Source organism: Meles meles, chromosome 16, assembly GCF_922984935.1.
Source record: "Meles meles chromosome 16, mMelMel3.1 paternal haplotype, whole genome shotgun sequence".
Lineage (NCBI taxonomy): Eukaryota > Metazoa > Chordata > Mammalia > Carnivora > Mustelidae > Meles > Meles meles.
Window position 1 is genome coordinate 66,612,052 of NC_060081.1, and position 70,015 is coordinate 66,682,066.

A 70,015-nucleotide genomic window follows, 5' to 3' on the forward strand; every position below is an offset into this window, starting at 1 on the left:
CAGTCAAAGGACGATGGGTTCTATTCCTCAAGTCCCCAAGCGCATCTCGCTCACCTCCAGCCCCGGGACTCTCGCGCTCTGGGCCTGAGGGGCGCCCGCCTGTCCGCAGGCCCCGCCCCCGAACCAGGCCCCGCCCCGTCCCCTCAGGCCCCACCCCCGCGCAGCCCACAGGCCCTGCCCCGCGCACGCCAGCCCGCCCGCGCGCCAGGCCCGGGCGGCGCCGTCGCGCTTGGCGGGAGATAGAAAAGTGCTTCTGTGCGCGCCGGCGGCGGCCGCAGTTCCTGCGAGCAGCGGCGGGACCCGCGGATTAACCTGACGCCTCCCGGCGCGGCCCCGAGGCCCGGAGCGGCCCGAGCAGCCTCACCCTGACCCCGGCCCGGCTCCCGCTCCGGGCTCAGCCGGCGGGCGGGCGAGCGCGGCGCGGCCCGGGCCGGGGGGATGTCTCGGCGGACGCGCGGGTGAGCGGAGCCGGGTGGCCGAGGGCTATCCTCCCTTCCTCCTCCACCCTGACCCCTGTCCCCCACCCCACCCCTATCCTCGCCGTGGCCCCTCCGGGCGGGGCGGGGCTTCCGCGGGAATTGCTGTGCCCCGGGTCGCCCGAGGCAGGGGGCGCGCGCGAAGCCGGGGGCTCTTGGGGGCCTCTCGCTCCGCTCCCCAGGCCTGCTGGGCCTCGGAGCCCGGGCGGGCGGGTCTCCTGGGACCCGGGCCAAGCCCTGCATGATGTCATTTTGTCTCCCGCCTAATTGTGGGGTGGGGGTGGGACGGCAGTGTCAGCTGCTAGGGCCTTTACCGGGGAGGGAGGCGACCCCTGGAGAGGGAAAGTGATTCTTCCTCCAGGTCGCAGCGAGAGGGAAGCCAAAGTCTAGAGGACTTTTAGTTCAAACCTATTTGGGTTCCTATTTGGCGGTGGGCATTTCTTCTCAAATATTCCGGGAAGTACAGAACTCCCCAAACCCTTTCCGGCCTGAGAAGGGTGCTGGGGGTGGGGAGACTCTTTTGTGTGTCTCCCCGTCTCCCCAACCTGGGTGTTGGGCCCCAGCTTGGTTTAGTTTCAGAGACCTGTCTTCCTGTTCCACATGAGGAGTTGGAGGTAATTAAGTTTGAAGGTGAGGGGAAGACACTATCAAGACTGCTCCGGGGCCAAGGCAGGAACTGCAGGCTCCATTTTAGTTACTCCTCCAGAGAGGGAGGGGCAGAGTTGAGCCTGGAACCTGGTCTCTGGGTTCCAGTACCCTGTCTTAACACCCATGTGCCTGGTGGCCTGACCTCTGGGTTTTACATCAGCCTGGGAGTTAGAGGATAAAGGGGGCCTGCCTGCCCTGTTCCCTCCCTGGATTCGTGTAGCCCAGATAACCTTCCCTTGGTGTCCCCCTTCTCAGGAAAAGGGTATAGACTTGAGAAACACTCACTGCTGGGCTTTCCCCAGAGCTCCTCTCCTAGGCCATGTTCTGTCTTCCTCAGGCCACCGTTTCCCAGGGCAGCTCCAACTCCCAGGAGGAGTTTTCTGGTCAGGCACTTAGTGGACCCTGTCCTCATTTTTGGTGCAGGAAATATTATTCCAGGGAATGACAAGCCCCAGAAAATGACAAAGCCCCACGTCCTCTGCTGCTTTGCTCCTGGAGCTCTGTGGAGGAATCCCCTCCCATGGGAGGGATGGTTTCTGTGCACCGGCACACCACAGCCCCTCCGCTCAGTTCTTGGGCTCTCTCTGTAACTCTCCTCTGCACCAATGCTCCACTTCCCGCTCAGCTTCTGACTCACCCAGCCTGGAGCAGAGCCCAGAGAGAACATCGAAGGGCATATAAAGGGTGTGTTGGACCTACATGTGGTTGCCACTTCCGACTTGGGCTCTGCTTTTTCAGCTGGGATTACAGGGTGAGGGCTTGAAGGTGCAGGTCTGGAGCCTGACTTTGTCAACTTGGTAAGTGGCATAATCCTTGTCAGCCTCAGTGTCCACATCTATTAAACAGGGATAATGGGGATGCATGTGAGATAGATGGTTAGCTCCCTGTCGATGATAGAAGTGTATTTTGTATACTGCGTATTTCCCGGCTGAGTTGCTTGTCCCCGTTAAAGCACTGTAGCACTAGAGAGTGTTCACAGAGACCCTGTTTTATCCTTGAAGGAACATTTACTGAGCCTCTATCGGAGCTGGGTGCTAGGGAACCAAAGATGATTTCCATCAGGAAGAAGTCTGGGGACAGTTGATTTTATTTTATTTTATTTTTTAAAGATTTTATTTATTTATTTGACAGACAGAGATCACAAGTAGGCAGAGAGGCAGGCAGAGATAGAGGAGAAAGCAGGCTCCCTGCTGAGCAGAACGCCCAATGTGGGGATCATCCCAGGACCCTGAGATCATGACCTGAGCTGAAGGCAGAGGCTTTAATCCACTGAACCACCCAGGCGCCCCAGAGAGTTGATTTTAAAGCCAGCTTCATTCTGTATCTTGGAGAGCTTTGCCTCCTACTTTGTGATGGTGGAGAACCCCATGAACGAGGACAGAGATGATAGGACAAGGCTGAATTCCAGCTCCTTCTGTGACCGATGTATTGCTGGGTTTAGACGCTGTCCGCCCCTTCCTTTTCTACTTTTAAAAGATTTACTTTATTAGCATTTCTTATCAACCAATAGGCAGCAGCACTGAGTGTTTATTCATTAATTTAAGTAAGTATCCGGTCATTCCCTGAGCAGACATTCAAGGCCTTTTGCTGGCAACCCCCACATGACCTGGGGATGTGAAGGTGGAGCTGACCTCTGTCCCTGTCAAGGAGACAGGCAGTTGCAGCCTCAGGGCCTTCATTCTGAGAGACAGGAAGATTTCCGAGGTGTGGGAGCTGAGGAGTGACTCTAGGAAGATGCTGAGCCCTGGAGAGGGGGAAGGAGACCTGAAAGGAAGTCCTTGTCCTTTTGGAACAGGCTTGTGCTTGCCTTGCTTGTTTGGAGGTGGCTTTTCCCACATATAGATGCCTGACTTAGGAATGTGCCTGACTGGTGACCAGAGGCATTCCTACTAGCGGAGTTGGGAGCGGCCTGAGCACCTGACATTCCTGGAGGTGGAGAGTGCGATTTCCATTTTTGTAATTTTTTTTTTTTTTAGATTTTATTTTTATTTATTTAACAGACAGAGATCACAAGTAGGCAGAGAGAGAGACAGAGAAAGGGGGAAGCAGGCTCCCAGGACCCTGGGATCATGACCTGAGCCGAAGGCAGAGGCTTTAACCCACTGAACCACCCAGGTGTCCCCCATTTTTGTAATTATTAGACCTGATAGATACGAAGATTTTGGAGGAACTTCAAAAAGCGACTGTAGAAAATAATACCCAGAGGGCGCCTGGGTGGCTCAGTGGGTTAAGCCGCTGCCTTCGGCTCAGGTCATGATCTCAGGGTCCTGGGATCGAGTCCCGCATCGGGCTCTCTGCTCGGCAGGGAGCCTGCTTCCTTCTCTCTCTCTCTCTGCCTGCCTCTCTATCTACTTGTGATCTCTCTCTATCAAATAAATAAATAAAATCTTTTAAAAAAAAAGAAAATAATACCCAGGAGTCAAGGCTGCTTGTACTTTGATGTTTTTCTCCATAAACCATGCCTGTATGTAGGAAGAATTGGAAAACAGACGTGGTTACTGAGGTTATATATTTAAAATGTTATTCTCAACCAGTATTTCTTGAAATATGTGCTTGATGATTGCATATATCATCAGATTTAATCCTTAAAATAACCATAAAATTTTAAAAGTTCTGCCTATAGAAAAGAAAATCCTAAGCAGGTGTCTGAATATCACAAGAATATCACAATATTATTGGTGAAATCTTTTTTTTTTTCAAAGATTTTATTTGCTTATTGGTCAAAGAGAGAGCACCCGTTAGCACAAGCAGGGGGGAGTGGCAGGCAGAGGGAGAAGCAGGCTCCCCACTGAGCAAGGATCCAATGTAGGGCTCCATCCCAGGATCTTGGGATCATGACCTGAACCGACAGCAGACGTTTAATGGACAGAACAACCTAGACGTCCCTTCTTGGTGAAATCTTTTTTCTTGCAGTTTTTGAAATCTTTGAGGTGTTTGTGAAAATAAAAGAGTAAAGAAAATAATAATAGTCCATCACCCTAATTCATTAAAGAATTGAAAAAAGAGGAGGGTGGACATATCAAAAGTAGAAAGTAAAAGGCTGCCTCCCTCAAGCTTTTCCCTTGAGGTCACGGGCCACTGCCCACACGCTGTCCCTCCATCATGCAGTAGCGTGTGAAGACACATGTCCTTGACCCTTAGCTTGCTCTCCCTGCAGTGAGGAGCTGGATGAGCTGCACTACCAGGACACGGATTCAGATGTGCCAGAGCAGAGGGACAGCAAGTGCAAGGTCAAATGGACCCACGAGGAGGTGAGTGACACTGAGAGATGTTTTGGGGGAAGGGGGCTGATGGCAGCGTGGGGGACGGTCTGAGAACTGAGCCTGGGGTGTGTGTGTGCCTGATGCCGCGATGGGTGGGATGAAGAGGAGGAGCTGGCAAAAGAGGTGGATGGGTCCTCTGGTTCCCCCCAATGCCTCTTCTCATAGCCTTCTCAGGGATGCTCCACACTGAGGCCTCCTGGGAGAATGTGTCTCGGAAGCTGGTGTGTTTTGCCTCATGGGCACTAACTGTGCTTTTTGCCTTTTAACTCGGGTTAATTAACTCGGGTGATTAGCCTAATGGGCAACCTCCTTTTTATTATTATTCTTACTATTATGCAGAGAGGGAGAGAACATGCACAGCCACATGTTGGGGGGTGGAAGGGCAGAGGGAGAGAGAGAATCCCAGGCAGGCTCCATGCCCAATGCGGGGCCCAGCTTGGGGCTCCATCTCCCAACCCTGAGATCATGACCTAAGCTGAAATCAAGAGTCAGTTGCTTAACCAACTGAGCCACCCAGGTGCCCCTCCTCCTTATTATAGTGTTTAAAAAATTGTGTCTTGAGACATCAAGCTCTGAGTTTACTTTTTGTTTACAATCGAATGCACCTTTTTTTTTTTTTTTTTTTAAAGATTTTATTTATTTGACAGAGATCACAAGTAGGCAGAGAGGCAGGCAGAGAGAGAGGGGAAAGCAAGCTCCCTCCTGAGCAGAGAGCCGGATGCGGGGCTCAATCCCAGGACCCTGGGATTATGACCTGAGCTGAAGGCAGAGGCTTTAACCCACTGAGCCACCCAGGCGCCCCTGGAATGCACCTTTTTAAAGAGAACAGTTGGAAGCACCACCTTGATTATCCCAGAAGCTTTCCTTTGTGGTCCCATCTTCCCTGGCTCCAGGCAATCGCCGATGTAATGCCTCTTAGTTTGGTTTGTTTTGTCTGTTCTTGAATGTCCTGTAAATGAAATCATACAGCTGTATTCTTTTCTATTTCGCTGCTTTTGCTTAACAAAATAGTTGCTTGATTCAGCAATTTGTTTGTTCTTCTTGCTGAAAAGCATTCCATTATGTGGATCACAGTGTGTTTTGCTTGTTGATGGGCATGTGGGCTGGTTTCAGTTTTTGGCTTTTGTGGATAGGGCTGCTGGGATTCTTGCATAAATCTTTTTTGAGGATTCTGTTTTCATTTCTTTAGGGGAGATAATTACGCGTAGTCATGGGGTAGGTGTATGCTTAGTTTTATAGAAATTACCAGTCTTTTCTCTAAATTGTTCCATTCTAGACTCCTGCTGGCCTTATCTTTTTATTTTAACTCTTTTTTTCCCCCTGGATATGTTTAATTTAGGTCTTTTTTGTTCCCCCTAGTGTAAGAGTTGTAAAGCTTTTTTTTTTTTTTAAGATTTTATTTATTTGCGAGAGAGCACAAGCAGGGGAGAGGCAGAGGGAGAAGCAGACTCCCTGCTGAGTAGGGAGCCCAATGTAGGGCTTGAGCCCAGGACCCCGGGATCATGACCTGAGCCAAAGGCTGATGCCTAACCATCTGAGCCACCCAGTCTCCCCAAAACTTTTTTTTTTTTAAGATTTTATTTTTTTGAGAGGGAGTGAGAGCATGTGCATGAATGGGGTGAGGGGCAGAGGGAGAAGCAGACTCCCTGCTGAGCAGGTGGCCCCAGGGCTTGATTGAGGGATTCCATTCTGGGACTCAGGATCATGACCTGAGATGAAGATGAACTCTTGACTGACTGAGCCTCCAGGCACTCCCTGAGTTGTACAACTTTTTAAAATCATGAGTGCTAAGCCCGGTTTTCTGTTCATCCCACTGTGGACCAGGAACTGTATTTAGCTCTTGTGGGCCTAGAAGAACAAACAGGCTGGGGTCCCCATCCCAGAGCCACTCTCTGCTTGGGGTGGAGCGAGAATGCTGCACGGGTCTACGGACATGCTGTGGTGATCCTCGGTGTCCATGTGTGCTCACCGTTGCATCCCTGGTCCTTGTGCTGGGGCTCCCATCACACAGGAGGCCCTGGGTCCTTGCTGAAATGAATATACCGCATTTTCTTTATATGGATGTATATAAAATACAAAGATAAAATACATAAATAAGAAAGTCAAGTTGATCAGGAAGTTCTTTCCATCCAGTGAACTGCAACCATTCGCAGTGTAGCTCGGTGCGTTTCAACGGACGTATTAGCTTGAAACTAACACTGCCGTCACCTTATAGAGCATTTCCATTAACTTCTGAACAGTCCCTTGGCTGTCCCTCCCTTCCTCACCTCTGATCTCAGACAACCACCAACTGCCTTCTTGTCCTTACAGCTTCACTGACGTTTTCTAGAATGTCCTACGCATGCAGTCATGCAGTGTGCACCCATTTATGCTCAGCTTCCTCATGATGTTGAGATTCGTGTTGTAGGAGGAGTTTATTTTCAGGAGACTGTTGTAACACCCACTGTTTGCATGCCGCAGGTCCCTGTCCATCACTGTCCTCTCTGGCCTGCGGGCCTCTCCTGGCCTCTTCCTCCATTCTGCCCTCTTACAGCCCCTTTCCCTGAAGCTGCCAAGGTGAAGTGCATAATACACACGTTGGACCGTGACCACCCACTGCTCAAATGCCTCAGTGGCTCTGTGTGATGCAGAGGCCCGAGGCAGTCTTGTGTGTGGTCCGGCGCCTGCTGTGGCCTCCTAAGTCACCTTGCATCCCACTCTCACTTGCTTCCTGCATTCTAACCGCACCAGCCTTCCTCTGAGCCTGTCCCTTGGTCTCCCTGAAGAGGCAGTCACCATGTTCCTGTCCACTGGCCCTCAGCCAGCCACAAGGTGGCTTTACTCTGGTTTGTGGGAGCCTTTGATTAGCTCCCTCTGGGCCATGATTCCCACAAGATGGGGCAGCTCTGTCGCTGCCCGTTGCTGTGTCTGTAGTACTTGGCAAGCAGTAGGTGCTCCCTGCGCGACTGCCTGCATGGAGGCGGTGGTCCTTTTGCCCTTTCCTCCATCGTGATCGGCTGCTTTCCGCATGTGTGCGAGCTGAGCCCTCTCTTTCTGGCATTGACAGGATGAGCAGCTGAGGACTCTGGTAAGGCAGTTTGGACAGCAAGACTGGAAGTTCCTGGCCAGCCACTTTCCTGTGAGTGCAGCCCCTCGGTGGCCCTCTCCCCCAGAGATGAAGGTTCTGGCCACCAGACTGTGCCTAGGACAGACTTTATGCCAAGGAGAAGACGGTGTTCCTTACCAAGCTGCCCCCTCCCTGCCAAAAAACCAGCCTTCCTAGGCCCTTCCTTCCCAAGCCAGAATTTGAGTCCCCTGTCATAAAACATCTCCACACAGCAGCCTTGGCAGGCCTGGCGGTCTTCGGGCTCTGTGCCATCGAGCATGTGACCAGTGGCACATTTGCATTTCTTTCTTGGAGAAATGCAAGCAGTCTCAAGAGCGAGACTAAAATAGAGGGGAAGTGATAGCTTTGGGCAGGCTTCCTGCTGAGGTCCCCCAGAGCAGCTGAAGCCTCCTGGGGATGCAGGTCCCCTGTATCCCCGCCCACAGGACTGCAGGTGTCTGGTAGGGAGGGGATGTGGCAGGAGTTGCTATCGGCCTTATTTCCCAAGTCACTTGCAGCTCAGGGACCAAGTCAGCAGACCCTTTCTACCTCACCTTCCCTTGCTTCTCTGAGATCTGAAACCTTCAGGGAAATAATGCTTTCCCAGAAGCAAGGACAGATCCCTCACAAACACCATAAACTTTTATAGGAATTTATGGCTCCTTCCTTGTATTGGGGGCAGGAGGGAGCTTCCTACAGGGCAACCATGTGTGTTTCAGCACGTGGGAGTGTAGTGTGTGGTGGGTGAAGGGAACAAGGCCTGGCCCCTTGAACCCAGTGCTCAACCAGGGTCCCAGGCTGTTGTCATAGGAATCCTCACGGGTTCCTGTTCTCTTCCCAGAACCGCACTGACCAGCAGTGTCAATACCGGTGGCTGAGGGTCTTGAATCCAGACCTTGTCAAGGGGCCATGGACCAAAGAGGAGGACCAAAAGGTATCTGTTGGGACAGCGCCTTGCGCACAGTGGGCCTTCACGCACCCCAGCAGATCCAGGGATGGTGAAGCTGTCCTGGGGGTGGGCAGGGGTACCAGCTGGTCCTCTCAGGGCCGCGGTGAGATGAGGCTTATGTGGGAGGAACTGCACCGTTCTGTTAGGGGGTGAGGGAGGGGCGAGTGCCCTTGGCCTCACAGAGACCTTTTCCAAGGTTATCGAGCTGGTCAAGAAGTACGGCACAAAGCAGTGGACGCTGATCGCCAAGCACCTGAAGGGCCGGCTGGGGAAGCAGTGCCGTGAGCGCTGGCACAACCACCTCAACCCCGAGGTAAAGAAGTCCTGCTGGACGGAGGAGGAGGACCGCATCATCTGTGAGGCCCACAAGGTGCTTGGCAACCGCTGGGCCGAGATCGCCAAGATGCTGCCGGGGAGGTGAGCTGCCAGCTGGGTGCGGCGGGCTGGGGGCTGGGGGCTGGGGCAGGCTGGGATGTTCCCAGGGAGTGAGGGCATCCACTGGGCTCTTGGGGGATAGTCCAAGAGTCAGTCCCATTTCTTTGCAGTTGTTCACTTTTCCCGGAGATGGAGTCCTTCAGATTCTTGCCTAGGGCTGCCCGGGCCTGGCTTTATAGGCAGTTCTGGACCAGGGCAGGGAGAAAGAGCCTGAGGGCCTCCTACTCTGTGTACAGATTTTCCTCTGGTCCATGCTGGAGCTCTGTGCACCACCCCTGCCCTCTGCCAGGGTTGCCTTGTCTTTTTTCTTAGAGAATAAACTTCTCTTGTTCCTGCCTGTGCGGTCAGGGCCAGGATCTAGACATCGAAACCACTGCTCGGTTTTCTATTCCTTGCTGTGCCTGGTCCCTCTAAGAGCCTCTTGGGGGCTCTGGGGGAGCATCAGGAAGACTTGACTCCATTCTTGCCAGAATCTTCCTCCAGGGTCAACTCCCCTCTCCTAAGTTGCTTATTGTTCCCCTAAGTGCTTTCCGTCTTTTGAAAACTTAAATAAATCTCTTTATTTGTGGCTGTTTTCTACCCTGTTCTCTTTGTCCTTGTGCATTTCCCCCTTTCTCAGTTTTATTTATTTATTTATTTTAAAGATTATTTATTTATTTATTTGACAGACAGAGATCACAAGTAGGCAGAGAGGCAGGCAGAGAGAGAGAGAGGAGGAAGCAGGCTGTCCGCAGAGCAGAGAGTCAGATGCGGGGCTCGATCCCAGGACCCTGGGATCATGACCTGAGCTGAAGGCAGAGGCCTTAACCCACTGAGCCACCCAGACGCCCCCTCAGTTTTATTTTTACTCCTTTGTCATGACACTGTGGTGCTGGGAGGGGAGGAGATAAAATGCTGGATTGTATCTTTCCTCTGAAGTCTGGAATGGTCTAGTTTCAAAACTCAAACCTGAGTGTGTTATCCTATCTGCGTCTCCTAGTGCTTGGGTTGAAGACTTGGGTCTTTCTCCCCGTGTGACCTGCCTGGCCTGGCTGATGCCACCAGCCTAGCCTTGGTACAGTGTCACCCTTGCTTACCCATTGGGCTTTAGTTGTCTGCCCTCCTCTCAGCCCCCAAAACATGGAGAACTCCCTCTGAGAAGCCCCTGGTGCTCTCCTCTGTTGGCCTGGGATGCACACTGCTTGTGCCCCTTGTGTAGCCAACACACTCATCCTTCAGTCCTTGGTGGGGGTGTCTCTCTGTCTTCCAGACTGCGGTTGGTCCCCAGTGACCTCCCCATACTGCCCATACCCCTGCCCGGTCAGGACAGCGCACGGTGGGAGAGTTTCGAGATGCCGACCCACCTCTTTGACTGGCAGCTTAGTCCGGCCATTCATCATGCCCATTTACAATTCAGGGGAAGAGCATCGTGCTTGGCCTCCTGCAGTAGGGAGCGCCTACCATGTGCCTACATCTCCGTATTGTAGTCTGATGAGCGGTGCTGCTGTTCTGCCCTGCGCGTCGGGCTGCTCTCCTACCCTCTTCTTTACGGCTCTGCTGCTGCACGTTTCCGTGGTGCTGCACTGGTCTGTGCTCTGTGCTGCTCTGCTCCCCGCGGTCCTGCAGCGGGTGCTGCTGTGGGCTTCTGTAGGCCTCTCCTGCCCTGTTCTACAATATTTGGCTGCACGTGCTGCTTACTGCGTTTGCTCTGTGCTACTCTCACTTCCGAACTGCCACCTGCTTCTCTACACGTTACGTTTTGGTGCCGCTGTACTGGGCTGTATTTGCATACCACCGGACAGTTTTCTCCTGCTCTGCTAGTCTATCTGTACCAGTCTGCTTTCTGTTCCTGTACTTCTCTCCACTTCCACACTCTAGTACTCTGCTCCTGTAGCACTGTGCTGCTCTCTGTTGTAGTACATGTGTCTCCCCAGTTACTCATCAGAAGTCGCCTCCTGATTCTCCAAATAAAGTAACAGAGGCTCAGAGTGACCCGTATCAGACCCTTTGTGCCATCCAGCTCTGCCCTCTGCGGCCATTTGCCGTCTGAAAGGAGGACCAGGGCTTGCGTTCAAGGTCACTGTGAGCCTCAGGATGGAGCTTAGCAGCCAGGGCTTTGCCTTCTAGTTTCTACAGATGCAAAGTGAGTGGAAAAGGGAATGCGGCTTCAAAAACATTTCAGCTGGGGCGCCTGGGTGGCTCAGTGGGTTAAGTCTCTGCCTTCAGCTCAGGTCACGATCTCAGGGTCCTGGGATCGAGCCCCACATTGGGCTCTCTGCTCAGCGGGGAGCCTGCTTCCTCCTCTCTCTCTGCCTGCCTCTCTGCTTACTCGTGATCTCTCTCTGTCAAATAAATAAATCTTTAAAAAAAAAAAAATTCAGCTGTGTGATTTTTACCATAGGCTGAATAAAACCTCTGCTTATTTTGCTGAGGTTAGTGGAAATATGTATAAATCACTGAGGGCTAGAGGCACATGTGACTTCATTTTACAGCCAAGAGACCGTAGAGTCAGGGCACCTGGGTGTCTCAGTCAGCTGAGTATCTGACTCTAGATCTCAGTTCAGGTCTTGATCTCAGGGTCATGAGTTCAGGCCCCACACTGGGCTCCACGCTGGGCATGGAACCTGCTTAAAAAAAGAGACCGTAGAGTCATCAGGTTGACCTCATTTACAGAAGTGGGAACTCCACTCAGGGAGGTCTGTGACATGGCTCGTGGCACTTCTGAGTTGAAAGGTCCCCTCTTGGCCCGCAGGACAGACAATGCTGTGAAGAATCACTGGAACTCCACCATCAAAAGGAAGGTGGACACAGGTGGCTTCCTGAGTGAGTCCAAAGACTGCAAGCCCCCTGTGTACCTGCTGTTGGAGCTCGAGGACAAGGACGGCTGCCAGAGTGCCCGCCCCGTGGAGGAGCAGGTGAGACGGCTGGCTGAGGCCGCTCAGCCCCAGGGCCCAGTTTTGGGTTCCGTATTTATCCCCGACCATCTCATTTAACACCTGTTCTTTCCTTTTCATCTTCACCACAGCTGTTCATGACTTCCTGCCACCGGGTCTCCTGTGGGCTGCATCTCCCTCACCAGGGCCCTTCCCTGTCCCATAACTCTGCACAGACCTGACACTTGTCTGCCCGCAGGTGTAAAATGGAGGGTTGGGTTGAAGAGGTCCTAAGCCTCCTCTGTCCTTAGCAACAGCTTCCTTTCTACCTGTTGCCCTTTCTAGGCTTTTCATACTTAAAGCAGGTTGGCAATTGAAAAAAAAAAAAGTAATTTATTTATTGAGGTCTAAGTAAAATCCAATGCATTTAGTGTACAGTTCTGAGTCATGACAAAAACATACTGTCTGATAACTACCAAACCACATTGAGATACAGACCTTTCCATCACCTGCCATGTTCCCTTGTCTTCCTTTTCATCAGCCCTTTTCCCTCATCCCAGGCACCCCTTATCTCTTTTCTCTCTGTAATTTCATACAGTTTTCTAGAAAATCGTGCAGTGAAATGATATGGTATTACATTTACAATTGTAAAAACGAAACCAGTATGCAGGTGTTAACATCTCCCACCCCACACTCTGGAGCAAACTTTTTTTTCTTTTTTAAAGATTTTATTTAAAAGATTTATTTAAGATTTATTTAAAGATTTATTTAAAGATTTATTTATTTGACAAAGAGAAATCACAAGTAGGCAGAGAGGCAGGCAGAAGGCGGGGGGAAGTAGGCTCCCTGCTGAGCCACCCAGGTGCCCCTGGAGCAACATTTTTATTGAAATTTTAAAACTATTTTTTCTATGGGACGCCTGGGTGGCTCAGTGGATTGAGCCGCTGCCTTCGGCTCGGGTCATGATCTCAGGGTCCTGGGATCGAGCCCCGCATCGGGCTCTCTGCTCCGCGGGGAGCCTGCTTCCTCCTCTCTCTCTGCCTGCCTCTCTGCCTGCTTGAAATCTCTGTCTATCAAATAAATAAATAAAATCTTTAAAAAACAAACAAACAAAAAAACCCCTATTTTTTCTAATGATTTATTCTTTTTTTCTTTTTAAGATTTTATTTATTTATTTGATGGAGTATAAACAGGGGTAGAGGCAGGGGGAGAGGGAGAAGCAGTCACCTCACTGAGCAGGGAGTCTGACGTGGGGCTCAATCCCAGGACCCTAAGATCATGCCCTGAGCCAAAGTCAGATGCTTAACCAACTGAGCCACCTAGGCGCCCCAATGATTTATTCTTTACAAATAAAGATTTGGAGTACTTGGCTGGCTCAGTCAGAAGAGCATGTGACTCTTGATGTAAGGATTGTGAGTTCACCCCCACATTGGATATAGGGATTACAAAAGTCAATAAATAAACTTAAAAAGATTTGGGGGTGCCTGGGTGGCTCGGCTCAGTGGGTTAAGCATCTGCCTTTGGCTCTGGTCATGATCTCAGGGTCCTGTGATTGAGTCCCACACTGGGCTCCTTGATCAGCAGGGACCCTGCTTCTCCCTCTCTCTACTGCTCCCCCTGCTTATGCTCTCTCTTTCTCTCAAAAAGGATACCTAAAGAAAATATCTTTAAAAAAAAGGAGTGGGGAGCCTGGGTGGCTCAGTGGGTTAAAGCCTCTGCCTTCTGCTCAGGTCATGATCCCAGGGTCCTGGGATCAAGCCCCACAGCGGGCTCTTTGCTCAGCAGGAAGCCTGCTTCCTCCTCTCTCTCCCTGCCTGCCTCTCTGACTACTTGTAATCTCTGTCTATCAAATAAATAAAATCTTTTTAAAAATAAATAATAAATAAATAAATAAAAGGATTTGAAGGAGAAGTGTCAAAGAACGAGGATTTGACAATGCTGAGTCATGGGAGGTAACGCACTCCCCCTGTGCTGTGTTCTAGTCTCTTCTGGGATTGTGAACTAGTGAGTGAGCTTTCTTCACTCTCCCCCTTCCCTGTTCTTACTGGCTCACTAGAACCCACGTCCCATCCAGGGCTGTGACGCTCCACTGAGGCATTGTATCACGTAATGCTTCTGTTTCTCAGTTTTTCAACTTGAGAGAGTATCTCCTGATTCCCTGGTATGAATGCTTCTGTAGAATAACAAAACAGTAGGGAAAGATCTCGAATGGAAAGTAAATTGACTTCTTCCAGTCTGGACTCCCCACAGACTTATTCCTAAGAATAAGGACCTTGGCTTACATACTCGTAGTATGCTTTTGTTCAGTTCAGGGATTTTAAGTCCTGATTCAGGGCTTCAAACAAATCTACAATCTAGATTCCATTTTCCTGCCCACGATACAGTCTAGAAGTGGACTTAGTTATCGTATCTCTTGTCTGTTTTTATCTGAATACTTCCTTAACCTTTCTTAGCCTTTCATGATGTTGATATCTTTGAAGTGTAGGATAATGCCAGTTATTTTGTGGTCTTTCTGTCTGTCTGTCTGTCTTTCTCTTTTTACGTGTTTATGTATAAGTAGGCTCCATTCCTAGTGTGGAGCCCAATGTGGGGCCTGAACTCACAACCCTGAAATCAAGACCTGAACTGAGATCAAGTGTTGGACGCTTTACTGACTGAGCCACCCAGCCTCCCGTCTGTCTCTCAATTTAGATTCATCCTAGTTTCCCTATTTGATCAGGTTGTACATTTTAATTTTATTTTATTTAAATTTTTAATGTTGAATAACCTTTGTGCCCAATATGAGGCTCGAACTCAGGACTCCGAGATAAAGAGTCGCTTGCTCTAAGACTGAGCCAGCCAGCTGCCCCAGGTTGTATGTTTTTCGCTAGAGTACTACACAGTGTCCATCTCATAACAAGAACCCTGTGCCCTCGTGTCCAACAGGGAAGTCTCGTGACCAGCTGGCCCCCCGTGCTTCCTGCCGTGAAGGAAGAGGAAAGCAGTGAGGAGGAGGCCACGGCAGCCACCGCCTCGACAGAGCAGGGAGCTGTTCCCGCACACCTGGATGGAGTGCGGACGCCGGAGCCCTTGGAGGACTTCCCGAAGCGTGAAGACCGGGACGGCTCCTCGCCGGAAATTAGCCTGCCCTATAAATGGGTGGTGGAGGCTGCAAACCTCATCATCCCTGCCGTGGAGTCCAGCCTCTCGGAAGCCCTGGACTTGATCGCGTCGGTAATGTTGGTCACGGCACTTCACAGTGGGCACAGAGCACCTGCCAACCGGGAGCGCGTCTCTGATGGGCGGGCATCCTTCTGTTCACTCCGTCATCCCACGGCTGTCTCCTGGGCTGATGCAAAGTGCCCAGCTGGGATCCAGGGCCTGGGGACACAGATGGTGGCCATGCGGTCCCTACCCTCATGTGCCACAGTGCAGGCGGGGTGGGAGGGCTCCCCAGAGGAGGTGGCACTGCCCTGAGACCTCGAAGATGATGAGGGGAGGGCGTTTGAGGCCCAGAACACCGCACGAGAGAGCCTAGTGCTTGCCCCATTGGATGTAGAGTGGGGTCTGGTGTGCCGAGTGGGTTCTGGTAACTCCAGTAACCCTGCCCGAGGCCGCCTTAGCTGTGGATTGAACCTCGCCAGGGACAGCTCTGTGGGGACTTCATCTCCTGCTGTGTCAGCCAGGCCTGCCGTGCGGAGCGGGTTTCACAAGGTGATGGGTGACAGGCCTGGCAACTAGGGACAGCGGAGTTCAGTGGGAGGCACCCCATATTCACCTTCCCACTCGGGCTTCTCCATCTTTGCTAAGAATAACGACACTGTCGAGCATCTAAATGCCAGGCTCTGGGTTGCGTGTATAATCCAGACAGTATCCTATGAGGTATATTCTTTCTCTGTGTTTTCTAGATGACACTGAGGCTCAGGGGGGTTAAGTAGTGTCCCCGTGGTCACACTGAGTAAGCTTGGTGGTCTTGGCTATCCTGAGCACCTCTTGCTCCAGAGTTTGGGACGGGTCCTGGCTATGGCATCTGGCTGTGGTGTCCCCTCCACTCCGGGAAATTTCAGAGTGGCCCAAGAAGCAGGTCTGATTGGTTTGTCAGTACGTTCAGTAAAGAGCTCCTGGCTGACAGGGGCAGTCCCTGGTTTGGGCCCTAAGGGGAGAGTTAGATGAATGCAGGACGAACTCTGTGCCTGGCCCCACTGGCCTCTTATGGTGTTAACCTGCCTTCATCCTCACACTGTTCTGGCTCTTCCGTTTGATGGGCACAGAGAGGGGCAGGAGGAGCTCAGGTGCACTGAGTGGCCACTGTATGCCCAGCCGAATGCTTAATTAGTGACCAGCAGCTGACCTGTGAGCACCCACCATGGGCCAGGCTCCTTACCTGCCACTTAATAATATCCACGCTCTGTTACCACGTTTGTGGAAACACTGCCGTCTGTTCCTCCAGACGGTGCTTGTAGGATCTGCTTCTGATCCATTAGACGCCATCAGTCTGGGGCCTCCTCGAGGCTGGGGTTTGCTGCTTGGAGTGTGGGCCTAAAGTCAGTACTGCCCCGAGCTGGTCTCCACCCTTGGGGATGAACTGCCCACGCTCCTGCAAGTCCTAAGGACCAGCAGGCATCAGGAGGATCTGGGCCTACTCAGGGCCAGAGCTCCAGGGACCAAGGCAGAAGCTTCTCTCTCCAGCAGCCCTGTGCCAGGTTGTAATTTATTGGGCAAAGGAAGGAAGACCTGGGTATGAGTCAGAAATGCTCCCAGAAACTTAAGTGACTTTGGGTAGATTGCACCGTCTCTGGCCTGGGAAGGAGGGAAGGTAATGCTTGTCTGGCAGGTTCTTGTGGGATTGGAGACGGTTTGGGCGAAGTGGCCCAGGAGGCCTCTGTGACTGACAGGTGCATGGAGCACAGCGGAGCCCATTCTCCAGGAGTGTGCCCATGCAGATCAGGACCCATAAACCCGGCCTCACAGCCTTGGGCCTGAGACTTCACTTCTAGGAGAAGATTTGTATCCAAGGTGTTCACGAAGATGTTATTTTTAATTTTTAGAAACTAGGGGAATAAACAATGTCCAGCAGAAGAGGGGATAGTTAAGTAACCAGTACATTCATGTGATTGAATATTTTGCAGTCATAAAATGTGTTATAAAAGTTGGAAATTTTTCATATAATAACTGATATTTATTAATAACAAACATCCAACTCGTAGGTAATAGAATTAAGCACTATTATTATTAGTATAACTTTAAATGGATAAAAAGCAGTATATAGAAATGATTTTTTTTAAAGATTTATTTATTTATTTGACAGACAGAGATCACAAGCAGGCAGACAGGCAGGCAGAGAGAGGAGGAAGCAGGCTCGCTGCTGAGCAGAGAGCCCGATGTGGGACTCAATCCCAGGACCCTAGGATCATGACCTGAGCCGAAGGCAGAGGCTTTAACCCACTGAGCCACCCAGGCGCCCCTAGAAATGATCTTTTTCTAAGGCTAAGAACACAGACTCCTAGCTGTCATTGAGGGATGCGTGTAAGTGGTAAACTGAGAGCAATGTGCGAGGACAGTAAATACTGAGTTCAGGCAGAGGGGAGCCTTAACAAGGGGAGCCGGACCTGGGGCTTCAGTGGTTAGGTTTTATTTCCTAGGCTCCTTGATGGGTGTCTTGAATTTTCTTTGTGCTTTTTGTCTGTCTTAAGTATCGCTTTTTAAAAATAACAGCAAGCAGCCCTATGAGCAGTGTGACCTCAGCTATGTTTGCAGATAGAGATACGGATGTAGAAGAAGCCTCAAGGAAACGCAGGAAAACGCTTGTGGTGATGACTCCTGGGCTGTGGGCTCCTGTCTGACGCTTGCATATTGTCCTGTAATGAGTGAATCTTGTGTCTGCTGGGAAAGCTGAGTGATTGCAGTTATTCCTGACCCCCCTCTCTGGGCAGGATCCTGATGCTTGGTGTGACCTGAGTAAATTTGACCTGCTCGAGGAGCCGTCCGCAGAGGGTAGCAGCAGCAACAGCCCGGTGCAGCCATCCCCATCATGGCAGCAGCAAGGGCTGCCGCCCCGCCAGCCTGCTGCCCCGGTGCCCAGTGTGACCGAGTACCGCCTGGACGGCCACACCATCTCAGACCTGAGCCGGAGCAGTCGGGGTGAGCTGATCCCCATCTCCCCCAGCACTGAAGTGGGGGGCTTGGGCATCGGCACGCCGCCTTCGGTGCTCAAGCGGCAGAAGAAGAGGCGTGTCGCCCTGTCCCCTGTCACGGAGAACAGCACCAGCCTGTCGTTCCTGGACTCCTGTAACAGCCTCACCCCCAAGAGCACACCCGTCAAGACCCTGCCCTTTTCGCCCTCCCAGGTGTGTGGACCCCACCCCGACCACTCGCTGGGTTCGGTGTACAGACTCCCAGTGCCCGATACAGAGCCTGGACGCCGGCACATATCATTCAGCAAGGCTTCCCTGAGCGTCTGCTGTGTGTGAGGCCCTGTGCTAGGTGCTGGGGGCAGAGAGGGGAGCCAAGCTGGGCCTGGCTCTGCCTTCAAGAAGCTTATGCTCTGATGGGAAAACCAGCTAATAAGCTGCAAATGAATGTGACACCTGCTGTGTACGTCTTACAGAGCTATGAGGGCATGGGGGGGGGCGTGTCATCTGGAAGGCTTCCATGAGGAGGAGGGATTGCTTAGCTGGCAATAGTAGGTGGTAACTGGGCAAAGAGGAGAAGGCACTCAGTATTTGCTACAAGAGTCTCATTTTGCACACATCCTCATAGCAGATTCGCCAGCCTTGGGGTGCAACGGCGAGGGTGACGTTATCCCTGCCCTTGATGAGGGTGGTGAGTGCTGGGGGCAGGCTTGCAATTACTTGAGCAGAGTCTAGTGTGGAAGGTGCTGTGGTCATTAGGATCTTGTTGTGTCCTGGGTACTGCCCTGTTTGTAATGAAAGTTCTATTAGGGGGAGCTGAGGTGGGACCCTGTCTTCTCTCCATGTCAGGGAGGCATTCAGAGCTTCTGAGAGGTGTTTGACCTGGATTTTATCAGCTTGAACACAGGCATGGAGATGAGGGAGCACTCAGTGTGAAGTCCAGAGCCGGGGGGGAGAGGGGGGCAGGCAGGGGCTTTGGAGGGCTGTAGGTGTAAACAAGGGCTATGCAGTGCCCTGGGGGCCAGCGGGGTGGGAGGCTCCGGGAGGGTGGAATGGAGGGGCGGTTGAGAGGCAGACCTTGGAGTTTCCACATCCCCGGACCAGAAGATGCTGTGTGGAGGCTTTGGGTCTCACTACGTCTGCCCCTTTCCCTGAGGATGTGGGAGAGAGAGAGGGCCAGAGGAGGCATGTTTTAGGAAGCTACTCCCATTGTCTGTGCACGGATTGAGGCCAGGCCTGTGTCAGGGGTGATTAGTGGTATTTTTCTGCTAGAGGCCTTGTATTATTTGCTAGAGGTGCCACAGTCAAGTACCACAGATCAGGAGGCTTAAACATCAGAAATTAATCTCATAGTTCTGGAAGCTGAGATTAAGTGTGGGCAAGTTCAGTTTTTTCGGAGCCTCTCATGGTTGTAGATGGCTGGCTGTCTTCTCTATGTCTTCACATGGACTCCCTTTGTGTGTGCATCTGTGTTCTGATCTCCTTTCTCTTATAATCTCTTAACCTGCTTCTCGTAGATTCTTCTGAGGACACCAGCTATGTTCGGTGACGGCCCATCCTTATGACCTCATTTTACCTTAATCATCTCTTTGAAGTTTCTTGTCTCCAAATATATTCATGTTCTGAGGTCCTGTGGGTCTGGGCTTCTACATAGGAATTTGGGAGGACACCACACCATTCAGCCCATAGCAGGCCCCAAATAAGCCCAGCTGATGAGAGAAGGAGGACGGTGAGCCCTGAGCTGCCCAACAAACAGCCCAGGGTGACGGGGACCCTGCCCAGGGCTGTGGGCCCGAGGTCTGCTCGTGGCCCTGGGCTACTGGGGCACCTTCAGGGCAGAGGGGGTGGGTAGTGCCACAGACTTGGCTCAGGTCTGGATTTGTGTCCTGTCTCTAGCACTCAGCACAAGAACCTTTACCTCTTTAGCCTCAGCTTTCTTATCTGTAAAATGGGGTGTTGTAATGGCACCTACATCGCAGAAGAGCTGTGAAAACTACATGGAATTCTTGGTGTGAATGCTTAGCACTGGTGTGAGGAGCTGTTCTACACGTTCACGTCACCAGCATCATTGTCACTGTCCCTGTCCACAGGCTGGGCGAGAGCTAGTCTTCTGAAAAGAGCCGCTCTGAAGACTGCCAGCTTTCTTTGCCCTGACCGCACAGTTGGCAGTGCTGTGAGCGTGGGCATGGGGGATGGCCTTCCCCAGCCTCACAAAAGCCAGGGCTGGGGCAGTGACAATACCACAGGTCTACGTGAACCGAGCTGGTGGGTCCTGTCAATCTGTCCTGGTCTTCATTTTTTAGTGCCTGGTCGGGGAGTGCTTCCAGGTCAGGAGGGAGACCCCTGTCACAGAACAGCCATGTTGGGGGGTGGTGGGGACAGGAGCTGTCCGGTGTCTCACCCCACCTCTGCAGGTTGTCACTTTGTCTTGTTTCCTCTTCCCTGGCAGTTTCTGAACTTCTGGAACAAACAGGACACACTGGAGCTGGAGAGCCCCTCACTGACGTCCACCCCGGTGTGCAGCCAGAAGGTGGTGGTCACCACACCCCTGCACCGGGATAAGACGCCTCTGCACCAGAAACATGCGGTGTGAGTGTGCTGTGCCCATCCACCCCTGCTGGCCCAGGAGCTTGGGCTTCGCTCCCTTCCCAAGCCAGGACTGGGATCCCCTTTGGAAAAACACCTGGGACTGTTTCAAGAAGGCAACCTCCTTCCGGCCACCACAGCCCTTTGTTTTTGTCAGGATTGTCTGGTGCTTCATCTTTGCTGTTCCTCATCTTCAGTTGTTAATTAGATGGTTTTCTAATCTCAGGACTAGAGTCCAAGTAGCCATGAAAAAATCCCCCCATCTTGTGTTCCAAGTGCAAACCCACTGGGTTTGAGCAACCTTAGCATGCAGGACGGAAGTGGCCTGGTTCTCCCTGTGTCTCTGTGGTGCTCAGTCAGGAGCAGCTCCAGCCATGACCTTCCGAAGCTCCGTGTCTCACCTGTACAGGGCGCTTACCCGTGTGCTTTTACGGAAGTGCTTTCACGAGAGTGCACGTCCTGTGTCATCCTGATGTCGAGACAGTGGCTCAACTGCGCTTCTGCCTATTGCCTTTGCTGCAGGAGAGTGTCGCCTTGTTATTTCCTGAGTAACCTGTTTAATTCAGGAATCAGCTCCGAAGTGTTAGCTCTTGTAATGATACATAATTTCAGAAAATCTTTATGAATTTCCTGGTCAGAAGTCAGTCTCAACAGTTGACCTAGAGTTTAACAGATAACGTGGCATGAGGAACGGTCTCTCTTCAAGACAGAGTTTTTCAGATCTCAGCTTTTCAGTGGGTATGCTGTCCCCACAAAAGGCATCGATGGTTCTTGCTCCGTTTCCTTCTCATCCCTGTTCCCGATCTGCTGCTGCTACTCTGGCCTTTCTGGGTTTTTTCACATGAAGAAGCATTTCCACTGGTCTCATTCTTCTATAGATCTGTGTTTTCAGCTGGTAATATGCTCCTTCTCTCCGAAGGTCTTCTTTAACACTGTAGTTTGGGCCCTGCTGGTGAATCTGGAAAGTTTGTATCTGAAAAGTCGCCTTGGTGTTTGAAAATTAGTTTCTCTGGGTATAGAACTCAGGGTTGGCAGGTTTGTCCTTTTTTTTTTTTTTTTTTTTTAAGATTTTATTTATTTTGAAAGGGAGAGAGCAAGAGAGCACAAACAAGCAGAGGGGGCAGACAAGAGAGGGAGAAGCAGACTCCCTGCCGAGCAGGGAACCCAATGTGGGGCTTGATCCCAGGGTCCTGGGATCATGACCCGAGCCAAAGGCAGACTTGCTTAACCAACTGAACCACCCAGTTGCCCTGACAGGTTTGTTCTTTGAGCTTTAGGGATGTTGCTCACCTGTTTTTTTATAGTCTTTTTTTTTTTAAGATTTTATTTATGAGGCAGGCAGAGAGAGAGAGAGAGGGAAGCAGGCTCCCCCCTGAGCAGGAAGCCTGATGTGGGACTTGATCCCATGACCCTGGGATCATGACCTGAGCCGAAGGCAGAGGCTTTAACCCACTGAGCCACGCAGATATCCCCTGTCCTGTACTGTTTTATTATTGGTTTTGAACGAGCTGATTATGGTGTGCCATGATGGATTGTTCTTTGTTTCTTATGATTGGTATTCTCTGAGCTTTTTGGGTCTTTGGGTTTTCATTAAATTTGGAAACACTTCAGCCCTTATATCTTCAAATATTCTTTCTGGGCCTTCCACCCCGCAGCCCTCTTTACGGACTTCACGATTACATACATATTCCTCCACGTGGAGCTGTCCCACAGCTTACTGATGTTATTACTGTTGTTTTCACTCTTCTTTCTCTCTGGTTAGTTTTGGACAGTTTCTAGTGCCCTGTCTTCCAGTGACTAATCTTTCCCTCTACGGCATCCAGTCCCTGGTAATCCCATCTGGTGTGTGTTTTCATCTTAGGCTATGTGGTTTCTGTCTCCAGATAAAAACAGATCTTGTAAAATATCCTCCATCTCGACTTGGCTGTTGAACATATGAAATACAATGATAACAAATGTCTTACTATCCTTGTCTGCTGATTTTAGCTTCTGTATCAGTTTCAGGTCAGTTTCAGTTGATGGGCTTTTCTTTTCATTGTGGGTTTTGCTTGGATTGTTAGCTCCTGCTTTGCTTCTCCATGTGTGCCTGGTGACATCTGGTTGGATGCCAGACGTGAATTCCATCTTTGCTGAGTGCTATATATTTTTGTATTCTCAGACTTTTTTTTAGAGCCTTGTTCTGGGAAACAGTTGAATTACTTAGAAATAATTTGATCCTTTGGGTCTTGTTTTTAAGATTTATCAGGCGGGACCACAGCAGCGGTGAGTTCAGGACCTTCCAGTGCTCTACCCACCATCTTGTGAGTGTTGAGGATTTCCAGTCTGGCCAGTGGGACTGAGCACTGTTTCCAGCCCTGTGTGAGCATGAAGTTCCCTCTGGTGTTTCTGCATCATTCTCCCCTGATCGCAGGTGGCCTCCTCATGTGTTTGTACCATTTAGCGCCCGGGGGTACTCTGGCCCGTCTGCAGATGTCTGGGGTTCCCTCCTATGCAATTCTCTCTTCTCTGGTTACGCTGTGCTGTGCAAACTCGAGCTGCTGTGGTCTCCCCGAACACTTGCCCTTGTCTTTTCGATTCCAGGTCATGCCAGGCTCCGCCTACACTTCCATCCCTGTGCCGTGCCCAGGAGCCATCCTCTTCTGTCTCCGTCTCTTGGGTCCCTTTCCTCAGCCGCCTGATGCCCAGGGTCTTGAAGCCTGTCCTGTCCTCCACAGTGTGTTGTTGCTTCATTGTTTGAGGCAGGAGAGGAAATCTGGCCCTGATGTCCCATTTGGGCCCAAAGTGGAGTGGAGATCTTGCTGCTTCGTCTTTAAATCCAGATTCTTGTCACAAAAAAAAAAACTGTTTTGGTTTTTCCTCCTTCCTCTTCCAGAAATTCTTTTGGACATATGCAGGTCTTAGTAGGCAACAGTTATTTGGGCTTTATTCCAAATTTGACTTTCCCACTGATTTTATATCCCACCTTCCCCATTTTATCTCTCCCCCCATAGAAGTTATGGTTTATTGAAAGGGAGGCTCATTAACAAGAAACAAAACACACTCAGTGTGTATTTCTGATGGTGCTAGAAACCGTGAGGGGACTTACATAGGCCTTGGGGTGAACACAGAGTAATGGCGAGGAGCTTCTAACTTAGAACATCAGGGATGGCCCTTCAGAAAGGGAGAGCCCTGCAGAACCCTGAGAAAAAGGAACTCCAGGCAGCTCGAACTGCAGACGCAAAGGACAGAAAGGTGCTTTTTTGTGTTGTAAAGAACGAAAAGAAGGCCTCTAAGTTTGGAGCCAACCTGGCGTAGAGTGTAGAGCGTGGTTGGGAGAATTCAGGTCAACAGACCTGTGTGTCTGTGGGGATGGGCCATGTCGAGCTGATAAGATTTTATTGGTTCATAAAGCACAGACCTTCCTGGTTTTAAAATTTGATTCTTCTCTGGGTTAGATGGAGTGCTTTTTTGAGTTCTCTTCTGAGAGGAGACTGTGAATGAGGAGGGTGTGGGGTCTGTGCCATCCAATGCCTGGGCTGTCTGTCTACCTTTTTCACCAATCGGAGCTGAATGTAGAAGTCTTGAGGGAGAATAGCTGTGACTCCAAACCGTGGGCTCTGTTTCTTAGGCATTTATGTTGTGGAGAAATCTGATACCTAACCCGCTGTTACTCCTTTGTAGCAAATCTTTTCTTTCTCTCTGGATCCTTATGGTTTTGTTTGTTGGTTGGTTTGTTTTTTAGTTAATTCCTGAAATTTGCTAAACTAGATAGAGGTGTGCTGTTTCTTTATTAACTCCCACCACCCTGATTTTCAAGATTAGGATGCAAACTTTGAGCTAAGAAAATACACCTTTTTTTTTTTTTTTTTTTTAATTTTTTCTGTGGTGGTCTGCCCTTTACCTTCTACCTTTAGGTCCTCCCTACACAGTCTTGCCCGTTGCTCTGTTGCTGTCCATCTTCATCTTCCTGTTCATTGTCCTAAGCCACTCGAACTCTGCAAGAACGCTGTGGGACTGTCTTCTGATTCTCCAGTTTGCTCCTGCACTTTCCCACCTGCTGAGCCCTCCAGCTTACAGAGTTGCAGGGTTTTTGTTTTTGTTTGTTTTTTTTGTTTTTAGATTTTATTTATTTATTTGACGGAGAGACAGAGATCACAGGTAGGCAGTGAGGCAGGCAGAGAGAGAGGAAGGGAAGCAGATCCCCTGCTGAGCAGAGAGCCCAATGGACCAATGATCCCAGGACCCGGGGATCACGACCTGAGCCAAAGGCAGATGCTTTAACCCACTGAGCCACCCAGGCACCCCGAGTTGCAGTTTTTTCATCTCAAGCAGTCTTTTGTCTTTCCTTCTCAAGTTGGCCTCCCTTGGTGTTCTAACACACATGTATTCTTAGTTCTTGCAGATACTGTGAATTAGAGAGGTTCTAGGGTTTTCTCATGTTTGTTGCAAAAGCTCCATGTCCCACAGAGATGTTTGGTCCTGAGACTCTGATTCCTATCCCTTTGAGCTACAGTTTGAACCCTGAGATGTTTACATTTGACCAGTACTTATCTGTCATTCTTCATCTTTACTGGGGGCGGGGGCCTCTCTGTGTCCTGTGTGGGAGATAACAAGAATTTGGGAAGAGATTGAGTGGATTCCTGTCTAATCTCAATCCCGAGAAAGGAAATGAAGAATGGTTTGCACTTGTTCCAGCCTTTTATCTCCCGTGGAATGCCAGCCTTTTATCTCGTGGAATGTTGGCAGGCCAGGGGAGGAGGCCGGATCGGGGGTCCGAGTAGCTGTGTCCACCTTGGCCTCTGCTCCCAAGTTCCTGACTACCTGGGTGTTTTTCACATCCTCCGACAGCCCCAGTAAGGCCTGGGAGTCAGCTGTGATGGTACTTAGAGGTGATGGAGGTCATGCCGGCCTTGTGTAGGTGGAGAGCTGGTTTGCCCACAGCCAGCTTGCAGTGTGTGTGTGTGAGGGGCCCCTTCTGGGCCTTCCCCAGCAGGCTTCCCCATCACAGTCAGACATAAATTGCTGTTTGGACTAGTGCAGATAGAAGCTTTTTATTATCTCTGCTTGTGGACCAGACCCTTCCCAGGTTTCTGTCTGCTCAAGCTTTCCCTCCCCAATTTGTGTCCCCACTGTGGTCATTATGAGGGGACTCGGGTATGCTAGGCACATGTGTTGGCCTCACCATCTCGCATCACGTGTCTTCCCTTAATGCTTCTGCCACACGCTCGCCCTGTGGCACGTGCTGTCTGGAGAGAACTTGGGGAAGGGACTTGGTCTTCCTGGAGGCTCGCCTTGCTCCCCTAATGTTCTCTTGCTGGGCCTGCAGTGTGGCTGTGGGCCTGCCTTGTTTATGAAGACCCAACATCGGTCAGCTAATGACTTGTGAGCAATATTCTCAAACATTCTGCCACCTGGCTGGGGCTCCAGGGCCCTCTTAGTCTATGTCCTATTCTTTCCCTTTTCTGAGGCTGGCCCCTCCTTTAAGCGCCCGATGGCGACCCTCAGGTGTATAAAGGTGGGTAGAGAAGTGCCAGGGGAAGAGACCATATGCCTGGGGCTTCCTCCTTGCTACAGAGGCCAGAGGTCAGGTGGAGGGACGGTGGGAGTCCTGGGCAACCTGTGGCAGAGTGGCTGATGTCTGTCCCCTAGCCCACCGCTCTGCCTCCTCTGCCTGACAGGTTTGTAACCCCAGATCAGAAGTACTCCATGGACAACACTCCCCACACGCCAACCCCGTTCAAGAATGCCTTGGAGAAGTATGGACCACTAAAGCCCCTGGTATGTGGTGCAGCTGGGTGGGTGTGCATGGTGGGCTCCCGCAGACCCACGGAGCCATGCCGTGCATAGCTCACACCGCCCTTCCCCTCTGAGACCTCACAGGACTCTCCCGACAGCCCTGAGGAGTTGCAGACATGCTATTTTATAAGTGGGGGATCCGAGGCCGAGGCGCCAATTCAGCAGACCTTTCCTGAGCACCTGCGACTTGCTGGGTGGGCACTGGCTGGTGCTGAGACGCAGTGGCATCCTGCTGAAGCTCCGTGTGCTGGGTTGGGGGGGGCGACATGGCGCGCTGGTGCCCCGAGAGCTCAGTGCTTCCGGTGCGCTGTCCGTGCCGGGCGGCGGATGGGCAGCGGCTGTAATGGAGAAGGACTGGCTTGGAGGCAGTGGCTGAAGGCTCCGCACACTGAAGCCTTTGACCAGCGGCTGGTGCTTTCTCTCACACACGGGAAATCCTCCTTGTGGGGGGCCTGAGGGGCCAGTGAGGAGGCAGCTTCCAACAGTGGGCAGACTGCCCTTCTCCCCACTCCTCCCAGTGGGATGGTCATGCTCTCCCCGGTGGCTTTCTGAAACAGTGGCAGGAGTTCTAGAAATGAGTTGAAAGTGAGAAAAAGGTTGTCAAGAAGCATTTGGCCTGTAAACCGGGTCTGTGGTGTGTCTCCCCCTGCCATTGCCGCCACAGTGTGGGGTTCTCTTGGCTGTGGTCTCGCTGGCCCTGGGACGGAGCTGATGAGCTGAGCCCAGTGAAGCACTACTTAGGGCTGCTCTCTTTACTCTTTAGTTCAGGTGGGGATACGGGTCCCAGACACCGAGACACTGGTGTGCTTTCCGGGCAGTTGTGAGAGGGCACATCTGGCCTTGGCAACTGAAATTAAAGCCTGTAGGGGCTTTTCGAGTGACTTTGCTGGGTTGCTGTCCACTACCCCTGAGGCCAGAGAGGTCTCCTGGAACCCCACAGGCCCAAGAGCAGGAAATGGAACCAAGAGTCCCAATTAGTGTGGAATCAGGGGGATGGGGATTAGTGCTTGTACGTATGTGGGTTCTGACTCCACAGTCTGTGACCTTGGGCCAGGTGCTTGCTGTCTCTGAGCCTCCCATTTCTCCCCTGTGGAAGATGACAGCTGTTGCACGGGGTTGTGTGAGGGTTGCTGTGGTGATGTGGGGGATACTCCTGGCTCATGACAGCCCTCAGTGAGTTGAGGTCAGTGTCTGCTTGTCTGTCCTGCAAGGCGGGACTGAGTGTGAGGTCTGCATCCTGGCCCCAGGCCTCCTTCCTGCACTGCCTAGGACAGCCGGGGTGTGGTGGGCTCCTAGAGCCTGGCTGTGGAGCCTCACCTGGGCTGCCCCATCCCACCCTCAGCCCCAGACCCCGCACCTGGAGGAGGACTTGAAAGAGGTGCTGCGCTCAGAGGCCGGCATCGAGCTCATCATTGAGGACGAGGCGAGGCCTGAGAAGCAGAAGAGGAAGGCCGGGGTGAGTAGCCAGTGGGGCTGGAGATCCCCTTCCTGCCAGGCGGGGCAGACTTGGCCAGGGGAGGCAGAGCCATGGGGAGCGGGGAGAGAGTGCAGAGGGGGTGGAGCTGCAGCCCATGCCCTTTGTTCCCCAGAGTGGGCGTCAGCAAAACCCACTGAAGCGGGCTCCTGGAGCTAAGTGGGCTCTTGGTGCTTGGGACCCTCCCTTTACCTCCTCTGAGCTAGGCCCTTAAGCAGCATTGTGTTTGGACCCTTCTAAAGTAGGCTCTGGGCTGGGTGCAGTGGATAAGATGGTGACACAGACCCAGACGTGGTCACTCCCTCCTGGAGTTTAGGGGGCAGAGGCAGATACTAGGCAAACACAGCAGTGACCCTCCGACGCACATGGCAGTAAGGGAGTAAGTAGAAAGGGGCCCAAAGAGAGGATTTAAAGGGACATCCTCAAACGACTTCAGCCACGCATCTGGGCTGTGTGAGCCAGGTGGGGGACAGTTGCTTCAGGTGAGGTAGAGAGCTGGCGGGGACACAGATCAGGAACACCTGGGTGCAGAGGGCAGGGCTGGGGTTGTCCCAAGCCAGCCCAGAAGCCACACCCCTGCTACATCACGTGTGTGGTTTCCTAAAAGTAGATGGATTCCATGTCCCACTTTTTTGCAGATGCTTTCTTCTGGGGAGAGGTGGGAAGATGGGAGTGTGCCAGACAGGTGTGTGGGGAAGGTGGGCAGTCAGTCTGGGAGGGGCCCATGGAGCAGGGGCCCCTGGGTATGTGGGTTCAGAGAACTTGACCCAGGGTCCTCCCTGGCCTCTCCATGTCAGATGGTGGTTCTGAGCCGTGGTGGTACCAATACAGGTATACTGCTGGGTTAGGGGGTGAGTGAGTTAGTCCCAGAGCTGCCCTCTGGCCTGCTGCTGAGAGGCGCAGGTGTGGGGCTGGGTGTTCCTGTAACAGGCCTATGTCCCTTGGTTTTATGTGTCTGTGTTTCTCATCTGCAGGTGAGTATTTGAGGTGTAACTTGGATGACTCTCTCTTGGGCCTGTTTAGGGGTGTGTTTGGCATGGTAGGGGTCTGGGAGCTGTGCATGGTCCATTCAGGGATGACGGATGGGTCTCTGGGTGGAGGTGTTTGTGTCTTGGCTCCCTGTGGTTGCCTAGGGCAGGACGGTCTGCCCTGGGCGCTGAGTCTGTGATGGTGCCAGGGTCTCCTGGTCTATCTGCACCCCCCACCCCAATCCTTGACAACTGGGGACCTGGTTTGAAGGCCCCACTGCATCAGGGTGTGGCTCTGTTACCAGGGTGTTGGGGCAAGTGTCCCCAAAGTGCTGCTGGTGACTCAGGGGAGTCCAAATGTTTGCGTGTCTCCCTCCTTCCTACCCCTAGCTACGGCGGAGCCCCATCAAGAAAGTCCGCAAGTCCCTGGCTCTTGACATCGTGGATGAGGACGTGAAGCTGGTGATGTCCACGCTGCCTAAGGTGCTGTCCTTGGTAAGGGGTCAGAGAGAAGCTGCCCCTTCACCTGCTCCCCCTGCCCAGAACTGCAGAAGGCTCCTCTGCCACAGGGAGAAGGGAGTCTTCCTGGAGGCCCTCTGCCTTTTAGAACCCTTTAGCTGTGAGGGGACCCTGGCAGTGGACTGGCCTGCCGCTTCTTGGCCTGGGCTCTGGGTGTCAGGCTCAGCCATGAGGGGCCGATGGAGAAAGTGGGGCTGAACACCCATGCCTGATTTCAGTCGGGGCAGCTCTGCACATGTCTTTCACAGAAGGGTTTATTGCGTTGCCAGAGTTGCATTGCTAGAACATGTTTGAAAACAATGAATCTGGGTCCCCAGCACCTTCTCTCATACTCTACTCATTTGGGCGATGTGGAGAGGGTTGGTGACGTGCCTCAGTGAAGCACAGGCAGGTGGTTGGGGCACATCAGCCCTGGGAAGGGTGCTGTCCGGTTCCAGGCTGAGCTCGGGAAGGGTGCTGTTGTCAACACAGAGCCTGTGCTCAGAAAGCATGCCACACTGTGGATCTCGCGCAGCTGGTGGGGGGTGCGTCAGCCAGTGGGAGGCAGCAAGAGGAGTGGGGGGCAGGGGGGAGAGACAAAGGATTGCCTGATGAGATCCTGCAGATCTGGGGACTTAGGACTGCTGCAGAGAAGCACTGGGCAGGGAGCGTCCGTCCCGTCCCCCCCCCCCCCCGAGGCTGGGGACTTAGTACTGTGCAGCCAGACCTGCAACAGGCATTGTCTTGGGCACATAAAATATTTGCCAAACAGTAAAGCTGTGTGGTTAAGTAGTTTAGAACATGGGATTTGGGGTGGGGTGAGCCTGGTGGAGTTCCGACACTGGCCCTTGCTCTCTGGGATCTCTTAGTTGTCCCAAGCCTCAGGCTCTTGCCTATCAGAGCACCGAGCCCCGCAGACTATTAGGAGAATAAAGGTCGAGCAGAGCTGGGAGGCTGGCCGGGCTGGGGGTACTTGGTGCAGCTCTGCGCATGCCGGTTGATGCTGGCATCTGTGGCTGCTCGTGGAGATTTCTGGTCCCAGGAGAAGCTGGACCACCCCCACCCCTGCCTGAGGCTGGGGGCGCTGAGCCAGCTCCATGGAAAAAGGACTGGCATTATTGGGCATCTGTTATGTGCCAGTCTGGGTGAGTTTGCCTCCGTTTTCATTTCAGCCGACAAATGTCCTGTCAAGCTCTTCCAGCTTCACGGTGCCAGGCATCAAAGAGGATACCAGCCTCCTCAACGAGGGCTTCCTGCAGGGGAAGCCCGAGAAGCCGGTGGCAGCCCCGAAACCCCGAAGCCACTTTCCAACACCTGCCCCTGTGAGTGCCGGCCACCAGCGTGGTGGTACCTGTGGGACTTGGCACGGGCTGTTGCCTCTGCCTGAATGCCCTTCTCAGGCTCTGTTCGCCTGATTAGCAGACGCTTCAGATCTCTTTCTGGATGCCACTCCCTCGAGGAGGGAGCCTGTGTGCTGGAGAGCCCCCCATTAGCCCCTCTTGTATGGCGTGGTCTCACTGTAATTAATCACTGTCTCTGTATTTAGTTGCTTAGCCTGTGTCTGTCTTCAGGGGCAGGGGCTGCCCTGGCTGCTCGCACCTTACTGCCCGTCGGTCTGAATTTCTTGCTGCTTCTTCCCACCAGCCTGCTTGGCTGTCATATTTCCCCGTGAGGAGGCTGGTGCCACATGGGCACGGCCATGTCCCCGGTCCAGCCTCCTTGCTCTCCATCTGAGGAAGCCCAGAAACAGGAGCAACTTCTCCAGGGCTGCTGGGAAGGTGGAGGGAGCACAAGAAGGCTTGTGGCTTCAGAAGGGAGGAGGGTCATAGGAACGTTCCCCTCTCTTCCTGGCCATGCTCACTCGTTTGCTGGGGGAGTGCTGCCCTTGCCTGGATGGTAACTTTCTTGCCTCCTCCCAGATGACCAGCGCCTGGAAGACGGTGGCCTGCGGGGGGACCAGGGACCAGCTCTTCATGCAAGAGAAAGCCCGGCAGCTCCTGGGCCGCTTGAAGCCCAGCCACACGTCTCGGACCCTCATCTTGTCCTAAGGCGCTTGGTGGTTACAAGCTCATTCTTATGTTTACAGGGGGTTGGGGGGACCGAGGTTGGTCTGTGAGTCTGAGCATCACACTCAGATGACCACCTGCAGGGAGCCTTCTGCCACCAGCCCCTCCCAGACTGCTCAGGTGGAGGCAGAGCGGGGCCCCCCGCTGTCCTGTCTCTGAGTCCAGTGATGGCTGCGGGCGGTTCCTGGTGCTAACAGAACAAAGTCCCACCCCTGGGCCTGACTAGTCCTCTCCCCAGTGCCACAGGGAGTCCCATTAGCTCCTCTCAAGCCCTGGTCAGGTCTGGCCTCATCTCAGACCCCTGCTTAGTACAGGGGAGTGGTCAGCGTGCTCCTTCCCTCAACCCGTTAGTACATTTTCTTGAAAAAAATAAAATTTCCTTTTTCCATATGCTGTTGTAGACTCCACTTTTCTCCTGTCCCCTGCTTGTGGTTTCTTGATCAGGGGTTGACTCTCTGGTCAACTGTCCTTGGGGCCTTAGGGATATGGAGACCTGGGCCTTCCTCCTCAGAGCACAGCCTTGTCTGTACAGTCCAGGTCTCGGTCTCTGGATGCCTTCCCCCAGCAGCCCAGGGTGCTGCAGGCAGTTTGATCTGCACCCAGTGGCTGTCTCTAAGCTCCGAGGATTCTTGGAGGGAAGCGTCATCAGGACCCGGTTTGGCCTTACCGCGGATGGCGGACCTGGCCTGCCATGAGCCCAGCCCCCAGGTGAGACCGGTAGACAAGGAGGGACCAGCAGCTGAGCAGAACTTCCTGGCCATAGTGGCCTCAGCTTGCCAAGGCCATGGCAGCAGTCAGAGCCTGCGCTGTGGTCCACCTGGATCATGGTGCAGTGGGCCGACTGGCACTTGGCTGGAAGCTGGGGACTGAAGCAGGATGGGTGCCAGGTTTGACAAGATCTGGACGAGGGAGTGAGAGGTTCAGCAGTAGAGTTCATGGGATTTGGCACGCAACCATGGGGGGGCTGAGGTCTCAGTTCATCACAGGATGGGTACCTGCCTGGGACCCATTTCTAGACTCTTGCTGCAGTGCCTCTGATTTCTAAAGGAGACTTGGGGACAGATCCTCTTGCTGGGGAGGTAGGACACCAGGGTTCAAGTCTGACTGACACACCCCTGCCCAGCTGAAGTTGCACACGGGGTCCTGTCAGTGTGGCAGAGCCCTCCCCAAGTGGCCCTTGACCCAGTCACACACAGCTGTGCCCCATTTGAGCCTGGTTGAGTGCTGGTTCCTGCTTCAGAGCCAAGGCCTGGGAATGAGACCAGGGATGAGGGCTCCACTCTGCTTCCTGTAGCTCTTGCGGCTGAGCCAGATGCTCTGGTCAGTTCCATGGCTAGGCCACAACTGCCACATGGTCATGTGTCTTTGCTGATTTCCTGGCCTGGACTTCTGTCTTCTGTCCCCCACCCCCAGCTCTCTCTTGAGGACATGCAGGGCCCAGGCTCTATCTCTGTTCTCTGCAGGGCTGTCAGCATTGGTGGGTGACTCCAGTGAGGGTGGGGACCCAGGGATCTTTATCCCGAGGGTTCACAGGCAACTCAGTCTATAGAACACCTATATTAAAGTCAGATGCAGCAAGCCTCTGGGACAACCTGCCCTCCTGTCCTTGCACCCTGGAGTTGATCAGAGGTTCCCAGGGGTGATTCCTAGGCAAGTGATAGGTGGTTGCACCTCAGTGAGCTCGCCTACAACCCGCCAGCAGCCAGTGCCTGCTCCTGGCTGCCTCTCCCACCGACGCCGAGGGCTTATCCTGAGGCTCTTGCGCTTATTAACTGCAAACCTGTTAACTTGCTACCTCCAGTGAACTTTGCACTGGAACTGTTCTCTGCTTTGTGCATTAAATGAACAGACGTCAAGGGTTCGCCTGTGCCAGGCGTGGTTCTGGTGCTGAGGATACAAGAATTAACCCCAAGATTCTCCCAAACAACCTTATTCTCACAGGGCTTAGATTCTATAGAGGACCAACAAGCTATAAGCCAGCACCCATGCACAACATGCCAGAAGTTAAGAGAGGCTTTGAAGAGAATGCAGAGGAGTAACGAGTGGCATGGGCGCCAGGCCGCCTGCTAAGAGGAAGGGGAGGGAGGCTTGAGTGAGAAGGCTGGCTGCAGCGCCTGGCCACCATGGGGACCAGGAGGGAGAGTCCACACGGGCAGGGGTACTGGTTGCCAGAACCGGTGCTGACAGCCCCTGTGGTTTGACTGGGAGTACGGGGGCACGGAGTGCCCCAGTGGGTTCGGCAGCCCGTGGCTGGCCTTGGGAACTTGGGTCATCTGGGATGATCCAGGGCCCAGTGTTTCCTAGGCCAGGGTGACAAGCAAGGTGGAGGTAGGTGCTCAGATGCCTAGCACCCCAGTTCAGGGAGGGAGTATGGGGGACGATAGTAGGAGGGAAGGATGGCAAAGCTGAGCGTTCTGAGAAGACCCAGACGGTGGTTTGGTATCTGCTGGCCAACACGGCTTGGAAGCAAAGGAGAGAGGGTCAGAGGCACAGAGTCTAGGGATGAGGACTCCAGTAATGGCCACGAAAGGACAGCTACTCCTGGAAGCCACGCCCATGGGGGGGTCACGTGACTTATTCTGGCCAATGGGAACCTCCTAATTGCCACGTGAGGGATTGTGGGAGAGCCTGTGGACAGAGGCTAGAACGGCTTGCTGTTTTAATGAGTCCGGTAGCATGAGCCCGGCCATCCTGAGCCATCCAGCCTGCCCTGATCTGGCCCAGTCCAGAAGAACTGCCCAGCTGAGCACGGACTCAGGAGCAATAAGAACTCGGTATTGTTTTAAGTCCCATTTCAGTGTGGGGTTTTTTTTTTTTTTTTTAATATTTTATTTATTTGACAGAGAGAAATCACAACTAGGCAGAGAGGCAGGCAGAGAGAGAGGAGGAAGCAGGCTCCATGCTGAGCAGAGAGCCCAATGCGGGGCTCGATCCCAGGACGCTGGGATCATGACCTGAGCCGAAGGCAGAGGCTTTAACCCACTGAGCCACCCAGGCGCCCCTGGGGGTTGTTTTTTGATGGAGACGCTGTCACAGGGAACCAGGGCGTGTGGATACTTGTATGGTCGGGACACTGGTGTGCAGCCCTCAGGGAGCGGGAGGCCACCGCGGAGGGTTCGAGCCTGGGCTGGACCCGCACGAGGCTAGGGGCGCAGGGCATGACCCTGAGCAGCGCTCTCCCTGGTCGTGAAGAATTCCGAATGGGACAGAGGTGTTCTCAGCTCCAGGTTGTTGCTGTAGGTCCGAGGCAGGCCAGGCCCCCCTGGGGAGGAGTGGGGCGGGTGGACGTCGTGGGAAGCGATGGGGACCTAGGTTTAGGTACAGGGCGTGTGATGTGATGTTTGAGATACTTAGTGATGTTTGGGATACTTAGTACATTTATTTGCATCTTATATCTCCCCCTTAATAAAGGGAATCGTCTCCTAAGATGCTTTGAATACCTTTTTGTCTCTGTTTAAAATGTAAAAGCCTCGCCTGAAATTCAAGTGATGCAGAAGTGGACGGATTAAAATGCAGACCGTCCGTCCACCCCCATTTTCCTCGGAGGTGACCACCACTCGGGGTCTAATAAAGTACTTCCCGGATCCTGCTGAATCGCATTGGGATCCTGTTACGATGCAGACTTTGGTCTGGGAGGCTCTCAGGTGTGTCTCCACGTGCTGCCTTTCTAACAAGTTTCCAGGTGATGCAGAGTTGGGGAGCTGCACTTGGAGAAGCAGGGATTAACGGGACTAATCGTTCCATTAATCAAAATCAATGAGATGTTTGGGGCCATTGCTGTCTGTTCTTCCTCAGGCTGTACAGCATCTCAGTTTCACTCGCTCCAAGAACTCAGCCCTGGCAGATGCAGGGCAGTCTGTGCCATGTGGTTTCTGTGGTGAGAGCCATCTGGGTCCCCTCCACCTGCCTGCGTTTCTCAGGCAGTGGGACATCCCCTTGGGAAGAGCCTGTCTGGTTGCAGTTACACCTGTGTTGTACTGGCTTATTGTATGACTCCTTGTTTGCCTGTAACTTCCGAGAGAGCAGGGATGATACCTGCCATGTGCATGGCCTTATCCCCAGCACTCACTGGTGCCTGGCACATAGTAGGTACTCAACAAATATTTCTTGAATGAATATGAAAACCAAGAGGGATCAGTGATGCTCTGGCCATTATTGAGCATTCATGAGCTAAGGATCTCTTGTTGGACTATTCAAGGTGGAGGTGTCCTCTTGTATCGATTTATTTATTTATTTATTTTGAGAGAGTGAGAGCAGGGGGGAGGGGTAGAGGGAGAGGCAGACTCCCTGTAGGGCTCCATCCCAGGACCCTGAGATCATGATCCCGAGCTGAAGGCAGATGCTTAACTCACTTAGCCACGCAGATGCCCTGATCAAGATGGAGATGTCTTCTTGCCAAGACCAAAGGAAGACCTGAATTTTTGCTGTGTGACTGTAGGGACTGACCAAAAAGCATCCATGATCCAAGAGTTCTATGTGCATCTTGACAGACCACCGCTCCTTTCAGCCCACCCACCCAGACACAGCCCCTTCAAGAGCCAGAGACCCTTCCCAGAGTCATGCTACTGCTTCCCAAATGCAGGCCTTCCTCCATCAATACTCATCTGTGCTGGGATGCCCAGAGATTAAAGTGATTCCAAAGGCCCAATTCCCGTCTCAGCTTATAACTGATACCCATGTTGACAGCAGCATTAATCACAACAGTCAAGAGGTGGAAGCAACCCTAGTGTCCGTTTACAGAAGACTGATAATCCCAGATCCCTTCTACATGCCAGACTCAGTTTTGTTCTTTTTTTTTTAATTGTGGTTAAATACATAACAAAGTTTATCACCTTAACCTTTTTAAAAATTTTTAAATTTTTTTATTAACATATAATGTATTATTAGCCCCAGGGGTACAGGTCTGTGAATCGCCAGGTTTACACACTTCACAGCACTCACCATAGCACATACCTTCCCCAATGTCCATAACCCAACCACCTTCTCCCTCCCCCCTCCCCCCAGCAGCCCTCAGTTTGTTTTGTGAGATTAAGAGTCTCTTATGGTTTGTCTCCCTCCCAATCCCATCTTGTTTCATTTTTTCCTTCCCTACCTGCCAAATCCCCCATGTTGCCTCTCAAATTCCTCATATCAGGGCTGTCTTAACCTTTTCTAAGTGTACAGTTCAGCCGTGTTAACTCTATGCACATTGTCATGCAACAGATCTCTAGAATTTTCTCAGCTTCCAAAATCGAAATTGTACTCATTAAACAACTCATTTCCCCTCCCCCAGTCTCTGGCGACTGCCTTCTGTTTCTATGAATTGGACTACTCTAAATATCTCATATGACGTGTAATCATGCAGTATTGTCATTTTGTGACAGCTGATTTGACTTAGCATAATATCCTCAAGGTTCATCCCTCTTAGAGGTTGAGTCGGAATTTCCTATCTTTTTAGGGCTGAATAATATTCCACTGCACATAGAGACCACGGTTTAGTTACACATTCTTCTTTCTGGGGACGGATCCTAGTGTTGCTTCCACCTCTTGTCCTGTGAATAATGCTGTTGCCAACATGGCTATGCACGTAGCTCGAGATCCTGCGTTCAGTCCTTTTGGCTGTATACTCAGAAGTGGGATTGGTGGGTCACACAGTAATGCTAGATTTTTTTGACTTTCATAATATTGTGTGTGTGTGTGTGTGTGTGTGTTTGTGTGTGATGTTAGTCACCATACAGTAGTACATCATTTGTTTTTGCTGTAGTGCTCTAAGATTCATTGTTTGTGTGTAGCACCCAGTGCTCTAGGCAAGCCGTGCCCTCCTTAATACCCATTACGGGGCCAACCCATTCCCCCACCTCCCTCCCCTCTAAAACCCTGTTTGTTTCCCGGAGTCCATAGTCTCTCATGGTTCATCTCCTCCTCTCATTTCCTCCCCTTCATTTTTCCCTGCCTTCTTCTAATGTCCTCATTTCTATTCCTTATGTTCCACAAATAAGTGAAACCGTATAACCAGGTGGGATTTATCCCTGTGATGCAGGGTAGTTCAGCATTTGCAATCAATCAGTGTGATAGAACACATTAATAAGAGGAGAGAGAAGAACCATGTGGTCCTCTCAATTGATGCAGATAAAGCATTTGAGAAAATACAACATCTTTTCCTGTTCAGACTCTTCAGAGTGCAGGAATAGAGGGAACATTCCTCAATTTCATAAAATCCATCTATGAATGATATTCTATGTGAATATTGTTCTCAATGGGAAAAAGCTGAGAGCCTTTCCCTTAAGATCAGGAACATGCCAAAGATGCCCACTCTTGCCGCTTTTGTTCAACATAGTGCTGGAAGTCCGAACAACAGCAGTCAGACAGCAAAAAGAAATAAAAGGTATTAAAATTGGCAAAGAAGAAGTCAAACTCTCTCTCTTTGCAGATGACATGATACTTTATGTGGAGAACCCAAAAGACTCCATGCCCAAATTACTAGAACTCATATAGCAACTTTTTAATGTGACAAGATACAAAATCAATGCACCAAAATCGATTGCTTTGCTATACACTAACAAGGTAATCCTATTTAAAAAAAAATTAAAAAAAAAAAGAGATTTATTTATTTATTTGACAAAGAGAGATCACAAGCAGAGAGAGAGAAGAGGGAAGCAGGCTCCCAGCTGCTCAGAGAGCCCGATGTGGGGCTCAATCCCAGGACCCTGAGATCATGACCTGAGCTGAAGGCAGAGGCTTTAACCCACTGAGCCACCCAGGCTTCCCGGTAATCCTATTTTTAATTTTAATTGTTTTTATTTTGTTTCAGCCAGGTTTTCGGTATTTTCAGAAGTGCTCTGGGCTACTAAATCCTTTGCAGCAATGGTGTGACTCTGTCACCACCTGGTGGCCACTGGTATGTTTGCAGCAGCATATGAAGGGAGCCACAGCAGTTTCTTGTGGGTCTTGGAAAAGTCCCTGAAGCATTTTTCTGTTTTCAGGCCTTCTCTTTGGCATCCTCACCAAGCAGTTGTCTGGCCCTTGCTTGAACACCTCCTCTGACTGCGAGAGGTGACTTTATTACTCAGCAGCCAGCTCTATTGTTGAATAGCAACAAGAAAAGTTTTTTTTTTTTTTTTTTTTTTTTTTTTGGAGAAAAAAATCATCTGTTCTTTGTAATACCAAAGTAGGAATGACTAAGGTGCATGGGAAGCTGGTCTATGGGGAAATCAGGGTCTCAGGAGGTGGCTGATAGGCCACAATGACTTGGGAGTCTTGACTGCCAGAATTAGCCACTATCTCAGCAGATCCTAGCATGAATCAAATCTGTCCTGTTTCCACAGGTGACCAAGTCTCGGATTGAGTGATGATAGTGATAGTTTAGTGATTCAATCCTCTCTAAATGGGTTTTATGTTTCCACCTTTGGAAAACACTTTGTCTGTGTTTTAAGGTCATTAAAGCTGAGTTTTGGTACAAATTAAGGATCAGACTTTTCACTGATGTAGACCAGTGGTCTCAGTGGCCAGAACGAAGGTGTTTTACCTGTATGTTAACTAGGACTGCCGGGTAGGTTTCTAGGCTAAAGTATGCATTGAATGGACAGTCTGATGAGGACAGGTTTAAAGCCTGAGTCATTAAATGCCCTTCAGAAAGGCACAGCTGAGAGTATGTCGCCCCTCTCTGGGAAAGAGTCCCTGCACCTTGCCCAGAGCACAGCCCAGCTTGGTATCCAGTAGGTGCTCAGCACATGTCTCATTCTGCCTTGATGTGATGTGGTAGTGGGAAAAGCCTTGGGTAGCTGGGACCAGAGGGGTGGGAAAGCGTTATCACTTTGTGTGTGTGTGTGTGTGTGTGTGTGTGTGTGTGTGTGTGTGTTGGTTTTTATCTTAATTGTGTTCCCTGTGGTCAGGGAACATAGTCTGTGTGCTTTCATATCTTCAAAATTTGTCAAAACTTGCATTATGGTCAAGTATATGATCAATTTGATAATTCCTCATGCACCTGAAAGGACCTATAGTCTGCAGGTACTGGGGGCAATGTCCCATTTTTGTCATATGCTAATCCTATGGACTAAATATTCAATATCCTGTTTTTAAAAAGATTTTTATTTATTTATTTATTTGTCGGGGGGAAGAGAGAGAGAGAGAGAGAACACAAATAAGGGGAGTGGCAGGCAGAGGGAGAAGCAGATGGGCAGGAAGCTCAATGTGGGACTTGATCCCAGGACCCTAGGATCATGATCTGAGTCAAAGGCAGATGACTGAGCCACCCAGGCATCCCTATCCTGGTTTTTTGTCCGCTTTTTGCAGACCTGGATTAGTGAACCTCCAAATGATGCATGGTAAGAAAGTTGTCTCAAGCCGATGAACACTGGGGTGATTTGTTACTCAGCGTTATTGTGGTAATAACTAGCTGACGTAGGGGCACCTGGGTGGCTCAGTTGTTGGCTGTCTGCCTTCAGCTTGGGTCATGATCCCGGGTCCTAGGATCGAGCCCCACATCGGGCTACCTGCTCAGCAGGAAGTCTGCTTCTCCCTCTCCTGCTCCTCCTGCTTGTGTTCCCTCTCTCACTGTCTCTCTGCCAAGTAAATAAAATCTTAAAAAAAATAACTAGCTGATACCCAAGGTAGACTTGTGTTCACTTGAAAGCCCTGGAAAATGGATGGTGCACCCTGCGCTCAACTGGGTGGAGGAGGAACTTAGGAGACTGGAGTTCCCAGAACGGGGCTGGAAATGAGTACGATGGGAGGGTTCTGGAATCCAGCGCCATGCGACTATGCCTATGTCTTAATTGTTCCCCAGGACACCAGGCTAGCTTTTCCAGCCTCTTCTGACTTTGGATCACACAGACCTGGATGTGAATCCCAGCCTAGCTGTTACTGGCTATGTCTCTTCCTTCCTCTGAGCCTTGGAGTCCTCATGATAAAATGCGAGAATCCTTAACCTGTCAGAGTTGCTGAGGGGCTGGAGAGAACACTGGCACACCTTGGGATTCAGGAAATAAGGCTCTTAAGATGTTACGACAAAATGCTTTGTCATCCCTTTCTCATGCTCAAGAAACCGTGTATAGGAGGAGTTCACATGGAGTTGCATGCTTCGGTGGAGTGTTCCAAGGGGAAGGTCCCAGGTAGGGCTGGGGGCAGGGCATTAGCCAGTCTTGACCTGCAGGTTTGCACTTCAGTCGGCCCTGTTCTGTGTCACCATCTGCTTTGTAGTTACCAGCTGGGCAAGTGGTGTGGTGCAGAACAGCATAGGCATTAGGTATTGTAGGGGCCTGGTTAGCCAGAGGAACTTACTTGTAAACCCCGGATATAGGGGCGGGCCAGGCCAGATAGCCGTATCCAATCAGTGGGGTGAGCATATATTAACTGTGGTGAGTTGAAATCTCATTGGCCACCTGTGTGTGGGCCAGGCTCAACCACCTCTATAAAGGTTAGTCTGTGAGGGTGGGGGGGGAGAAGTAGGAGGAGTTAGAATAGCTGTTAGAGTAGCAGGAGGAGTTAGAATAGCCATTAGAGTAGCAGGAGGAGTTAGAATAGCCATTAGAATAGCAGTTAGAATAGCCATTAGAGTAGCCGTTAGAGTAGGAGTAGAGTAGAGTAGAGTAGAGTAGGCTCCGTTGGGAGCCGTTAGGGTAGTCATAGCAGTGACAGTGTCGGGGTCGTTGGGAGCGGCACCGCCCCGAGCAGCAGCGCCGCCCCAGCAGGCTCGCTGCCATGAGCAACAGCGCCACCACAAGCAGCAGCGCCATCACGAGAGGCCTCACCACCCACAACCCACCTTGCCGCGTCCCGCCGCAACTGGCCTCGCTGCCCCGAGCCGCAGCCTCACCGAAGCGGTGTCATTCCGGGGAGTGGCCTCGTCGGCATGCGGCCTCGTCAGTGAGCAGCCTGGTCCGGAGCGGCCTCTTCATCATCGGGAGCGGCCTTCATCCAGTGTGTGGCCTCGTCCAGAGCGGCCTCGTCTGGGAAGCGGCCTTGTCGGAGTGGCGTCATGGGGAGCAGAGTCTGTGTCGTCGGGGTTGTCATCCTCATCGTCATTGCCTCTTTGTCGTCAGGAGTGGCATCCTCATCATCGTCGCCTCTTCGTAAGAGATGGCCCCAACTGGTCGGTTTGATTTTCGATGCTTGGCACGAAATAAAGCTTTGCTTGATTTTCGCTTTGTGTCAGTCTCGTTCCTTTGATCACGGACCCTAACACTGGGGGCTTGTCCAGGATCAAACAACGAGAACTGAGCCAACATCGGAATTTCTGGGAAAAGCCTCTGGAGGTATTGGGATCTTGTCTGTCTGTCTGGTTGGAGCTCCAGGGTATGGCCCACCGGGGAGAAGCTGGATGCAGCCATGCTTGCCAGGGCTGGAGTGGATGTGGGGATGCCCCATCCCTCTGCTGGTAGATCGACAGGGGGTTCGAGTCCCCCTGGGCAGTCGGTGGGGGGGTTCGAGTCTCCCTACATGGTCAGGGGGTTCGAGTCCCCCTGGACATTCAGGGGGTTTGAGTCCCCCTAGACGGTCACCAGGGGTTCAAGTCCCCCTAGGCGGTCACCAGGGGGTTTGAGTCCCCTGGGCAGTCAGGGGGTTCGAGTCCCCCTAGGTGGTCAGGGGATTTGAGTCTCCCTAGGAAATCCCCACCGGTGGTAGGACTGCTGAGCCTGCAGTTGTCTTTGTCTTGTCTTTTTGTTGTCTGCTGTGTTGTTTGTTGTGTTTGGGGGAATGGGACAGGCAGAGAGTAAGGGGACTCTGACTTTGGTCTCTCTGTTCCTCATAATAGATGTGGGGCTTCTTCCTCACTCATTTCCTGTGTTAAGGGCTATAACTGGAGCCAACTGGGGTTAGTCTAATCCGGGACAGAGGCTTTAAGGAATATTCCCAAGCAGCTGCCGAAACTCCCTTTGTTTTGGGGAATTCCTTGCCTTCTCTGGCCGGACATGGACTGCCTAGCCCCTCCCCCTTGCTGGGGGGGAAAGCATGGCATCTGAAGTGGAATGGGCCCAGGTGGAACATGAAATCTGTTAGCAAAGAGATGACTGAACTGATGGTTAATTATCTGTTTCAGGGTTTTAATGGGTAATTGTTAAAGTAGCTTTCAGAGTCTTTGGTAACCTGAAGCTTTGAAGTTTTGCTTGGATGACAAATGGGATGAAGTGCTAGGGCGCTGGTTGCTGGAACTAGGTTTGTGCTTTTGAAATCTGTTGGTAAACATGTTTTGTGCTTAACTGCTATTGTAACAGTTCACAATTGGTTAATATTTAGTCTTCACTAGAGATTGAGATGTTTCTAAGAAAATGTAAATGGTTTTCTTTGCCCACCCAGAATTGTAAATGAGATCTCTTTGACTCAGGCTTTTCCCTGATATGCTCAGTTACTCAGAAAGTACTGCTAAATCAATGATAAACCTTGGGTTACATTTGGGTAAATGCTGTAACTACTCCAGAGGTTCTGTACATTTCCTAAAGTTTTAATGTTTTGATAAGGGTCATCATTTGATATTTAACCATATCTATTCTGAGTTTTTTGTCATTTGTAATTGTTTTAATTCCCTTGTAAGATGAATTCCGCCTTAAAGGAAATTCATATGGGAGACTTTCAGAACAAATACAGGTCTTTGATATGTTGAAATCCTGGAACTGAATTTCCAGAGGCAAAAGTTGCACTCAGACTAAACCAGAATTAGTACGGTCACTCAAGGTAAGAATGAGTCTCCAGGAGCTTTCCTAGACAGGCTTATTGAAGCCTATAAAATGTATAGCCTGATCGACCCTGAGGCACCCAAAAATCAGGGGGCAGTGAATCTTGCTTTTGCCAGTCAGTCAGCCCCGGATATAAGGAGGAAACTTCACGAAATTGAAGGATTTGTTGTTGTTTTTATTTTTTTATTTTTTTTATTTTTAAATTTTTATTTATTTCTTATTTTTTTATAAACATATAATGTATTTTTATCCCCAGGGGTACGGGTCTGTGAATCGCCAGGTTTACACACTTCACAGCACTCACCATAGCACATACCCTCCCCAATGTCCATAACCCCCTTCCCCCTCTCCCAACCCCCTCTCCCCCCAGCAACCCTCAGTTTGTTTTGTGAGATTAAGAGTCACTTACGGTTTGTCTCTCTCCCAATCCCATCTTGTTTCATTTATTCTTCTCCTATCCCCCTAACCCCCCATGTTGCATCTCCACGTCCTCATATCAGGGAGATCATATGATAGTTGTCTTTCTCCGATTGACTTATTTCACTAAGCATGATACCCTCTAGTTCCATCCATGTCATCGCAAATGGCAAGATTTCATTTCTTTTGATGGCTGCATAGTATTCCATTGTGTATATATACCACATCTTCTTTATCCATTCATTTGTTGATGGATATCTAGGTTCTTTCCATAGTTTGGCTATTGTAGACATTGCTGCTATAAACATTCGGGTACACGTGCCCCTTCGGATCACTACGTTTGTATCTTTAGGGTAAATACTCAGTAGTGCAATTGCTGGGTCATAGGGTAGTTCTATTTTCAACATTTTGAGGAACCTCCATGCTGTTTTCCAGAGTGGTTGCACCAGCTTGCATTCCCACCAACAGTGTAGGAGGGTTCCCCTTTCTCCACATCCTCGCCAGCATCTGTCATTTCCCGACTTATTAATTTTAGCCATTCTGACTGGTATGAGGTGATATCTCATTGTGGTTTTGATTTGTATTTCCCTGATGCCGAGTGACGTGGAGCACTTTTTCATGTGTCTGTTGGCCATCTGGATGTCTTCTTTGCAGAAATGTCTGTTCATGTCCTGTGCCCATTTCTTGATTGGATTGTTTGTTCTTTGGGTGTTGAGTTTGCTAAGTTCCTTATAGATTTTGGACACTAGCCCTTTATCTATATGTCGTTTGCAAATATCTTCTCCCATTCTGTCAGTTGTCTTTTGGTTTTGTTAACTGTTTCCTTTGCTGTGCAAAAGCTTTTGATCTTGATGAAATCCCAATAGTTCATTTTTGCCCTTGCTTCCCTTGCCTTTGGCGATGTTCCTAGGAAGATGTTGCTGCGGCTGAGGTCGAAGAGGTTGCTGAGGTTGCTGCCTGTGTTCTCCTCAAGGATTTTGATGGATTCCTTTCTCACACTGAGGTCCTTCATCCATTTTGAGTCTATTTTCATGTGTGGTGTAAGGAAGTGGTCCAATTTCATTTTTCTGCATATGGCTGTCCAATTTTCCCAGCACCATTTATTGAAGAGGCTGTCTTTTTTCCATTGGACATTCTTTCCTGCTTTGTCGAAGATTAGTTGACCATAGAGTTGTGGGTCTATTTCTGGGCTCTCTATTCTGTTCCACTGATCTATGTGTCTGTTTTTGTGCCAGTACCATGCTGTCTTGGTGATGACAACTTTGTAATAGAGCTTGAAGTCTGGAATTGTGATGCCACCAACTTTGGCTTTCTTTTTCAATGTTCCTTTGGCTATTCAAGGTCTTTTCTGGTTCCATATAAGTTTTAGGATTATTTGTGACATTTCTTTGAAAAAAATGGATGGTATTTTTTTTTTTTATATTTTATTTATTTGACAGAGAGAAATCACAACTAGGCAGAGAGGCAGGCAGAGAGAGAGGAGGAAGCAGGCTCCCTGCTAAGCAGAGAGCCCGATGCGGGGCTCGATCCCAGAACCCTGGGATCATGACCTGAGCTGAAGGCAGAGGCTTTAACCCACTGGCCACCCAGGCACCCAAAAATGGATGGTATTTTGATAGGGATTGCATTAAATGTGTAGATTGCTTTAGGTAGCATAGACGTTTTCACAATATTTATTCTTCCAATCCAGGAGCATGGAACATTTTTCCATTTCTTTGTGTCTTCCTCAATTTCTTTCATGAGTACTTTGTAGTTTTCTGCATATAGATTCTTAGTCTCTTTGGTTAGGTTTATTCCTAGGTGTCTTATAGTTTTGGGTACAATTGTAAATCGGATTGACTCCTTAATTTCTCTTTCTTCTGTCTTGTTGTTGGTGTACAGAAATGCAACTGATTTCTGTGCATTGATTTTATATCCTGACACTTTACTGAATTCCTGTACAAGTTCTAGCAGTTTTGGAGTGGAGTCTTTTGGGTTTTCCACATATAGGATCATATCATCTGCAAAGAGTGATATTTCGACTTCTTCTTTGCTGATTTGGATGCCTTTAATTTCTTTTTGTTGTCTGATTGCTGAGGCTAGGACTTCTAGTACTATGTTGAATAGCAGTGGTGATAATGGACATCCCTGCCATGTTCCTGACCTTCGTGGAAAAGCTTTCAGTTTTTCTCCATTGAGAATGATATTTGCAGTGCGTTTTTCATAGATGGCTTTGATAATATTGAGGAATGTGCCCTCTATCCCTACACTTTGAAGAGTTTTGATCAGGAAGGGATGCTGTACTTTGTCAAATGCTTTTTCAGCATCTATTGAGAGTATCATATGGTTCTTGTTCTTTCTCTAATGTGTTGTATCACATCGATTGATTTGTGGATGTTGAACCAGCCTTGCAGCCCTGGAATAAATCCCACTTGGTCGTGGTGAATAATCCTTTTAATGTACTGTTGAATCCTATTGGCTAGTATTTTGGTGAGAATTTTTGCATCTGTGTTCATCAAGGATATTGGTCTGTAGTTCTCTTTTTTGGTGGGATCCTTGTCTGGTTTTGGGATCAAGGTGATGCTGGCCTCATAAAATGAGTTTGGAAGTTTTCCTTCCATTTCTATTTTTTGGAACAGTTTCAGGAGAATAGGAATTAGTTCTTCTTTAAATGTTTGGTAGAATTCCCCTGGGAAGCCGTCTGGCCCTGGGATTTTGTTTGTTTGGAGATTTTTGATGACTGTTTCAATCTCCTTACTGGTTATGGGCCTGTTCAGGTTTTCTGTTTCTTCCTGGTTCAGTTGTGGTAGTTTATATGTCTCTAGGAATGCATCCATTTCTTCCAGAATGTCAAATTTGTTGGCGTAGAGTCAAATAATTGTCCGTATTTCTTTGGTGTTAGTTGTGATCTCTCCTCTTTCATTCATGATTTTATTTAGTTGGGTCCTTTCTCTTTTCTTTTTGATAAGTCTGGCCAGGGGTTTATCAATCTTATTAATTCTTTCAAAGAACCAGCTCCTAGTTTTGTTGATTTGTTCTATTGTTTTTTTGGTTTCTATTTCATTGATTTCTGCTCTGATCTTTATGATTTCTCTTCTCCTGCTGGGTTTAGGGTTTCTTTCTTGTTCTTTCTCCAGCTTCTTTAGGTGTAGGGTTAGGTTGTGTACTTGAGACCTTTCTTGTTTCTTGAGAAAGGCTTGTACCACTATATATTTTCCTCTCAGGACTGCCTTTGCTGTGTCCCACAGATTTGGAACCATTGTGTTTTCATTATCATTTGTTTCCATGAATTTTTTCAATTCTTCTTCAATTTCCTGGTTGACCCATTCATTTTTTAGAAGGATGCTGTTTAGTCTCCATGTATTTGGGTTCTTTCCAAATTTCCTCTTGTGATTGAGTTCTAGCTTCAGAGCATTGTGGTCTGAAAGTATGCAGGGAATGATCCTAATCTTTTGATACCAGTTGAGACCTGATTTAGGACCCAGGATATGATCTATTCTGGAGAACGTTCCATGTGCACTAGAGAAGAATGTGTATTCTGTTGCTTTGGGATGAAATGTTCTGAATATATCTGTGATGTCCATCTGGTCCAGTGTGTCATTTAAGGCCTTTATTTCCTTGTTGATCTTTTGCTTGGATGATCTGTCCATTTCAGTGAGGGGAGTGTTAAAGTCCCCTACTATTATTGTATTATTATTGATGTGTTTCTTTGATTTTGTTATTAATTGGTTGATATAGTTGGCTGCTCCCACGTTAGGGGCATAGATAATTAAAATTGTTAGATCTTCTTGTTGTACAGACCCTTTGAGTATGATATAATGTCCTTCCTCATCTCTTATTATAGTCTTTGGCTTAAAATCTAATTGATCTAAGGATTGCCACCCCAGCTTTCTTCTGATGCCCATTAGCATGGTACATTGTTTTCCATCCCCTCACTTTAAATCTGGAGGTGTCTTCACATCTAAAATGAGTTTCTTGTAGGCAACATATAGATGGGTTTTGTTTTTTTTATCCATTCTGACACCCTGTGTCTTTTGATTGGGGCATTTAGCCCATTAACATTCAGGGTAACTATTGAGAGATATGAATTTAGTGCCATTGTATTGCCTGTAAGGTGACTGTTACTGTATACTGTCTCTGTACCTTTCTGATCTACTACTTTTAGGCTCTCTCTTTGCTTAGAGGACCCTTTCAATATTTCCTGTAGAGCTGGTTTGGTGTTTGCAAATTCTTTCAGTTTTTGTTTGTCCTGGAAGCTCTTTATCTCTCCTTCTATTTTCAATGATAGCCTAGCTGGATATAGTATTCTTGGCTGCATGTTTTTCTCGTTTAGTGCTCTGAATATATCATGCCAGCTCTTTCTGGCCTGCCAGGTCTCTGTGGATAAGTCTGCTGCCAATCTCATATTTTTACCATTGTATGTTACAGACTTCTTTTCCCGGGTGGCTTTCAGGATTTTCTCTTTGTCACTAAGACTTGTAAATTTTACTATTAGGTGACGGGGTGTGGACCTATTCTTGTTGATTTTGAGGGGGGTTCTCTGCACTTCCTGGATTTTGATGCTTGTTCCCTTTGCCATATTAGGGAAATTCTCTCCAATAATTCTCTCCAATATACCTTCTGCTCCCCTCTCTCTTTCTTCTTCTTCTGGAATCCCAATTATTCTAATGTTGTTTCATCTTATGGTGTCACTTATCTCTCGAATTCTCCCCTCGTGATCCAGTAGCTGTTTGTCCCTCTTTTGCTTAGCTTCTTTATTCTCTGTCATTTGGTCCTCTATATCACTAATTCTTTCTTCTGCCTCATTTATCCTAACAGTGAGAGCCTCCATTTTTGATTGCACCTCATTAATAGCTTTTTTGATTTCAACTTGGTTAGATTTTAGTTCTTTTATTTCTCCAGAAAGGGCTTTTATATCTCCAGAGACGGTTTCTCTAATATCTTCCATGCCTTTTTCGAGCCCGGCTAGAACCTTCGGAATCGTCATTCTGAACTCTAGATCTGACATATTACCAATGTCTGTACTGATTAGGTCCCTAGCCTTCGGTACTGCCTCTTGTTCTTTTTTTTGTGGTGAATTTTTCCACCTTGTCATTTTGTCCAGATAAGAGTATATGAAGGAGCAAGTAAAATACTAAAAGGGTGGCAAAGACCCCAGAAAAATGCGCTTTAATCAAATCAGAAGAGCCCCCAAATCGTGGTGGGGAGAAAGGGGATAAAAAGAGGTTCAGAAGAAAAAAAGAAAAAATTTAAGAAAGAAAACAGTTAAAGAAAAAATATAAAAAAGAAAAAAATATATATATATTAGATCAACTACTTAAAAAACGTTAAAAAAGAAAAGGGCAAAAGTTGAATAAGAAAAAAGAAAAAAAGAAAAAAAATTGAAAAAAAAATTAAATTAACTGCAAGACTAAAGAATCATGGGGAGAAAGCCATGAGTTCTGTGCTTTGCTTTCTCCTCCTCTGGAATTCCACTGCTGTCCTAGGTATTGAACCTGCTTTCCTTGGTAGATGAACTTTGTCCTGGCTGGATATTTTTTTGATCTTCTGGGGGAGGGGCCTATTGTAGTGACTCTCAAGTGTCTTTGCCCGGGGCTGAATTGCACCGCCCTTACTGGGGGCCGGACTAAGTAATCCGCTGGGGTTTGCTTTTGGGAGCTTTTGTTCCCTGAACACTTTCCGTAGAGTTCTGGAGGATGGGAATGAAAATGGCGGCCTCCCAGTCTCCTGCCTGGAGGAGCCAAGAGCCCGGGGCCCCACTCCTCAGTGTGCCCCCAAACAGCGCCCAATCATTCCCATATCCCTGGCCTCCAGCCGCTCTCCGAGCTCACCCAGCCTGCGACTGGCTCAAGGTAACCCTGAGCTGAGAGCTCAGTCCTCGGCTCTGTCTCTGTAGCCGGCTTTCCTGTTCTAATACCTGCGAGCTCTGTGACACTTCGACACCCCCGATCCTTCTGTGACCCTGCGGGACCTGGGGCCACGCTGACCCCGGGTGGGCTTCACCTCGGTTTAGCCTCTGGAGCAATGTCCCTCAGTGGAACAGACTTTTAAAAGTCCTGATTTTGTGCTCCGTTCCTCCGCCGCTTGCCGGGAGCCGACCCCTCCCCCCGCGGTCTATCTTCCCGTCGTTTTGGATTCACTTCTCCGCCAGTCCTACCTTTCAGAAAGTGGCTGATTTTCTGTTTCTAGAATTGCTGTTCTTCTTCTCTTCAATCTCCCGTTGGATTTGTAGGTGTTTGCAATGTTTAGATAAGCTATCGAGCTGATATCCTGCTACCTGATGTAGTCTCAGCCTGCTACTTCTCTGCCATCTTGACTCCTCCCCCACAAATTGAAGGATTTGAAGGGAAGAATCTGATTGAGTTATTGGAAATAGCAGAAAAGGTGTTTAACAACAGGGATGCACAGGAGGATGAAAACAGACAAAAAGCTGGTTAAGGTTTTGGCATTACATGAGATAGGTAGGGGATAGTAAATGGAAGGAAAAGCCTAAGCACAGAGAAGGCAGGTGGGAAGACTTAGATTCAGATCAGTGTGCTTACTGTAAGGAAAAAGGACACTGGGCCAGGGAGTGCCCCAGAAGGAAGTCGGCAATGCTGGCCACCAGAGTAAAAACTAAAGTGGAGGGGAAATCAATTGATTTTTTTGGTGGACACGGGAGCCCAGTTTTCATCATTACTTAAACTTATGGGAAAACTATCTGGAGAGGAAGTTTGGGTACAAGGAGCAAATGGCACAGAGAGACAAAAATGGACAACAGAAAGGACTTTAAATTTGGCCTCAGGAGTAGTTAAACATCGAATTTTGGTCCTCCCTAATGCCCCATATAACTTGATGGGAAGAGATCTCCTCCACAAGTTATGAGCTGGCATTCCGTTCTCGGAAGGAGACATAACTGTAACCTTGAGACAACCCACTGTACAGGTGCTTATGGCAGCAGTAGATGAATACCTCCTTTACGAGCCAGTCTCAAAACCAGAGGAGACAAAGTGGGGGAGCCTTCTCCAAATCCTACAGGTCAAGTTTCCCGAGGTCTCGGCAGAAGGGAAGCCCCCTGGCTTGGCCAGGGGACAACCTCCAGTGGTGGTACAATTAAAGGCGACGGCTACCGCTGTTCACATTCGGCAGTATCCCCTTCCCCAGGAAGCAAAGGAAGGGATCAGAAAACACATTAACCACCTCCGAGGAGACAGGATCCTAGGTCCTTGCAAATCTCCATGGAACACACCTTTGCTGCCCATCAAAAAGGCCGAGACTGGGGAGTACTGACCCATTCAGGAATCGCGGGAAGTTAATAAATGGGTTGAAGATATCCACCCAACAGTGCCTAACCCCTATACCCTACTCTCCCTCCTGGGCCCCAAAAGAACTGTGTATACCATCTTAGATCTCAAGGATGCATTTTTCTGCATATCTTTAGCAAGGGAATCTCAGCCCCTCTTTGCTTTTGAGTGGTCTGACCCACAGGAAGTGTTCCAAGGCCAGCTCACCTGGACAAGACTTCCCCAAGGATTCAAGAATTCACCCACCATTTTTTTGATGAGGTCCTGCACGAGGATTTGCATGAGTACAGAACCTCCAACCCGGGAGTCACTCTGTTACAGTCTGTTGATGACTTACTAGTAGCCACTGAGGACTATGAGTCATGTTTGCGGGGGAATGAGAGCTCTCTTACAGACTCTGCAGGAAAAAGGGTATTGGGTGTCAGCAAAGAAAGCACAGCTCTGTCAGAGCCACGCCACATATCTAGGCTTTGATTTCCACGAGGGAGTGTGTTCACTGTCTGAGTCCAGGAAACAGGTGATCAACTGATAGCCCCGCCCCACCATGTCCCGACAAGTGAGGGAGTTTCTTGGACGGTGGGCTACTGTAGGCTGTGGATACTGCAGTTTGCGGAGATTGCCCAACCTTCCTACGAACTGGCGAAAGGGGGGGCTCACTATGATAGAGTGGACAGCTGAGCAGAAGGAGCATTTCAGGAATTACAAACAGCTGTACTGAGTGCCCCAGCATTGGCCATCCCAGATGTTACCAAGCCCTCCCACTTGTATGTGGATGAAAAAGCAGGGGTGGCCAAAGGAGTTTTGACTCAGACTCTGGGGCCTTGGCAAAGGCCAGTAGCCTATCTTAGCAAGAAACTAGATCCAGTAGTGGCTGGGTTCCCCTCTTGCCTCTGCATAATTGCTGCCACGGCCCTCCTGGTCAAGGATGCAAGTAAATTGAAATTGGGTCAAAATCTCATCTTGACCACCACCCACGCTATCGAGGGCCTTCTCTGGACTCCACCAGACTGATGGATGACAAACGCCTGAGTGACAGGGTATCAGGCCCTCCTCATCAACGAACCAAGAGTGACCTTCTGGCCCCTGGCGGTGAAAATCCAGCCATGCTGCTGCCAGAGGAGCTGGCTGACCATCCACATGACTGCGGGGAGGTCCTAACCCAAGTCACAGGAATAAGGCCAGATCTCAGAGACATTCCCCTCCCGGATGCCAAGATGACTCTGTTCACAGATGGGAGTAGCTACATGGTCAATGGAAAGAGGTATGTGGGGGCTGTGGTGGTTTCTCCTGAGCAGAAACTCTGGACAGCAGCCCTGCCACATGGAACTTCGACACAAAAAGCGGAACTGATTGTGCTCACTAAGGCACTGCAGATGGCCAAAGGTAAAATCTGCCAACATCTATACGGACAGCAGGTATGCCTTTGTTACTCTCCATATACATGGGGCTATTTCTAAAGAAAGGGGCCTATTAACAGCAGAAGGAAAAGGAATTAAAAACAGAGGAGAAATATTGGCTCTCTTCCAGACTATTTGGGACCCAAAAGAGGTGGCCGTTATGCATTGCCCAGGACACCAAAAGGGGACTGATCTGATTTCAAAAGGAAACCAATTAGCAGATCAAGCCGCAAAGCAAGCAGCCTGAGAAACAGTGCAAGAACTGGTTACACTCCCAGCTCCAGCCCTACCAGAAAAACCAAACTATTCAGAAGAAGATTTAAAGTATTTACAGAAATGGGTTAAATTGGACTATGAAGGGGACTGGCCTAAGACTAAAGCAGGAAAAATAATTCTTCCTCGAAGACTAGGCAAAAAGTTAGTAGACCAGATACATCAGGGTACTCATTTGGGGATACACAAACTCAAGGAGCTTATAGGCAAGCAGTTCCAGGTTTCTAAATTAGGGCGTATGGTTCAGGATGTAGTTGATAGATGTGCTCAATGCCAGGCAGTTAATGTGGGAAGAACTAAAATGGGAAGAGGGAAAAGAGAAAGAGGTGAGGAACCAGGAATTTATTGGGAAATAGATTTTACAGGAATGAAACCTGGAAAATATGGGCACAAGTACATGTTAGTTTTTGTAGATACCTTTTCAGGCTGGGTAGAGGCTTTTCCCGCCAAACATGAGACAGCAGGAGTGGTAGCCAAAAAGCTACTAGAAGAAATAATTCCTAGGTTTGGGCTGCCTCTCGCAATCGGGTCAGACAATGGCCCTGCATTTGTGAGTTCAGTCTCACAGGCATTGGCCAAGGTTATGGGCACTAATTGCAAACAAACTACATTGTGCCTACCGGCCCCAGAGTTCTGGGCAAGTAGAGAGAATGAACTGGACTCTTAAAGAGACCTTGACAAAACTAATTCTGGAGACTGGAGGTGGGTGGGTGGATCTCCTTCCTTTCACCCTCCTCAGGGCACAATGTACACCCTATTAAAGCAAGGTGACCCCATTTGAAATAATGTTTGGGAGACCCCCCCTCTCTGTCCTTGACTACAAGAGGTTGCCCTAGCAGAAATGACTGATCAGTCTGTACTCCAGTCACTGCAGGCATTACAGTCTGTCTTTAAAAAAGCCCACTCGGGGATCTGGACTGCCCACACTGGGACAGAGATGGAGGTGGAACCACATCCTTACCAACCCGGAGACTTGGTTTGGATATGTCGCTATCAAGGGGGAAACTTGGAGCCGCGCTGGAAGGGACCATTTACTGTTATCCTGACCACCCCCGTGGCAGTAAAAGTAGAAGGCATCAGGGCCTGGATTCACACGGGTCACGTCAAACGAGCTGAGGATGAGGACGGATGGAAGAGATGGAAGCTGCAGCTGATGGACCCCACTGACCATGGACTAAAGCTAAGACTAAAAAACTGTGAGTTTATTGTTGCTCCTATTGTTACCTGTTTATGTAAAGTATAGGTGGGAAATTAGATGAACGGAATTAGGAAAAATGGAAAAGGTTTACAAAGCGTTGAATGGCTAACTCATCAGCCAACTGTGCACTACTGTTACTTTTTGGCCCCTGTATTATAAACACCCTAATGTCATTTGTACCAAAGAAAATTGGAGTGATAAAAATGTTAGTCTTACATGCTCAATATAACCCACTTACAACAGGAGAACATAGAACTGGCTGAAAAGTCAAGGATTTGGCTAATTTCCAAAGAAAAGCGGGGAATGTAGGGGCCTGGTTAGCCAGAGGAACTTACTTGTAAACCCCAGATTTAGGGGTGGGCCAGGCCAGATAGCCATATCCAATCAGTGGGGTGAGCAAATATTAACTGTGGTGAGTTGAAATCTCATTGGCCACCTGTGTGTGGGCCGGGCTCAACCACCTCTATAAAGGTTAGTCTGTGAGGCTGCGGGGGGTGGGGGGAGAAGTAGGAGGAGTTAGAATAGCCCCTAGAGAAGTAGGAGGAGCTAGATTAGCCATTAGAGTAGCAGGAGGAGTTAGATTAGCCGTTAGGATAGCAGTTAGAATAGCCATTAGAGAAGTAGGAGGAGTTAGAATAGCCGTTAGAGAAGTAGGAGGAGTTAGAATAGCCATTAGAGTAGCAGGAGGAGTTAGATTAGCTGTTAGAGTAGCCCTTGGGAGCTGTTAGGGTAGTTGTAGGAGTGATAGCGTCGGGGTCATCGGGAGCGGCATTGCTGGGATCGGCACCGCCCCGAGCAGCGGCGCCGCCACGAGCGGCCTCGCCACCCCAAGCCGCGGCCTCGTGGGAACGGCCTCGCCAGAGCGGTGTCATTCCGGGGAGCGGCCTCATCGGTGAGCGGCCTGGTCCGGAGCAGCCTCTTCGTCATCGGGAGCGGCCTTCATCCAGCATGTGGCCTCGTCCAGAGCGGCCTCATCTGGGGACTGGTCTTGTCGGAGTGGCATCATGGGGAGCAGAGTCTGTGTCATCTGGGTTGTTGTCCTCATCGTCATCGCTACTTTGTTGTCAGGAGTGGCATCCTCGTCGTCGTCACCTCTTCGTAAGAGATGGCCCCGACTGGTCGGTTTGATTTTCGATGCTTGGCAGGAAATAAAGCTTTGCTTGATTTTCGCTTTGTGTCAGTCTCGTTCCTTTGATCACGGACCCTAACAGGTATGGGTTCAGTTTTTTTCTTTTTTAAGATTTTATTTATTTATTTATTTAAAGATTTTATTTATTTATTTGACAGTGATCACAAGTAGGCAAAGAGGCAGGGAGAGAGAGAGGAGGAAGCAGGCTCCCTGCTGAGCAGAGAGCCTGATGTGGGGCTTGATCCCAGCACCCTGGGATCATGACCTGAGCTGAAGGCAGAGGCTTTAACCCACTGAGCTACCTAGGCGCCGCCTTAAGATTTATTTTAGAGTGAGACAGCGAGTGTGTGTGCAAGCAAGAGGGAGGAAGGGCAGAAGGAGAAGGAGAGAAGCAGACGTCCTCGACAACTGGGGAGCCTGGCATGGGGCTTGATCTCACAACCCTGAGACCATGACCTGAGTTGAAATCCAGTGTTGGATGGATGCTTAAAGGACTGAGGCATCCAGGTTCTGCAGCATATGTTCAGTTTTTAAAGATTTTTTGTAAAAGTTCAACATACAGAGAGCAAAATGCATAAATCCCAAGTGTATAGCTGGTTGAATTTTCACAGATTGAACACAGTCATGTAACCAGCACCCATATCAAGAAATAGTACATGACCAGCACCCCAGAGACCCCCTCCTTACCTCAAACACCATAGATTTGGTTTGCCTTTTTTTAATTTTAGTTTTTATTTTTAGAAGATTACTTTTAAGTAATCTCTACACCCAGCATGGGTCTCAAACTTACAACCCCTAAATCAAGAGTCCTGTGCGCTACCGACCAAGTCGGCCAGGCATCTGTTTTGCCTTTTTTTTTTTCTTTAAACAAAAAAACATTGTGTAAATGGACTTTCATATTACATAAGATTTACCCATGTTGATTTGGGTAGTTACAGTTTGTTCAACCTCATGAGTATATAGAATTCCATGATAGGGTTTTTGCAGAATTTACCCATTCTCCTGAAGGACATAGGGAAAGTTTCTGGATTGGCTATTGTAAATAGAGCTGTTGTAAAAAGCTTGTCCTAATCTTTTGGTGAGCTCATATACAATTACCGGTTCATACATATTTAGTATGGAATTACTGGGGTTAGGTTCAAATTCATTAGGCCACTTGCTTTGTGAACCAAAGCATGTTATGTAGCTTCTCTGAGACTCACTTTTCTTGTCTGTATATTGGAAAGAAAAATAGTTGCCACTTTGTTGTCACAGATCTTTTATCGTTCTTTTTTTGGGTCACAGATCTTTAAAAAATTTTTTTATTTATCTGAGAGAGAGCAGGAGCAGGGGGTGGGGGCACAGAAAGAGAGGGATAAAAGGGCTCCCTGGAGCCTGACGTGGGGCTTGATCCCAGGAGCCTGGGATCATGACCTGAGCCAAAGGTAGACACTTAATGAATAGCTTAATGACTGAGCCACCCAGGCATCCCTGTTGTTACAGATCTTAATAAAACAATATCTGCAAGGCACCTGGTCCCAGTGTAGCTTCCCTTTCTTTCCTCCTTCCTCTGCCATGCCAGAGCTCCCTCTGCCCTAGGACACAAGCTCTTCTAATAGACTCTCCCTTTGCCAGGAGTCCTCGACGTGAACCTGGAAAGCTTGCCTGCTGCCCAGGGCTAGTGGGAGCTTTCCTCTGGCCATGGGCTCTCCTTTGTGATTCAGCCACTGGTGCCCAGCCCAGCACTAGCTTGCTGTGATCACCATCACTGCTAACAAATGTTTTTATGATGCTCTTGGTAAGCGTGTGGCTTGTAGCTGATGTTCTCTAGAGACTGGCCCAGGAGGGGTGAGGAATGAGGACTGAGAGGGAACAGCTGTTGAGATCCAGCCCAGGAATTTATAACATATTCCTTTCTTGCCTGGTCTTTCTTCCCTGATGTCCAGGCAGGAGTTTTTCTTAAGCTCTCTTATTCCTTATTTTTCCTGAAACACCTCAAGTCAGGCCATGTGGGTCAGTGGGCCAAGTGCAAAACTTGCCTACAGAGGGATCTGTCAAGAGAGAGCTTACTTCTCTCTCTGCATAATGGCATCCTGTGTTGGGAAAGATTCAGAAAATATTATCCGGGCTCAGGAAAGTGCTGTGATTGATTAGTTATGTCTGTTATATGCATGGGAGGTGGTGGCAGCGGCACACATTTCATATGTTTACCTCTATCTTTGGCTTGAAGTTATTGGTTAATACTGCTCAGAATAGACATGTATTTGGTTTAGAGAGATAAATGAATGTTTTTTAAATAGGTGGGAGAAGTTGTGCTTTCATTTATATGACTATTGACATATTTGGATTGATTTCTACCATTTTATTTTGCGGTTTCCCCTTTTTTTCTTAATTGAATTGATAGTTTTCTGTAATCTGGTCTGTTTTCTCCGTTTGCCTGGTTTAAATTACATAAAAAATATTTCTCTGATTTTAGAGGCTATTTAAAACTTTTCAGTATGCATATTTGTTGCTGTTTCTGTTCTGAATGATGCCCTTTCCTGGCCCATTTTCGTTGTTTTGTTTTATAATTTTAAATGAAAAATGGATGATTTTCTCAGATTATTAACTTTGTGTATGTATTTTATTTTATTTTTTTGAAGATTTTATTTATTTGACAGAGAGAGATCACAAGCAGAGAGGCAGGCAGAGAGCGAGGGGGAAGCAGGTTTCCTGCTTAGAAGAGAGCCTGACTCGGGGCTTGATCCCAGGACCCTGAGACCATGACCTGAGCCCAAGGCAAGAGCTTAACCCACTGAGCCACCCAGGCACCCCTGTGTACATATTTTAAATATTCACTTACTCATCATTGTTTCTCTCACCTCATTACATTTTCTTTTCACTAAGTAATACCACCTCCATTTCTGCTACTAGTAGGGAACATTGGCTGACAGCTTCCTGTATGCTAGACAGTTGTCCTGACTTTATCATGTGTTAAATCCCTTAATCCTCCACATAGTCCTGGGAATTTGTCATCCCTACCTTGTGGATGAAGAAACAGAGTCGCACAAATGTTGGGTTGTGCTGGAGATCCAGCATTAGGAAGAAGTGGAGCTGGGCTTCAATCCTGGCTATTTTGTTGCTCTTTGCTCTGTGTGTGTTTAAATTTTTTGTTTTGAAATCATTTTAGGTTTACAGAAAACTTGCAAAGAAAGTACAAAGAGTTCCCATATACTTTCCACCTGGCTTTCCCTAACGTTAACATCTTACAAAAACATTGTGCATTTAACAGAAGAAGTTTATATTGGTATAATACCAGTAACTAAACTATGGACTTTATTTGGATTCACCAGTTTTTCCTCTCGTGTCTTTTTCTTTTTCTTTTTCTTTTTTTTTTTGTTTTGTTTTTTTTTTCGTGTCTTTTTCTGTTCCAGGATCCAATCTGGGATCCCACATTGCTTTTAATAAATATACATGTATTTTAAAAGACCTTTTATTATTTATTTATTTTTAAAGATTTTATTTATTTATTTGACAGAGAGAGAGATCACAAATAGGCAGAGAGAACAGGCAGAGAGAGAGAGAAGCAGGCTCCCCGCTGAGCAGAGGGCCTGATGCGGGGCTCGATCCCAGGACCCTGAGACCGTGACCCAAGCCGAAGGAAGAGGCGTAACCCACTGAGCCACCCAGGCGCCCCTAAAAGACCTGAAATGGAAGATTTCAGAGTTATATAAAAATGGAGACAATAGTAAAATTTATGACTCAGCTTCAACAATGATTAACTCATGACCAATTTGTTTCATTCACGCCCCAAACCAAGTTACTTTTTTCCTTTTCCTGGTCCTGGTGGTCTGTGGTTTACAGATGTGCATCCTATGGATCACTTTATTTCTCCTGCTTCCCATAGACAGTTTTCTAGTTCGTGTACTTTATTAATCATGGTGTTTCTAAAGCCAACACCTAGAACTTCTTCTTCTGCTTTTTTTTTTGTAAGAAGAAATCTTCATTTCACACTTTGTAGAAAGAATTGAAGGGCCCAGAAGTGGCAAAATTATGATTACTTAAAAATAACTTAGTTAAAATTTCATCCTTAAATGCTTTCAAAAGAGTTAGTCTCTTGCTGGTTAAGAAAGTGGATTTTCATTTTTTGGCCAGAATCGGTATTCACATGTAAAAGGCACTGAAGGGCTGCAGGCCACACTCTGTGGCAGATGATTGAAACTGACACAAGATGAGCAAGAAGATCTAACCTATTCCAGTGTTTTCTCCTCTGAGAACCCAACTGTTATATAGACTGTTGGCTAAAGTGCAGCTGAGGTATGCCTTTGTTGAGGGTCACGAGGGAGGGAAGAGTCATGAGTGCCAACCATCATGAACCAGCCAGCCTTCTGAGGCATCACCATTTCATCTTAATCTTCCTCAACAGTTAATATGACTACCATTTTGGGACCTTCCATTTTTAGTCTTGAGTTTCTTACATATGAAATAACGACAGATGAGTTTGGTCTGTGAATCCTTTTAGAATTCCAGATAGCATTGCGTTGGTGTGTGGTTTTCTGAGGGGAGGGTTCCAGAGCAAAAGCGGGCAGGGTTTTCAATGTTCATGAGACACAGTGAGGTGTAACATAAACCAGAGGATTAAACATTTTTCTTTTTTTGTCTCCCTGTGGATAAAATAAATACCAGATACTCAAGAGTCTATAGTCAATTCTCTCTCCCCTAGTTCTCTTCCCAGGGGAGAGATGATAAGTTGTTAGGGAAGAGACCAGTCAACTTTTTCTGTAAGGGATCAGATAGGAGACATTGTAGGCTTTGTGGGCAGACACCTGCTCTAGCGTGCCCTTGAGAGAAATTTTATGGAAATACAAGCACATACGTATACACGTTCTCTCTCACAATTCTGCAAAAATTGTAGCATATACAGTGTGTTCCAGACTTGGCTTTTCTCATTTAAGCCAGGGGGTGGCAAACTATGCTCCTCATAGGCCACTTCAAGCCTGTTACCAGTTTCTAGAAATGGTTCTATTGGAAGTTATCGTCATGTGTCTGCGTACTGTCTGTGGCTGCTTGCATGCCACCAAAGCAGACCTGAAGAGTTGTGACAGAGAACATTTGGCTTGTGAAGCCTAAAATGTTTACTCTGGCCTTTTAGAGAAAAAGTTTGCTGATGTCTGAGTTAAACACTGTGTTTTAGTCCTCCCAAGCTAGTCCAGGAAGAGCCTCCTTACCCTTTCTCATGGCAGCATACTACATCTTTGTATGGCTGGACCATCATTCATTTAATCAGTCCCTCCCCTAAGGTATATTTAGACCATTTCTGACTCTGACCTGTACTGCTACAAATAACATGGCACTGGGTAACCTTGTACTTACCTCATTTCCCGCAAGTGTGACCATACTCACAGGATGAATTCCTAGAAGTGGCATAGTTCTTGGAAGCAGAGCACACTGGTGATTTTTACAACTAATGCCAAACTGCCCCCCCCCCCACAGAGGCTTACCAGCTTACATTCTCGTGGTGTTATGAAAGTGCCTGTTTGCCCCGTCTTTGCCAGCAGAATGTCCTGCCAGCCTTAGACCTCTACCAATTGCTACACGGGGAAGAAAAAAAAAAAGTAGCCCAGGTGGTTCACTTTGCATGCTTTTATTTGGGTGAATTGCATCTTCTTTTAGGCACATAAGAGGCGAGTGGCTCCTTTCTGCTGCTGGTGGTTTACTTTCCTGGTCTGAGGGTCTTCTGGGGGGTGGTCAGGGATGGGGGGTGGGCTTCTCTCTCTGACTCTCTTGTATCGCTTTCACAGACAAGCTTTTGGGGAACAAAAGTCTTAAGGACAAACATGGGATGGCAATTAGTGCCATCGACATTCCAGACATCAGAACCGGGGAGCCAGGGGGGCCCTGGAAGGGCATTTCCATTCTGCTCTGAACTTGGAAGGCTAGCTTTCAGGGGGTGCAAGCCGTCCTCCTCCTCCACTGTGCTTCTGTTGATACAGGCCGCCTCATGTTCCTCCAGCTTCTTGATGGGGACCACGTGGCAGGCATTGTATTTGCAGCTGGCCATCTTTTTGGCCTTCTTGGGGTTCTTCCTCCTGCACGATGCCAGGTGGTACTGAAATCTGCTGAGCGGGACTCGGTGGTGAGGGTTGTAAGGGCAGATTTCTAAGACTTCGGGTTCCATGAGAAATTGTTCTTGAAGCAGAGGAGCTCACTTCCCAGAGTCAAAATGAAATGCCCCTCATGGAAAAACCCTTTGGTAAGGAGGATGGAGCTGTCCTCTGCCCAGAGTTGGCCCTTAGAGCTCTGTCAGCCAGGTTCTTAACAATTCATGCTTCCTGCGTTCTGTGACCATGAGTGGTGGGTTAGGAAAAGGACAGGAACTGTCAGGGGCAGCTGCACGGAGACCGGGTTACAAATGGCAGGTGAGACAGAAGAACCATATAAAGCAAGAGCCAGAAAACCACAGCTGCCCCACAGGAAGGTAAAGAAGGTACAAGCCTGCCGCCCTTGAGTCTGAGAGGTCTGCTGTGTGATGTCAAGGAGCAGTCATGAAAGGTCACAATGGGCAGCTTGAGTCATCAGCAAAAGGCTACTTGTCCCTCACTTTCAAGGGGCAGGATGGCTTTTAGAAAAGCTGCCATTCAAAATTGTTTGTGGCATGTCAGTTGTCATTTAACTGTTTCTAAACTTATATGTTTAATATAATTCCTTATATATCTGGGGTTAAATCTACTATATTATTTCATGCTTCCTAATCAATGCTTTGGTTTTATTTTTTCTCTTTTCCTCCCTGATTTTATTTATTTTTTAAACATTTTATTTATTTGACAGAAATCACAAGTAGGCAAAGAGGCAGGCAGGCAGAGAGGGGGAGGAAGGCTCCCTGCCGAGGAGAAAGCCCTATGTGGCGCTCGATCCCAGGGCCCTGGGATCATGACCTGAGCCGAAGGCAGAGGCTTTAACCCACTGAGCCACCCAGGTGCCTCTCCTCCCTGATTTTAAATAGATAATTTTAAAAAATCCCACTTCCCCCATGATTTTGTAAGTTCTACATTCTCTAATCATTTAGTGGTTACTTTACAAATTAAGACATTTGTAAATAACTTCTCAAGGTTTAGAGTTCATAATAGTTTCATCCTTTTTCCAAATAATACAGGATTTTTTCTACATTTACTTCCCTTCTAACTTATTATGTTATTATTTTAAGCCTAATTTTATTTATTTAAAGATTTTATTTACTTGAGAGAGAGCAAGTGAGAGAGAGAGAGAGAGAGAGCACAAGGTGGGGGGCAGGGGCAGAGGGAGAGGGAGAGGCAGGCCCCCCACTAGGCAGGGAGCCCAATGTGGGGCTTGATGTGGGGCTCGATCCCAGGACGCTGGGATCATGACTTGAACTGAAGGCAGACACTTAACCCACTGAACCGCTCAGATGCCCCTTAAGCCTAATTTTTAAGAAGTTCCCAAAACAACATTGCTGTTATCATTTGACATGGTCCAAGTTTGTGGACAACTGTCCTCATGTTGACTCCTCTCTGCTAACGTGTGTTTCAGACCTGCCACATGGGATCACTATGTTTTCACTAGAAATTTACTTTTTAGAATGTTCTCATGATGAACCCTTTCAGTTTTATCTGAAAATGTGTTTATCTCATCCTCATGCTTATTTTTTATTTAAATCTTTTTTTTTTAAGATTTTGTTTATTTATTTGACAGACAGAGATCACAAGTAGGCAGAGAGGCAGGCAGAGAGAGAGAGGAAGAGAAGCAGGCCTCCTGCTGAGCAGAGAGCCTGATGCGGGGCTCAATCCCAAGACCCTGGGATCATGACCCGAGCTGAAGGCAGAGGCTCAACCCACTGAGCCATCCAGGCACCCCTAATTCTTATTTTTTTTAAGATTTCATTTATTTATTTGACAGAGAGACAGAGATCACAAGTAGGCAGAGAGGCAGGCCGGGGGTGGGGTGGGGGTGGGGGGTGGGCAGGCTCCCTGCCAAGCAGAGAGCCCAATGCGGGGCTTGATCCCAGGACCCTGAGATCATGACCTGAGCCACCCAGGTGCCCCATCTCATCCTCATTCTTGAAGGATGACTTAATGGAGTGTACTTGTGCTATTTCTTTTCTTCCCACTGAAGCAGAGTCCAGTTTCTTCCAGCCCCCACTGTGGTTGAGAATTCAGAATTCCATCATCACCTAATTTCTTTTGAAGGTAATCTGTTTATTTTCATATGTCTGTTTTAAAGAGATTTTATCTTTGGTTTTTCTGTAGTTTCACTATGATGTTGACATGCGGGTCTCTTTTTATTTATTAATTTCTTTGTTTTTACTTTTAGACCTCTGGAATCTGTGGATTAGTACCTTTCATTAGTTTTGGAAAATGTTCAGTCATTGTCTTTTCAAATATTGCTTCTACCTTATTCTCATACTTCCACTGAAATGATACATGTCACTTCCACTGACATCTCATTGTCTAAAGCAAGTCTCAGGGCCACACCTAAGGTGCAGGGTCAAAGAGGCACAGTCCTATTGCATAGTCACAAAGAGGAGAATAGGAACTTTGTTCAGAGTCCGAAAAAGAGTACCTGACTGTCTCAATTGGTGGAATGTGGGACTGTTGATCTTGGGGTTGTAGGTTCAAGTCCCGCGTTGGGTGTACAGATTACTCAGAATCTTTAAAAAAAAAGAAGGTCCTAAGAATGTCCTGCCTCTCCTTGTCACCAGTTTGTTTTCCTTTTCTCCACACATACTCCCCCTCCACCAAAAAGAGAAAACCCAAAGTCCTAGCTTAGACTGGGGAGCTAAACAACTTGGTCAGTGCTCACTGGGGGCTCATTGACTTCTGGCAGGAGCCTACTCTAGGATGGTGGGCCTTCCAGTGCCGCCAACCAACCTGTTGCTGTGAGGAATGAGGGGCTCATAGAGTCATGCTCCTTCTACCCCTAATCCCCATCCCCCCAGGGATATATCCTGGTATACTTTGCTGGGAAAGTATCCTTGGTAAATTGTAACTTCCATACAGTTTATGGGATGGAGCGCCTATTTTCTCCAAGCTTGCAACCCAATATTGGATCAGGTATGACATTGGCCCTGCTAGGACTCAACAGGTGATTTGGCATCTGCTTTTCCATACCCCCAAAGCCTGGCACAGTGTGTGTGGGCGATGCTGACAGTGCTTTTTCAGTTCCTAGTCCCATAGCCTTTTTCATGCTCATGACCAGGGCTGACCCAGGCACCGAGTAATTCAGGCATGTGTATGTGTGCAAATGGAGATGATAAAAGCACTTCACCTGTCATTGAAATCCACATAATAAGGAACAGGGCTTTCACCCTTATAGCTTCTTTGTGGCCAACCACCCATTAGTGTGGCAGGCCAACATTTAGTCCATTATGGAGAGAGGGAAGCCGGGCTTCTAATGCTTCTAATGGATGTCTTGAATGGTCCTCAAGCCTGAAGCCTTCTCCCAGCTTCTGCTCTTGAGCCTGGGACCTGACAGGTTGCTCACCATGGCAACTCAAAAGGAGTGAGGGATACAGACCCACCTATCTGACTGGCACTTCCCAGGCCTGTCTGCATTTACCTGACCAGTAATGCAAGTGAGGTCAGATTCTGCTCCTTCCCCTCCCACACATAGCATTTTGAGACATGCTGCTGACAGATGGTAATGCAGGCATGGAGAAGGTCTCAGAGCATGCGGCAACAACGTTTTCTAAAAATGAACAATTGTGTATCTTGGCCAGCTAAGTCAGCAGTTGTCATTAAGGGGTGGGATAAAGCCATTAAAAGATTAGGGTTACAGACTTGTTGGAGAGATACCTGACATCAATACTGGCTTCTCCCAGGGGTGTCATCCCTTCTGGAACATCCCTGGAGGGTGGTCCTATGATGACAGGGAGCTCTCTACCCCCTAGAGAGTTCTGCTATAGATTTCTTACACTGAGCCAAGCTGACCTCCTCCTCATACCCCTTAGCAGTCATTGTGACCTCTGTGTCCTTTGATCTGGCACCATCCTCCAGGATGGGGGATATCCCAAATATGCCAAACTCATCTCGTGTGTATGTGGCACTGGGGTGGTCGGGCCACTCTATTTCTGGCTCCCAGTGTCTCCCTGCATGTCCAGCAGACAGGTGTGGACAGCCTGGGTAAACCCCCTGAACACTTGAGCTCAGACCCGGGCTTCCCCCACGCCACCTTCTGTGGGCTGCTCCTTGCTCAAGGCTGCCCGAATCTCAGCCCACTGGGCTCCCATTAGCTCCTTTGATTTGAAGACTTGATTTTGAAAAAGTGAAGTTTTGGTTATGTCTGTCGGGATTATGTGCCATGGCTGCGCTGGATTTGTAACATGAGTTGGAACACATCTTTTTCTGCTTTTTGGGTAGTTAAACAGCCTAGGAACATTCTTGGACAGTTTGACAGAACTTGTCTGCTAAACTCTGACTCACCTTTTTGGGACATAGTTCTGTGTCCATGTTCAATTTGGTTCCATGGTTTTCTACTTCTCTTGGAAATTGTCATTTTTCTAGAAAAGCATGGTGTTATGGCCTGAATTGTGTCCCCCAACCCCCTCTAAATTCATATGTGAAAGCCCTAACTTCAATGGGATGATATTTGGAGGGGCCTTTAGGGAAGTTAAATGAAATCACAGGGTGGGGCCCTCTTCCAATAGGACTGGTGTCCTTATAATAAGAGAATGAGGCCCCAGAGATACCTCTCCACAGGGGCACAGAGGAGAGGCCATGTGAGGACACAGCAAGAAAAGGACCGTCTGCAAGCCAGGAAGAGAGGTCCACCAGAAACCAACCCTGCCCGCACTTCCAGCCTCCAGAATGGTGAGAAAATGAACTTTTGTAGTTAAAGCCACCTAGTCTTTGGTATTTTGTTACATAGCCTGAGCAGACAAATACACATGCATTCCCCATTGAACATTCTAGATATACTAGCATGCTGTGTGTAATTAGTATTCTCTTATAATTTGAAAACGCCTCTCTGGTTAAGTTTACTTTTCTAATTTTTATCTAATTTTTTAAATTCTCTCTCTCATGCAGTTCCTGTTCCCTCCCTTTGTTGGATTTTTACAAGTCTAGCTACCTCAGATCTTTACAAGGAGCTGAGTCTTGGATTGAGCAGTTCTACTGATTTTTATGTTGCCTAGTTCATTAACTTTTATCTTAACTTTTTTAAAAAAGATTTTATTTATTTATTTGACAGAGAGATGACAAGTAGGCAGAGAGGCAGGCAGAGAGAGAGAGAGAGAGAGAGGAAGAACAGGTTCCCTGCTGAGCAGAGAGCCTGATGCGGGATTCCATCCAAGGACCCTGAGATCACGACCTGAGCGGAAGCCAGAGGCTTAACCCACTGAGCCACCCAGGCACCCAACCTTAACTTTTAATGCTCTCCCTGAGTTTATCTTGTTGCTTATTTTCTAGCTTCTTGAGTTGGATGCTTCATTTACTTTCAGTTTTCCTTGTTTTACAACAAAAACATTTAGAGCTTCAGGCAGTGACTGGTTACATTCCACGAGTTTTGCTATGTGGAGATCCAGTTGTCCTTACATTTGAATGGCCTATCACTACAGTTTTGTTCCCTACCTTGGCTTATTTAGGTATAAGTTTTCAAGTGATTTAATTTCTTTCATTCATCCTTTTTGTTTAATTTCTGTTTTTGTTGCATTGTAGTCAGATAATGTGACCAAAGAGGATTGCTTATTAGATCTCTGAGGCTTTCCTTTTGGCCTAGAATGTCATCAGTTTCAGTCACTTCCTTGCAGATGTTTGAACTAAATGTCTTCTCTGTGTGTATTTATTAAATGAAGCTGGAACGTGCGTCCTTCACATCACTCAGGGAACTGGCACATTGGGTCCCCCTTGTGGGGAGTCACGGTGTCTGTCAGCATGATCCAGAAAGTCCTTGGGGAAACTGCCTGTGTACCTTCACTTACCTCAGTGGTACCAAGCCTCAGTTTCTCTTGGTGCCTCTTGCCATCTGGAGCAGCCAGTTTTCCATGGAACACATTTCAGAGAATTCTGTTTTTAAGATTTACTCTTATTTCCTGAGGAACAACTATTTATGAAAGGTCGTAGTACTCATTCCTTCCTCAGGCCCTTCCCTTCGGACCTCTGAACTCATCATGAGTCCTGAGTTGCTTCTCTGTTCATTTTTAGAGAAGACGACGTTGCGGCCTGGGGGAATGTCTGTGTGTCTCTGTAGGATGCTCTACCAGACTCAGCGCAGCCAGTCCTTTTGGACTGTTTGCTGTCCTTTTGCTTTGTTACCTTGGAGGCCCCATTGTCTGAAGAACTGAGTGGAGGAGTGAGGCTACATGGCAGTGACTTCACTGTTGTGCTTAACGTTTCTCAGTTTGCACTGGTGGCCTGAAGTTAGCAGGGCCCCCCTTGTGCATCTACCCACAGGAACAGCCCATATCTCATGCTAACGCCAGAGCTGGGGGTCTGAAGTGGGGCTGTAGCCTGCAGTGCCATGAGCTAGCCCTGCTGTGCTTCAGAGGTAACACCAGTACCAAGTGTTGGTCCCCTACAGCTTCCCTGTGACATTAGCTTCCATACTCCTTACTGCTTTGAACGTGTCCATTTCATGGAGTCTTGCTGGGGATGTGGCTCTGTCTTCACTTGGCTTCTCCCAGAAGCAGAGCCTGAAGCAAGGATTCAGATGCAAGTAGTTTCTTCAGGAAGTGCAGCTAAGCCTATAGAGAGCAGGGAAGTGAGATACACATCTGTATGCAGGGACAAATATTTAAAAAGAATGAGACAAACCCTGTAATGGTATATCTTCTATGCTTTCTAAAGCTGTCAATGTATATATTTTTCCATAATAAGAAAAACCAAGAAGTATATTTAGAAAAATATATATGGAAACCAGTAAAGATTTACAAAGGTTAAAGTGTATGTGGTTAATCTAGTTACCTCACTGGGCATCTGGAGGCCTTTGGGGAAATAATAGGGAAAAAGCCACACAACTCAGAATGGCCCCACCCAAGGGGTCAGGGAACTGGAGCATGTTTATACCAACTTCCAAGAGACTCATCTTGGAGGACTATTTCAGGGGGTTTTTGAGTTCCTTGGTACTTCTAATCTGCTAACGTGGGCAGTTACGGAGCGGTGGGCAGTTACGGAGCCATGGACAAATGTGGAGACTGGAGGTTAGCCAGAACTCACTGGAGGTTCCCAAGGATCTGGGTGGGGCATTGACTGCTTCTGCCCCAGGGTCCTATTAGCTTACTCACAGATCTATTTCTTCTTATTTGGTACTCATGGGAAGTCCAACAAATGTTTAACAGCCAGTTCTTAACAACAACAACAACAACAACAACAGAAAGTCCCTGATTTGTAGCATCTGCCAATTTCCATGGTATAAACACTCCCACTGTGGCCAATTTCAAGCTACCAATAGTTTCACAAGGAGCTGGCCAGATCCAGCTCTCCCCCAGCACTCCCCCTATCAGTCCTTTGCCGCTTGGCCTGTCCTTGCATTATGTCTCACTTGAAGGTTTCTAGCATGTGGTCTGGGTTTGTCCGAGGTTTACACACCAACACAGATTTTTCTGTGTTTTTCTTTTGAGCATTTCAGCTGGCATCTGGCAAAAAGCAGTTAAGTGTATACCACTGTCAGTTATCTGGAAATCCTTTCACTTTTAACCTTTATGTGGCATTTCACTGCATGTGGGCTTTTCGTAAACAGCATTTATGTGAGTACAGGGAGGGAAAGCTGCTGCCCTTTGCTCGCACTGACATCTCCCCAGGAGGAGCTCCTGACTGCACTGGCCAGATTGCTGATTGAGAAATCCACTCGACTTGTCTTCCACATCCCTTGTCGTGTGGCAGGCTGGGGGTTGTATGCCATCTTCCCCTTCTTTGGCTCTCATTTTCTCATTTACCTGTTATGGTGTGCTGGGTTGTGAAATAAAATACAGGACACCCAGTTAAACTTGAATTTCAGATAAACAATGATACTTTACTATTGCAAGTAGAATTTAAATATTGCATGGGACATATATATGCTAAAAAACTACTTGGTGTTTATCTGAAATTCACATTTAAATGGACAATCTTGCATTTTTTAAAAGATTTATTTGTTTGACAGACAGAGATCACAAGTAGACAGAGAGGCAGGCAGAGAAAGAGAGGGGGAAGCAGGCTTCCTGCTGAGCAGGGAACCCGATGTGGGGCTCCATCCCAAGACCCTGAGATCATGACCCAAGCCGAAGGCAGAGGCTCAACCAACACACTGAGCCCCCCAGGCACCCCGACAATCTTGCATTTTTTGCTTGCTGTATCTGGCAACCTAGATACTGGTGACTTTGTTCTGGACTTGGGTTTTCATGGAGCCTCTGGTTAGGGCTCAAGCCCAATCACAGTAATGTGGCAACTTGTTTTCCATTTCCTTTAGTATTTGGAGCGTCTGTCCCTTGGGCACTTCCTAAGGGAGGGAAGGTGGTGGGGTAAGATTTGATGTTTCTGGGTCCTCTAGCATACTACCTTGAAATACCAGGAAAATCTCATTTTTTGGCTAAAGATTTGGATTTTGGTTTTGGATTCATCCTGAGTCTTGAATTTAATCTGTGCACATTTATTGTGACATCTGTTATGTTTGGTCTTCCTTTTTTTTTTTTTTTTTTCTTGAGAGCAAGTGTGTGAGAGGGATATGGGAGGGGTGGAAGGAGAAGGAGGGTTACTTTTTTTTTTTTTAAGATTTTATTTATTTATTTGACAGGCGGAGATCACAAGTAGGCAGAGAGGCAGGCAGAGAGAGAGGAGAGGAAGCAGGCTCCCGCTGAGCAAAGAGCCCGATGTGGGACTCGATCTCAGGACCCTGAGATCATGACCTGAGCCGAAGGCAGCGGCTTAACCCACTGAGCCACCCAGGCGCCCTAAACATTACATTTTTTAATTTCTAATTTTTTTAAATTTTTTCTTTATATGTATGTATGTAAGATAACTTAATTAAAAAGAGCAACTCCTGTGGTACCTGGGTGGCTCAGTTGGTTAAAGCATCCCACTCTTGATTTTGGCTCAGGTCATGATCTCAGGGTCATAGGATTGAGCTCTGCATGGGGCTCTGACTGGGTGGGGGGCCTGCTTAAGATTCTCTCTCTCCCTCTTCCTCTGCCCTTCCCCACCTACAGCACGCCCTCCCTTGCTCTCTCTCTCTCTCTCTCAAAAAAAATTATAAAGAAAAAAAGTAAAAGTAATGAGGTATTATATGAGATGTACAAAATGCTGAAGAGATATTACCCAAAGAACTGACGTTTGGGAGACACCATATTCCATTTATAAAGAGAAAAATTAGTCCCCGAGAGGTCTTTGAGAGTCAAGGACTGGCCGCAGGTGCTGGACAGGCCTGGGAGGGAGACAGCAGTGGTCCAGGGGCACCCTTGTGGCCAACTTCATCTGGGAAACCCAGCAGCTGCAGCGCCACCACGACCGCCAGAGGGCAGCACGGCTCCAGCTTCTGTGGCGGCTTCTCCAGCAGTCTGGCGGCCTTGAGGGTGGAGGTCTTGGCAGTGTTCCCTCCTCCCAAATGTGGGATCTTCTGGA

The 70,015-nt window shown here is 48.7% G+C and overlaps 2 protein-coding genes across 3 annotated transcripts; one reads left to right on the forward strand and one right to left on the reverse strand.

Moving 5' to 3' along the window:
• The first annotated feature begins 223 nt into the window (after positions 1–223).
• MYBL2 (MYB proto-oncogene like 2) lies at positions 224–31,566 on the forward strand. Of its 2 annotated transcripts, none has more exons than XM_045981858.1 (14): positions 224–458; positions 4,282–4,375; positions 7,434–7,505; positions 8,314–8,406; positions 8,618–8,838; positions 11,588–11,750; positions 14,634–14,921; positions 17,621–18,034; positions 20,268–20,407; positions 26,062–26,161; positions 27,522–27,635; positions 29,012–29,116; positions 30,292–30,441; positions 31,039–31,566. In XM_045981858.1, exons 1-14 carry the CDS (start codon positions 439–441, stop codon positions 31,165–31,167), a joined length of 2,103 nt encoding a protein of 700 aa, XP_045837814.1. In that variant the 5' UTR covers positions 224–438; the 3' UTR covers positions 31,168–31,566. The 2 variants fall into 2 exon arrangements, with proteins under 2 accessions (XP_045837814.1, XP_045837815.1); XM_045981859.1 differs by having other exon boundaries at positions 29,012–29,104.
• Positions 31,567–60,183: 28,617 nt separating this feature from the next.
• On the reverse strand, positions 60,184–60,648 carry GTSF1L (gametocyte specific factor 1 like). Its single transcript, XM_045980289.1, has 2 exons — positions 60,372–60,648; positions 60,184–60,296 (listed from the first exon to the last, which is right to left on the reverse strand). Exons 1-2 carry the CDS (start codon positions 60,646–60,648, stop codon positions 60,184–60,186), a joined length of 390 nt encoding a protein of 129 aa, XP_045836245.1.
• Positions 60,649–70,015: the final 9,367 nt, after the last annotated feature.

Excerpts from the sequence above, each read along its gene's own strand:
- MYBL2 (XM_045981858.1), top strand. The coding sequence starts at position 439 with ATGTCTCGGCGGACGCGCGG. Across the intron at positions 8,407-8,617 it reads CCAAAGAGGAGGACCAAAAG|GTTATCGAGCTGGTCAAGAA; the intron begins GTATCTGTTGGG and ends ACCTTTTCCAAG. Across the intron at positions 20,408-26,061 it reads CTGCACCAGAAACATGCGGT|GTTTGTAACCCCAGATCAGA; the intron begins GTGAGTGTGCTG and ends TCTGCCTGACAG.
- GTSF1L (XM_045980289.1), bottom strand. The coding sequence starts at position 60,648 with ATGGAACCCGAAGTCTTAGAAATCTGCCCTTACAACCCTCACCACCGA. Across the intron at positions 60,297-60,371 it reads GCAGAATGGAAATGCCCTTC|AGACTTTTGTTCCCCAAAAG; the intron begins CAGGGCCCCCCT and ends TGTTTGTCCTTA.